We start from the raw sequence: 72,089 nt of genomic DNA, 5'->3' as shown, positions 1-72,089 counted from the left end.
AATAAAGTCTCTGACAAGATCCCTAGGTGGTTTTGAAAATACCACTATAATATGTTATGTCAACTGCTAGCACTATGCTCAGGAGTTAAGATTTTGTAGGAAATATATTATTGCTGATATTTTGATTATTTTTCTACATCCAGTGCAGTCTAATGGTGAACAGATTTTTAAAATGAGTCATGAAAAAGGACAGGGAAATATAACCCACTAGAAAATCACTAGAGTGTAAGCAACTTAAAAACAGCAACATATTGAACATCTTGTGGGACAAAATGTTTACAAAAACTTCTGTTCATAGTTTTCCTCTGATAAAAAGACCTCTATTAAAAATGACACAGCTATGTCAATCTTTTAATTTATGATTTAACACTGAATGTTGCGGGTCCAACAGAATAACTGCAAGCAGCGTAAATCAGGCTTTTATATATTTAAGATACAAGACAATAATTCAAATTGAAAACATGATAGCTATAGATACATAGATATATAGATATATAAATTTATGTAAGTCTATAGTCTCACATACTGATAAGTTCATTTGAATTTCTCACCTTTCTCTGAGTAAAGAAACTTCCAGAAATACTCATAATAAAAATGCTTTAAAGAACTTTTAACCTAAACCAGTGTAGACAAACATAGAGAGTAACAGAAGTAGTGTGATTTTAAAAGTACATAAAAACTCTGGGCTCTATATACATAATTCTGAACCAGAGGTCAACTAACTATTACATAGAATATTTTACCCATATTTTTTACAATGGAAAATATGTTGACTAAAACGTAAAGTTTCTGTAAAATTTGATTGGCTGAATGATTAGTTTATTATGGTAAAACTTTGCAAAAAACAGAATTATTTTGCTTAAGGGTAAACCTGTAATACAGGAATCTGCACAAAGTCCTTTCATTCTTCAATGTTTAAGAAAGTTTTTCACATCAATGCCCCAGAAAAGGAAAACAGAAAGAATAAACCTGCCCGAGCAGGTTGTGTGGTTGTGACAGGATCACCAGGAAACTTTCAAGGGACTTTGCTTTTCTTGTTGATTTTATGTTTCAGGCATTCAGATAACTGGGCAGCAGCATGAAACTCTAGATATTTTCTTTAAATCAGTTGTTGTGTTTTGGGTTTGTTTTTGTTTTTTTTTTTCTCTCTGATATTATGTCAAAATTTGTTCTCTACTAATTCCATGTCATTTTTGATACCTCTTCACCTAATGTAGATTACTGTGTGCATAGAGAAGCTTCTTTTACCTGTTGGAAAAATAATAGCTTCCCTTTGTAAAGTGCTTCTGGAACCACATATAATAGAGTTATTGTCTTATCTACAGTAATAACTTTCCAGAGAAATTTTGACCAGCTGATGATGATTTTCTCTGTATCATTTAATTGTGAAAATAACTCAGGGCATCCTGGTTTGCATGTCTGTAAACAATGCATTTGAAATTGAATATATCTGCTCACAGCTCTTTCTTCATCCTATTGAAGTGACATTTTCACATATGCTGTCATTTTTCTTTTATGTGATGTTAGATGTTGGTGTGGCTGCCCATCCATCTCCTAATTACTTTAAACAACAAGCTGTGTTCTGATTCCAAGCAAAGTCCTGACCTTGGAGTGCAGCTGGGTGTTCTGCAAGCTGGAAATGTGGGAAATGGTGGAACAATGTTGCAGAGCTGAAGAAGCGTGAGTGTTCAAGACAAAGGCAGGTGTTTCCTTTTCGTGATCCAATTTTTCACATTAAAAACTGAAGCCTAACCAAAAAAAAAAAAAAAAAAATCAACCAAACCTCATACACCCTTCTGACTTCATAGTTCCACACAAATTCTGATGTTCAAAAATCAAAACATGAAAATGAAGGTATTATCACATATCAGCCGAGGCCAGATAATTAGAAAAAAAATTGTGTATCTAATTAGACTCCTTTCTAATGTCCAGTCTTTGAAAGAGGCCAATTACAGAACTTTTTCTATAACAGTTTAAGAAAGAAAACACATCAGGTATGTGCTCAGCTTTCAGGTATAAGATTGTAATAGAACAATCAAAAGCTACTACAGGCAGCATTTTTGATGATGTTAAGGGGTAAATAGTCTGAAGGAATGGGCAGTGTGAAACCATGACATATTTTTCTTCATCTGCTTTCTTCCAATGTCAATCTTCCTGAATTTCACCATAATTTACTGCATCAAGATAAAAATCAAGTAGATAGATATCTTCTAAATGCCAAACAGTAAAGGAAAAGGGGGCATAATTTTATCCTCAACTAATTTAATCCTGAAAAATAGAAATAAACATGAGATCTTTATCTGTGTAGTTCTAGACAAGTGAATGAATGTGTCAAATAGCAACAAAAGTAATAGCAGACTTTGCAGACAATAATTATTACTTTCTTATTAGGATTATTTTGAGAAATATTATCCAGTAAGAATATTTTACAGTAATACTATTGAAGATTCAATACCAGGATCATTTTTGCACATCATATTGAGAAAAGCAGGAATACAATTTAAACCCAAATCTTGACCAATATAATAAACACTTGAGAGAGTTCTCTAATATGCAGTATTTAAGCACTAATCATTTTTTCTAAGAACATTTTTTAATTAAAAAAATAAATTTGTAATTGTCAATATACAAAACGAATTTGATTATTTTATTGGCCAAAACTATGTTAAATCCCAATTTTTAACAATTTTAATACCTATACAATCTACTTGTGGATTTACTTTATCTATAATTTATATATTAAGATAAAATCTATTCCATGGTTTCTGCTGTGCCAAAATCCATCTTTCAAATTAAGTTTATTATCACTTTTGAAACTGTTTATAAAACTTTACTTCATAAAAAGTAGAGTTGAAGGATATATTTAGCTGCACAGCAACATATAAAGGTCTTTAATCCACAGAACAAGGGTGACAGAGCAATTAAACTCTGATGAAGAATTAAATATCTCCCCATGTTCAAATGCATGTGTTCAAATACTGTGGCGTACTGGGGCCATTATCTTCCATACATAGAAATATTTAAACCATATATATAGGGTATTATTTCTTTATATGTTCTCCATGTTAATCACTAAAAACAGCCCACAATTTTTTTTTAGAATGCTCTTCACTGTCTCATGCCTACTTTGTGTGCAGGGACATGACTGACCTCACATTGTTTCAGGCATTAGAGACTCACTGTGTAGCCTGCAACCTGGTTACACAGAAATGCCCACAATCTGAGCAAAATTATTAGAGGACTGCTTGGGGGAAAATTCCCCTGCCCATGATGCATAGCCCCAACAAAGAGGTTTCTTCTCTTCTGTCTCCGTTTGCACAGGGTTTGACCATGAATAACAGCTTTATGAATCTCATAACTACTTTTCAGTAGAAGAAATAAAGCTTTTTCTCTGTGTGCAGCATTGAATCCTAATGGCACAGGGAGCTGATTAGCATACCTGAAAACAAGAAAAATATGTCATAAAATATGTTTCTATAACTAAAGCATTTAATTGGAATGAGGCACAATAATTTTCACACTGACATGGTTGTTTGAAACTAAACCCTGGACAAAAGCAGCACAGCCTTTGAGGGTGATGGAATTCTGTGGCAGATAGTCAACATAAAGGGGTAGACAGCAAGGACATAGGTAATTTGACCAAATCACACAGAAATGGAAAATCTGGCTCAAACTACTGGGTAAAAGCCCTACTCCAGGAAAACTGAAACTTTTACAGGCCAATATTGAAGAAGAACTTATACATCTTCCTTGAAATCCCATAATGGCAATGTCAAAAAAAAAAAAAAAAAAAAAAAAAAACAAAAAAGGTATAAATGAAGCATTACAACAAACAAAACTATGCAAGATGAAGAATCCATTTTTAAGACTTTATGCTAAGTAGTTACACATAAAAATCTCCAGAAAGCTCAGATTTTCCATATTAAAGGAAAAAGGGCAACAGTCCTTTATATTCAAGCATTCTATTTCAAATTAGTGTTAAAACCAGGAAGCTAGTTTTTCTGGAAATTTCAGCTTTGAAGCTCAAGTTGGCTCTTTATTGAACTTCTTTTATATACCAGATGCAAAAGACAGGCAGAAATACTTTTTTTTCTCCTACTATGTAGTACCTATTTTTACTACAATGAAAATGCCCACAGGTTCTGTTTTCCTTTGTAGTAAATACCAATGGCTCCAGCATATGTAAAAGGACACTTAAGTTTAGCCAGAAAATGAAAACCCACTTCTTCTTATTCATTCTTCCTTTAGTTGTATTTATTTGGCACTGCACTGTCTAGTATAAATTGCATCGCGCCAAAAGGAAGGAAGGAAGGAAAGACTTAGTTTGCAATGCTCTACTGCTGCTGGCACTAATATTTTAACAGTCAAGAGTAAAAAGGAAAACATGAACTAATGTGTATTAAGATGTGTGCACAAACAAAATGTTAAAGCTAAAGACTGAAACTTAATTCTCATAAGAATATTGTGTTCTCTAAGTCATATAACAATCTTGACCTATAGCATAATTTTGCTTTTCTTTAAATCAATGGTGAAACCAATAAAATCTGCAATGTGAACAGCTATGAATACTTAAATGCAGAAATTATTAATCTGGTTCCTTCAGTTTTGATGCTCTGCTGCTGTTTTGACTGGAAAACAAACAAAAAAAATTAACAATAAGTAAATGTTTATTGGAGAATTTGACTCAGTGAAAGCCAAATTCTGAGTCTTTGTTTTTGGATAGTAGCACAAACTTTGAGCAACCATTCTGTTTTCTCCAGTTTAGTATTTTTTTTGGTGCAGATGCAGTTACTCAGAATTGTATCACAAGGTTCCTCAGAAATAACACATAAACAGGCAAAGCTTGAGAAGGCATGGCCTGAACTTCAGTCATCCACAGAAAATGACTCAAGTATAACCAGGGAGGCTTGACATATTTGCATCAGTGCTCAGGAAAAAAAGCAATTAAAATAAACATCCAGATTGTTAGTAGGAAGTTACCAGCTCTTGGTTAGAGTGAATATTTTATATTCTGGGACTGTGTCTTGTGAAGAATGGCTAAAGTTTAATGACTAACATAGCAGAATGTGTTAGGGCAAAGTTCTGGAAAAGCTGCAGCAAAAGGCAACTTCAGCATGTGCCACTGATGACTTAATATAGTTTTTCCATCTGTGATGGATTCTATAGCTCCTTTATTTATGGAGAATTCTAGACTCAAGGCATTTTGCTAGGAATGACTAGACAATTCACAGTTATTGACTGCACATTATACTGCAGACATTCTTTGCACACAGATGCTTTATTTCTTGTTCACTCTTAGTGCCATAAAGAAGTGCCACAGACTAATTGAATTTTTACATGTAAATGGTCTTTCAGATCCTATTTAATTTATATGAAATTGAGAGAAAGCAGCATCTTCCAATGTAGGCTTTAGCAGAAGTGATGTTTCTTTGATTTCCTTGACTGCACATAAAAACTTTTAAACATCCTTACATGATATTTTATACCAGCCTAAATCCTTGAAAAAAAAATTTAAAAAATGAAACACTTGTTTTGTCATTAGGACTAAGAACTCCAGGAACAGCTATAGTATAACAGCATTTTTGTCTTTTCTCCACATCAACTGGGGAGGGGATGCCCACCAACAGCTGCAGAGTCTGCCATGTTCTCAGAGGAGCTTTCAGCAGAATAAATTACGAAGCTGCAGTAAGCTCTGTATGGGGTAAAGGTTGATCTTTGACCGTGCTGACAGCCAGAGCTCTTATCATCTTGCTCAGCAACAAGTCAAATTGGGCTTTAATTGCTGTTCAGAGAACAGTGCTCGATTAAACATACACAGCACAGAAACTGGTACAGGGCAGAAGGGAAAAAGAGATGTCAAGGAGTCATGAGACAAACCCTCTTTTTGACACTCTATTCTAAAGACAATGTGAGCTTTATATGTAAAATGAAACACACAGAAAGGTTCCCTAACTACCAGGCACTGTCCTGAAACTTAGTGCTAAATAACTGGCTTTTTATCAGCAGGAGCTTAAAGTGTATTTGGGTCAAGTCTGTACCAAAGAGGGCTACACCAAAACCCCCTGTCAGGGCCCATTTCATTAATTCACATGTCATTAATTCACCTCTTCAGCTGGTCACAGGAGGACTTGCAGATAAGTTCAAATTAAACAGTTTAAAGGCACAATATACTGCACTCAAGGGAATTCAAGGTTTTTTGTTTTTTTCAGATATTCTTTTGTAGATGTAAAATGGCCTAGATTCCTCACAATTTAATAGTCACTTTAATAAGTGTTCATTCTGAGTAAGCCTACCATCTTCTGTACAGCATCACCATAAAACAAGTTACCCATTTTCTTCAGTTCAGTCCTTTCATGCTTGCCAAGAAATTACAACTAATATTTAATTTTTTTTCTGATATATTAGTAGCAGCTGTCCAGTAATATGTGTTTTCTTAACCAGTTCTAAGAGCAGTGGCAGAGTTTTCAACTTGCCTACACTATTAATACTTACCAGATACAAATTGTAGACACAGGTACCTAAAAGACATCTGCCTATTCAAAAAGCAGAGACAAGTCCAAGCACATTTGATATCTTAAACTTATGTAAGGCAAGCTGTGAAGGCCAGAGAATGGTAAAACCATAGAAATCCCATCAGTTGCAGACACAGACAAATGTAAGCACAGGAAGCTGGAATTTGATTATAAGAGCAGATACTAAATAATCCTGCCATAGCTCTTTCTAAGTGTAAAAGAAGGGGTTTTTTTCCAGGAAAAAGCAAAGCCTTGTATGAGAGCCCAAGTTCACCTTTGTAGGTGCGAAAAATTGGATTGAAATTGTTAGCAAAAGAAACAGGAGCCAGCTTCATGAGACTGTGACTCTAGTCAGTGACATTCTGCAGGTCTTCTTGTAACCAAGAAAGGGGATATATTTAACGCTGCCCAAGATCTTCCCAGATATTGAGGGTTTAAACCTGGTATTTTCAGGCAAATTCTTTCAATTCCAAGAAAAAACTGTTGCTCATGTTTGGGTTTAGGGGTTTTTTTGTATTCTGTTTTTACATAATAACATTTTTTAAGTATCAAATTACTTTTAATTATATTTCATTTTAGTACAATGTTAAATGTTCTTTTGAAAAAGAAAATGTTTTGTCATTCAAAAAGCTTTGATCTTGGAACACCTTTTTGCTCTCCCCTCCTGCACAGAGGTGGAGAGGTTTAGAAAAATGTATTTTTAAGTCTAAGAAAGATGCAGAAAAATGTACCCATCCAAACATAAACCATGGATTAGGGTGTCACCAGTGTAGGTAAAAACCCCTATTTTTACTGACTCGTTGGTGTGGCTTCAGTTTAGATACCTTACCTCTGAAATATATTCCTTAAGATATTAAAATAAAAAAGATAAAAAGCATTTGTTTTCTTTTGTTGGTTTTTGTTTTCCCTGTTTACACAAGTTTAAAAAGTCCCTTGTGTCGCATTAAACAAAAATCTGAATCAACAGTTTTGTGGTTAGAAAACTTCTGTTGGAAATCTTGCATGAAGTCCTAGTCAAGTGTCTTCAGTAGAATATCATAAACACCAGGCTACAAGATAGCTAATCCCCAAAATTCCATTACAGGTAGACATTTTCATCAGTTTCATTAAAAAAAAAAAAAGTCTTCTGGTTTTTTATTTATTTTGAGAGGTTAAAATTTTAAATGGAAAAGACTCCTCATTTAGTTCTGTTACTTTTTCCTGTTGGAATCACATTTTCTTTTTATTTTGAACCACATTTTCATTATCAGATGTATGATAAAGTGCATGAAGTCTATTCTGTTAACTACATTTTACTTTCACAACTGATTTCTTTTAAAGGAAATATGATTCTCATTAAGCCATGTTTATGATCATTCATGACAGTGATTCTTTTTAAGCCATGTTTAATTGAATATAAGTCAAAGGTACTAAATGCAGAACACTGGGTGCCACGACTTAGAAGTCTTCTAAAGAAAGAAACATGCACATTTGAAAACATCTGGATAAAACTTCTTATTTGCATTTAGGTCAATGATTTATTGAAACAATAATTACTTTAAATATTTGATATTATAAAGAAAATGGAGAACACATAAGTTGTCTCTTAGATGTCATTTCCTACTACAACAAATTTGGAGATAAAAACTATTATTCAGAAAATAATAAAAATGCCAATATTGAAGCTATCTTTGTATTATGATTAGGAATGTGTAAAAAGGTATTTTGTAAAAATCAGTTGGTCAAATTTTTGTATAACTAAGGATTGTGACTGTCCTGTGACTGAGAATAGGTAATGTTTTACTGTTTCCTCCCTGTTTTTAATGCCAAATCATTAAGGTGCTAGTGCATTTTATTTCTTTGACTTTGCCTCAGGCTTTGGGGTTAATAGTATGTAACAGTGATGATAGATACCATCATTCTATTCAATAAAGTTTCTCCTATCAAAGGGAGAAAGGGTAAATAGAAAAAAGAATACAATTACTTTGACAAGTTCTAATCTACTGTAATGAACTAAATAAATTTATTTTTAAAAACTGAATGAAAAAGATTTAGATCTTCAAATTAAATTGTAAAACAGTCTTTTTATGCAGACCTGGTCCCAGGCCAGCCAAGATCCAGAGAAGGGTTAAACTAAGCAGTGGGGGTTTTTAACTAAATGCACTGTTCACCAAGCAAACATAATGGCTGATGACTGTTAAACTCTTACCAAGCAAATCCCCAGTATCACATACCAGGCTGGTAGTTTGGGTGCAAAGAGGAGCCTGAAGGAGACGTTTCAAAAGCATGATCTCTGCTCAGATATACTTTGGTTGAAAACTTACTTAGCAACAGTGTTTCAGATAGATGAAGTAATGATCAAAATGTGTCCCTTTTTAACTTGGAAAAAAACCCCATAATTTTTTAATTCATTGAAATTCAAACTTATAAAAATTGAAATATTGAAATGTGTGAATAATAAATCCCTGAAATAAGTTGCTTACCTCAGGATTGTCTATGCCAACCATACAATCAGAAATAAATCTCTAAATAAATGCATTCATAATCTCCAAATAGTGTAAATAGCAATAACTGTGACATAAAAGTCATGCGTTATCCAGATCCTAGTTTACGCTCTTCCATTTTATATTCTTTTTATATTGTTTCAGTTTTGCCAGACTTACCATAAGAGAACAAGTTTTTCTTGGTGCACAACAAGCCCAGAGGTGCAAAATATCACACAGAAAAAACAATATTCATGCTGTGCTATAAAATCTTCCTCCAAACCTAACTGACATTTTAAAAAGTGCTTTTGTTTTAACAATCTATTAGGATAATCTCAAATATTATGGGAATAGAGTGAGGTACTTGACTCCCCTGATTCAGTGAAAGGATTAATAAGCTTTGTCTCTTCATTAAATCATTATACAATTAATCCAATTTAAGATCCATGTAGTGACTTGGTATTGTTCTAGCACACTGAGAACTGCAAATTTTCAGGCTGGCAAAATAATTAGGTGCTAATTTATTGCCTGCCAGTTCTCAGGAATGCTCTTTAAATCATTGTCTTTGACAATTTTCTGCAAAATGGACTGACGGGAGAATGTGATCTCTTGAACAGGAATTTAGCACATTCTTCATATTAATGCTAAATTTGGCATTGTACACCTGAAGATCTCTCAAACAGAAGTGAGAGGGTATCTTCCAGCAGTGCAGAGAACTCAGAGCCAGAAACCTCCTAAATAGCATTTGCAAAACCACATTGTAGCTTCTGCCCTGACTCTGACCTTTAGTACACAGATGTTGGTCAAGTAAGTTAAAGTTCAGATGGCATTATTAATAAAAGTCTGGTGCTCCTACTTATGATTAAATAGATCTATAGCAATCAATTCTGGGTAACTGAGTGTCTTGTAACCTCTTTCAGAAAACTTTTCTTATCAGCAATAGTATAATAAATGGTGTAAACTATGTGTAGTACAGCTAAGGAACAAACTGATCAGTGGATTCATGGTGAACCTGGCAAGCACTGGGCAGGAAAATTCAGTATTATTTAAGAGAGTGGAAAATAAAGGAAGGAAGGAGAAAAAATGGCTAATAAGTCTGCATAGATGGAAAGTTTCCTTATCTTCCACACTCTTGACTGTTACTTTCTTCCCATATATTTTTCTTGAAAATCATGTTCTTTTTGCACTCAGTTGAATGAAATATGAATCCAAGGTTGTCTGCAGTTTATCACAGGCATCTATTTTTTGACCAGACTATAAGCAGGTTAAGTCCTGTCTCATACTCAAGTCAAAGTATTTGTTATTTATTTCAGTACAGTTAATACTCTGAATGTCTAATTTATATGTTTACATCATTACTAAAGCAGACACAAATTTTTGATGATGTTTAAATTTTCTTGTTTTATATTCAATTTGATACAAGGTTTAGGGTCTCATTGTCACCCAAAAGAACAACTTTTCTGTAAGAAATAGAACAGATTCATATTTCCTGGAAATAGAGTCCAGTTTCTACTTGAAAAGTTTTGTTTCATTCTGTTTATATTCAGAAATGAGAAAACAAATTTGCCAGAAGTTTTCTCTTTTGATAGATAACAAGTCTATTGATCCTTGTTATTGCTTTTTCGTTTTACCTTACAAATGTGTTAATACATGAAGACTCACAAATTCTGCATTGCTTTATGAATTGCTGCTGAAACACATGGCTGAACATTGCAAAAAACATACAAAATTAAGAGCATTAATAGTATAATGCCTTATATAAAATCAAATCCACAAGACATATTTCTCACTGAAATGTACATTTGAAAAATAAATTAGTTATGAAATTCAACCTAAACATAGAAATAGTAAGACTGAGAGGCATTCCCTTATTAGGATAGCACAGAAGTTCTATATACAAACAAATAGAACTGTAATTAGTAAGAAAAGAAAGTCAAACTTGCTGGGCTTCCATCTAGTAATTGCTCCTCCAGAAGTGGATTCTGTTGAGACAGATTTGGAGGGTTTTCTAGCATTCCCTAAAGAGATCAAAATTCATGAATTAGTTAAACAACCAAGCCAAAAGCTGATCGTGTAACCTGTCAAAGCTTTAGTCTGAGAAGATAGTAAAGTTCTGATAGTAGTTCATTTTTAGAAGAAGCTTAGACTCACCCAGCCTTTAACTGGAAAGTAATAACACAATAAAACTCACATTGCCCCACCTGCACTGCCTATTTAGGTAGCATGGAATAAGGTCAAGTTTGCTTATATAGGCGGACCATATACTTTTGCATTCTAACCGTGAAAAGCCTGGCAGCCTTAAGGACTAAGCCAAGACACACAAATAATAGGAGTTCCTGTGGAAGCTGTAATCAAAGGCTGAAAATCCAGAGCTGAGACCTAAGCAAAGAAAAATATGTTCAGACTGGTGTTCTTCAGAGGATTTTGATGGAACATTATGATGACAGTGGGAATAAGTAGCACCAGAATTCTGTGCTGCAGTCCATACCAATTCTTTTGAATGTCTTAGACATTTGCCTATTCCTCAGTCTGCTGCAGGTTAAATTGCATGTGGAAGCCTCCTGCCCAGTTTCATAATAGTTAACTTCAGTTCTCTTCAGAGAATGATCCAGGTCACCTAACACACCTGTCCAAATTTCCTATAATAGTTGTTGGAGATTTTAAAGTACATATGAGGATCAGCATAAAGCAAAGCTGCTATCCCAATAGAGGTATTTCTTTTGCCTCAGTACAGACACTTCTACATGATAATGTTGCCTCCACTTGAATTAAGCCTCTGCTTCTTCAGAGAGCTGAAATATTCAATGTAGGTGCCTCTTTCTCATCCTCATAATAGCAGCCTGTCAGAGGACTGTAATTTCTATTTTTTTTCAATGTGGTGAATATGTCTGGAACTCTACCTAGAGAGAAAAAAAATCCCCATATTATAAGCCACTGCCCAAAATACCAAGGAACAAAGAAACATCAATAAGGACATTCTCTCCTCGTAGCACTAGGCTACCAAATGACAATGTATATTTACTGTAGCGATGTAATCCCCCTTCAAGAAGGGGTCACCTGCTATACCTAATGGCCTGTTAATCAGGACACTCTCCAGCATTTTGGAGATGAGGCCTCAATACCCTGCTCAGACTAAATCAAGTCAAAGGTTATCTAATTCCTTTACTACTGTTCAGACTTCTTAATTATTACACGCCCTTTCCATACAACAGTACTAGCATTTTAGAACATTGTCAGAGTTCAGTTTCCTGTATACCTATTCCTGGATCACAGTTCATTTGTTGGCAGTGTTTAAAGGCCATCCCTCAAGAACTTTTAAGCAGTAAACTCTGACTTCCTTTAAGCATCTTAGAGATATTACATCTTTGCAGGGAGGCACCTAGTGAAAGTTGTCATATAAAGAATGAAGCAGTTTTTAAAGATTGTTGACAATAGCTGAAATGGAAATCAGGTGGCTGTGTACTCCATCTCTACCTAAACCAACCAGATATCATCTACAGCTGTTTTGCATTCCAGTGGCTTTCACAATCTGAGGGGTTTGGGGGGTTTTTCCCTGTGAAACATCTGGCCTTTGAATACATATTATTATTCCTGTTTGGAAATGAACTACTAAAATGCAAGATATATTTATCCACAGGAAAAATACATCCAAACTAGTAACAAACAGTACACATCTGTCAAGTCTGTGTGCTGCTGTCCCCACACTGTCTTGCTAGATAGCTAAATCTGGTTATGTATCTTCTGTGATTCCTGGACCTTCCTGAGAAGAAGTCTACTAAATTTAAATGTAATAGTTTCTTGAACATTTAAATTTTAAGTAAACATTTAAATATTGGAGGCTTATTGGAACTTGTCCATTAATTTCAGGCTTCTGTCGTGTCTTGATAATTGACTACACACTTGTTTATACAGGTTCTTCTTCCTGTGTTTTGACATTTTCTAACCCACTATTAAACCTGCAAGTAATTCAGGAAAACATGTCAATTCTCCTGTCACTTTTTTTCTGTGCTGATGTTATTTTGGCATTTCCTTTTCCATACTCTCTTGCCAGAGTGTTCAGTCAGTCTATGGCCTTTACATGTACCCCTGACCACTGCACATTCATTTAAGTGCTGGCAAATCAAGGACAAACAAGAAAAAGGTTTTCAATTCAGATTTTTTTTTTATTAGTGTTGCCTTTGTAACTGCAAAGAGTTCAAGGCACATATATCTATAGCTCACATTTTTATCAATTCCTTCAGCCACTAAATAATCTGAGTTCTTATCAGGTAACTGGCAAAAGTACTATCTTGAAACACTTCAAGAATGAAAGACTAAGTAAAAGATTGTACAACCTTAATTCATGACATAAAAGAACAAAATATAATCAGTCATATTTCTGGACCACGTTTCATCAATTTCCTCAATTCTGAGGGAATGAAAGCTTTAGTGAAGTGAAACATTCCAGTAATGCTAAACAAAGATCTAAAAAAAAATAAAAAAGAAAAAAAGAAAAAAAAATTTTTAAGTTTTCTTAAATAATTCACATGCATTGTTTTTGGCCTGCAAAGTGCTTCATACTTTGTACAATATCTGGCAAAAAATTCAGAGCACCAGATTCTCTTACTAATAAGAATAGCAATGATAGTAAAAATTCCTGAAGGAGAGTTTTATATTGTGCAAACTCTGACCAAGAAGTGTCAGGACTGAAAACACTGTGGGCTATGCCAGCCAGATGATCTGCAGAGATAATTAACTGCAGAGTCCACAGCTTTGGCTGGCCCGGGGACAGTGTCTTCCAGGACTTAAGCTACCAGCTTCCTTTTGAACTGGGCTGTCAGGGAGAGCTACCAAGACATTCAGAACCAAAGCAGAAATCCCTGTGTGATCATTATGTGGTCTAGACATGCCTCAAAGCAGTACTGAAGTTTCAACTTAGATTGTTTTGGTTTGGTTTGGTTTTTGGGCTTCAGGCAGGTATCATTTTAATTTTTTTGTATGTTTCATAACAGAGCCTCTGCAATAGGAGCTGGGAATATGGTTTTAGACTGAAGGAGGGTCAATTTAGATTACATATAAGAAAGAAAATTTTTAACAATTAAAAACAGAGTGGTGAAACACTAGAACAGGTTGCCCAGAGAGGTAGTAGATTCCCCATCCCTGGAAACATTCAAGGTCAAGGTTGAACGGGGCAGGATGTGATTTCAAATTAGACACATATTTCATAGTTTGATATAAAAACACTCACATATCTTTTAAAAGACTAACTCCCAGATTCCTATGCCAGTGTGTTTTTCTCTTTTGCTGAGATAACTATTGGTTTTAAATTTCATATTTCCTCTTTCCTACTAAGTGATTCATAGTTTTTCCAGTGATATTCCTATCATTGTTCTGCTGAACTGCAGCTAAAAACTGACTACTGGTTTCAAACAGAACTATCTAAGTCTACAGGTATTAGTAGTAATGCACTATGACAATTGTAATTTTCACACTGATATCTTAAACTGAGTTTAGGAACACAGAGATATCTAGGATGAATGAAGAACCAGTATTTAATGAAGACTTACTCCTCCCTTCATGAGTGTTTCAAAGAGCCTCCTAGCTCTCTTCAGGAGCCTTTGGAATCTCCTCCACTAGATTCTAGATAAAAATCTAGATTTTTATACTTGATTTGCTAAAATCAGCCTCTGAAATATTTAGTATAGAATTCAGCATTTAATATCTTATAATATTGATTACAGAGCATTTTAATATAATTAAAATGAAATCATATGACATAATACAGCTTTTGCTTGAAAATTCCTTTATAATTCTGAAGGTTCTATATGTATAATAATCAATACCCTCTGATTTCTAGGTAAAAAGTATTCTAGCTGGTAATTGTCAGTGCAGAATGTAAACTATCACTTCACAGAATCAGCAAATGGTTGAGGTTAGAAAGGAACTCTGGAGATCATCTGATCCAAACCCCCATCACCTGCTCCAGTTGTATCCCTCTGGATGATAGTGACCAAGAGTCATTCTTGCACAAGTGTGTTTGCATGGAGCTGGTTCACTTTCACTCTCCAGGACTGGGCTGAGATTTTTTGAGAAGTGAATCCATCCCAGTTAAAAGACCTCAGAGAACTACCTGCTTCATGATAACTTGCTTCAAGTCAATGCCTGGTGTGCACAGGCACTAAATAACTAAAAAAACTAAAAAACTTAAGTCATGTTTGCATCAGTGAGATGACTACAAATATGTATACAAATATATAGACATGCAACCACATACAAATAAATGTATTTGAAGACTGTATGTGTGTTTTTAGATTACTAATATGTATGCAGCACTAATGATTGTTTCTTTCATGTTAACAATCAGTGGTTTCCCTGAAAATGAGCCTCACAAGATGATGAAATAAGAGGATGGTGGAAAAGGTCCACTGACCATCTGTGTCTTATATCACTTTCCTAACATTATCATTTTTCTCTCCTTATATTTATAGTCTTAAAATATTGATATTTTTTCTTTCACATTTAGAAATCCAGCAAATGATATTGGAAAAATTCCAAGATATCTCTAACTTCTGCTCAAACAAGTCATATATCTATAATGTTCCTCTTGGAATCCAGAAAATATAACCATATTGGCTAGCAAAATCTTTAACACTGGACCTGACACATCACAAATCAAAATGAGAAACTCTTTGCAAGTTCAAATGTTTGTGAGGACCACAGAACCCCAAAAAACTCTGCACGCCCTTGCATGATGTGCACCAGAAAGATTATCCTTTCACAGACAATTAGGCAATGAAGCCATTAGTTGGAGGCTCAAGCTTTACTTGATGAAAAGAAATGTAAAGATAGATAAAAATATCAAAAGAAGTCAGCAGCTCTTTTAAGTTTATGCATTCATGAGGTATAAGAGATTATCCCTCTCCTTTGAAGGACAGACTAGGATACAGAAAATTTAAAATAACTACATAATAGTTCCTGAAGAAATGGTAACAAATAAATGGACTCTGATTTGTTACTCTATTAATGTAAATATGAAATCAAACCAGACTAAAAAATGTTTTTATTTTTTTCTGTTGCTACTTTATGAAGAGTAAGTTTCAGTATTCAGTCAGTCTGCTCAGACAAATGTTTTAAAGTACCCACAATGGAAAAGAGTGAGGATCTCACTAGATACTCAATATTGCATACCACCAACACATATTATTCCTCCTTTGAAACAATTACTAATCAGACATTAATAAATTCCCTGTAATTCATGGAAAGCTGGGGACTAAGAAGGGAAAAATATCATGTTGCAGCTCTTAAATGAATGATTTTTGATGTCAAGTAAAAACATTATTTTAATAATTTACTCCTTCAGCAGTGTCTGTGCTGAATGCTAATAGAACTCTTTAACACACTTGAACTAGGAGATTTCATAACACAGGAAGGGTTGTTTTGTCTTTGCTTTCAGTCTGGGAAGGTGACTAAATTACCTGGCTTCTCCTTTACATGAACTTGCTTATATTATTCCACAAGCATAGAAGAGTCTAGAGACACCTATGCCAACTCTGAATTCTAAGAGACAGTTATCATGAAAAGGTCAAATTACCCATGTCAGTGTCAGTCTCTTAAAAAAACAGACAGTGCAATGAAGATAATTTTTATTCTTAACTCTAGAGCTGGTGAACGTCTGGCCTGTGACTGAGCTAGAGAATGAAAAACAAAATTCATATTTTAGCCACTACTAACTCAACTACTCCAACAGAGAGAAATTCTGGCAGCTTCTGTTGTTCCCACCAGTGCATCTGCTAATCCTTCATTTTATGAAGAAAATAAGAGGCACAGTCAAGCTGAGCACCAAACAACTGCAGTAATCTATATAAGACCAAAATAATCTTTGAAAAGAAAAATATTATTGCATTGAAGTTGGATGTTTACCATTTTTTTAAATTAAAATAATAGAATGGTCTCTTTTTATAATTTATTAAGTATATTTGAACAGGATCCTTCTCAGCTTGCTCTATCTAGGTTCATGGCAGGTGTTAGACATGAAGAAAGCTCTCTCGATCAGTAAAAAACATCAATAGGACAACTTTTGCAAGTAATCTTGGACAAAACTTCTGCAAATGACTTTTCCACTGACTATAAAGAAGCCTAGATTCTCACTTTAGATTAGATGTTTAATTTCAGTGCCATTCAAAGCAGGCAAGGTAGGTCAAATCACCTATATAATAAGTTTATTTGTTCAAATGCATAACATACATAATACATGCATTATATACTTATGTGTATATTTATTCTTTGTACATGTCCATATATGTGAACTGATGGGAGAACATGGGCAGATGAGTGTACACATATGAATTCAAATTACAGAGTATGTACATCCTAACTTATTTACAGATTTAATACAAGTATACTGGAGCACACAAAAATAAATTACTGAGTGCTCTTTAAAAAACAAAATAAATCATTTTATACAATGAATAATCCAAAGCTTTTAGACAAGAGTTTGCCAGTGTACCAAAGAATATTTCCTTTCTGATCTTTCAGTTGTGTAGTTACACATTAGGAGTGCTTAATAATTCAGGCACTTAATGTTGAGACCAGTCAGAGCATGAAATAGAAATAATGCCCCACAGGGGTAAGAAAAAACATGAGATTTCCACCCAGCAACAATGATATAAAGTCTTATTTATGCCTGGTGCTCAGTTAAATAATTTATATTCACAGAATAATTTTGGTTTTGCCTATATATGCTCCCTAATTACTGTAATCTGTGTTCTCCAAACTCTTGCTAAAGTCAAATCCATTGACTAAATTTTCTTAGGAATCACTGACCCATTTTCAGAATCTTTTCTATAGCAATATAAAAAGGAGAACTCCATAAAGAGGATGCAAGAAGAAAGTAATATGAGGACCCATTGCCATGATGGAATCAAATTTCCAGACATGCCATTAAAATGAGAAACTAATTACCAAATTCTGGAGTCAGATTTTACACTTGGATGCATGTACATTGCTCCCATAGGTTTCATTAGGACCTACTCTTATGTACCAGAGAAAAGCTTTGGCTTAAAATTTGTAATCGTATCACATTAAAAAAACTTGCTCTTCAGGTGCAGCCAGAAGTTCAACAAGTTAGTCATGCAAATCCCATTATGTAAATATTTGGATTCATTACCTTTTTTTTTATAAACCATCTCAGAGTAAGCAGTGAGTCCTATTGCACTACTTGTTTTACTGGGAACAGTGCTTCTTGAAAATTGCCAAGTCAAAACAAAACGCACAGGGAACAGCAGAAGAGCCATGGGGCAAAATGCAGCAAAGAATGTGTACTGAGATGAGTCATTGAAAAACAGGATGCCTTTCAATGGATTGAAATAAGGATTCTAATAATTAATTTCCTGTTCTGCTCCACCAGCTAATAATAATATAAAGAAGTTAAGAAGTGCTTAGCAATACTGTTACAAACATGACACATAACACAATATTAAGTATTCTTTACCAAGAACACCTTGACTAACTCTCAGTAAAGATATGCACAGAAGGTATCATTGATGCTGTACGTTTGGAGATTTACAGCTGTTTGTACATCCCATAGCATCATACAATTGATATCAACACGTATTTGGGTAGGATTGTGTTGCATATTCAAGCATGCAAAATAAGGTGAATATCACACTGCACCTATGAACCATGAATCTAATCTCACATTGTAGACATGGTGTTCAACTTAATTGCCTGAACATAAAGTTTGGTATCTTCGATAACATCCAAGGATAGCTAAGATCCCAGCTATGACAAGGCTGAGAGATATGAGGATGTACATGGCACCTAGACCCTTCTAAGTAACAGGAAAAGGACAAGTAGAATACTCTGGACAGCTCTGCCAAGGCCTTGGCCAACACACAGACATAATACGTTTCCATGAACAGAAGCATCAAGTCCTATTTAACATTCCCAGGATGCTAAAATATCTGTACACATCTGATGACCTGTGATTTTCCATTAAAGCCGCTGGAGACCACAAGGGGGACTGACCCTAGGCAGTCTGAAATGGTACCAAATACAGATATTTAAGTAACTGCTTAAACCTTGTGTCAGATGTGATCTGGACAGCTGCTGGACTCATCCTAGAGTAGATATCCTGAGGGAGATTCATTTGGCTAAACATAAGTATGACATCTGAGACGCCTTCAGGTATTCCAGAAACTTTTACAAGTCAGGAAAAGTATGTGAGGACATCTGAGATACTCATGCTCCTCTGAGGCTGCAGTTTTATACCTCTCTGAGTCTAAAATTACATTAATCCCCTATCAGCAAACAACCACTTCTTATGTTAGATGTGCTGAAAACCTCAACACTGCAGCTATGGACTTGACTGGTTATAGTGGGAGGTCTCATTTCACGTGGATTTTTATAAAGTAGGCACCTACATTTGGGCAATTGAACATGGAGTTGAAATTAAACCAAGTCATTACTAATATCGGAGTTTCCAGTGCATCTGAATTGTTGATAGAAGGCTGGACATGAGTACCACCACTGCAATGCTGTGAAAACTTGGAAATCAGGGAAGTCAGCCCACTCTGCTTTATAATCATAGAGAATGGTACTGAGAAAAATGGCTTTAAAAGACATGCAAAAACCACAGAAACACTCTTGAGCCCTTGTTGCATTGTGTACAAGTTATAAAATGCAAATGTAAAAATTATTTCAATTTCTTTCCTATCATGAATAGTCTTTATCTCTCATTTGTTCTATCTAATGTGCCCCAAAAACCAGACAAATGCTTACATGACAGGCAAATAAATATTTGGTCTGTTGCAAATAACTAGTTTATACAATGTTTTATACTGTTGTATACTCACATAACACAGCCAAAACCTTTAAAGACTGGGCTGTCTTACCTTTGTCCTTCTGCCAAATAAAAATAAATGGCTTAATTAACATTTAGGCTTTAAGCAAGATGATTTTAATTTGAAGTCATTTTTCACCTGAAACACATCTAGCATTATAACTCTTTATTATTTTTATTCTTTTATTTTTCACTTTTGCAAGTTTGAGATTGAATACCATAGAATCAATCACCAGAAGGTCAGATTTTGCACTTGCTTGTCCCAGGATGCTTCCAAAAAAAGACTAGGGAAGGCAATGCATTCACATTAATTATATGTTTATATATCTGAGAAGTGAATAAAGTTCAATGTATTTAAAATGAGCAGGACATAGATCTAAGAAATATACGCTTCTAAAAGAATCACCTTCCAAGTGAGATTGTTGAGACTAAATAAGAACTTATGTGAGAGTTTGAATAAAAGGATCATGATGAAAATTATTCCAAGGTGATTTTGAATCCTATGTACATTTAAATCAGTGGAGCTCTGTTAAAGGCTCCAGCCAAATTCAGTGTTCAGCCATGCAAAGGACCAGATGTTTATGTGTCAACCATGCAGAGAATCAGATGTTTTCATGTCAACCTGGAAAAGGACTTAGGTTAATAAGAACATGATGAATGAGGCTACTTAGGGTCTAATAATTTTGCTGGCACAGGACATGAGTATACATCCAGCAGCAATCAGTGTGAAATTAGTGGTATCGTAAAATGTGAAGTAGTGGTATTGTAAGAGAATAAATAAAAATATTTCACTGTATTTTACTGAGTTCACCATCAGAAGATCCTGAGAGAATCGCTATCTTTTGCTGTTCTTTTATCCCAATGCAATACCTGAATGGCAGCCTGCCACAGTGACCATTAGGTAACAAGGAACTGAGGGTGCCTTTTACATGTTCTGGAGTGCACAAGTGTCTGCAAAGGACCTCTCAGCTGGGAGGATTCCTGGGGAACATGTGGCATGTGGGGGGTCAAGCATGGCACGCCCACACAGGGAACAATACCTGGAGACAAATATCTCCTAAACGGCACCTCAGTCTTACATGGAGATGCTTGCTTAGTTCCCACTAAGCAGAAGCACATACTCAGCCTTGTGGCCAAGATCCAGGGGTTCTGGGGAAGTTAAATTCTTGGCAATGTAAACTTCACTTGCGTCATGTTTAAGACTGCAGTAGCTATTTCGTGGAAATAGAGACTGCAAAACACAAATGTGTTCTGAAACAGAAATCCAAATGGAGAAGTTACAAATGTAAAATAAAACACAAAATGGTGGGGGGAAAAAAAAACCCAAAACCAAAAACAAAAAAAAACCCCAAACAAACAAACAAACCAAAACACAGAGATTTTTCTTTGAATTTTTAAAAGATTCTTGTCTCTAGTAGGTGAAGGGCCCTCTAGAATAAAAAACCAGCCTGACTCATCAGGTGCCCTTTGAGAAACAGCCAGAACAAATAGAGATGCATGATAATGTACAGTAAATGTCAACCACAGATAAACACACTCTGGCAATGAAGAAAACTGACACATGAATATGATTTCTTAGTCAGCCTGGCTTAATTATCCATGCCCTCAGAAAACCCACAAAAGATAGTAACTTCCTATGGAAGACTTCAAGAAGAAAAAATTTTAACATTTTTTCTGAGGCCCACTTTTCAGAGGAGAATATGAAAAAAAATGTTCTGAACCAATACGTCTCACAGATATCATGACAACCCTCCGATCAGGATTAATGAGTCAGCGTTATAGTGATTTTGAGGTAGGCAGAAACTCTGTAACTATTTTGCATTGTGTCAATCTGCCCTGGAAGATTTTTTTATCATTTACGTCTTCCCTTATGTAGTTACAGACATGAAAAGAGCCAATCTGTATGATGATGAGGGGGGGCAATGGCAGTTCCTCTAGACAATCTCTCCCTGTCTCAGAACACTGCAGAGATTCATATTGCAGAGCCATGATAAACTGTGGGCAAACAATGAAAAGCTGGCAGTCTCCTACAGTTTTTCAGAACTCAGAGCAACCACACAGCTAAGTGACCTCTGCTTCTGCTAGGTCACCAAGAGGTAAATAACAAGAGAAAGGCAGTAAATGAAGCATTATTGTGCAGCTCTGCCTGTACTGTATCAGTTCTGCGGAAAAATAAAGGTTTCCTGTGTTCTCTTCCTCCATGGTCTCAATTGCATGATTAAGTGAAGCACTAGGCTATATGTGGTGCGAGTTAATTTGCCCCAGGCTAAGTACTGGGAGGTTCAGGGGAACAAAAAAAGTTCCCAGAATGATGTGGTTTACTCAGTGAGAGCTTGGGTAAACTTCTTTATCTCTATGGCCTGGAACATATGGGCTGAGCAAGTCTCAGTCCTGTGCCTTAAACTGAGAAGAAGGAAGAGAGAATCCTGGTCCTGCAGATTACCTACCCATTTTCAAGCCACTTCTCCCCACACGTTATCCAGGCCATAACTTGCAACACCATCTTTCAGTGACTGCATTTACAGAACCTGGTCCTGCTCATAAAGAGCTAGGTGCATGCCTTGTGGTGGTATTCTCAAGAAAATGTTTAGCCCTTCTCTAGCAAAAAGAAGGCATAGAAAACTGTGGTATTTTGGTTACATTCTAAACTCAAAATAAAGCAGGCACATGAAACACAAAATTTTTAAAAAATTAACATTTTGGGGGTTTATGCCTTTGATTTCTAGTCAGTCTCATGGATCCTAATTTACAGTTTTTAAATGTTTGATACCCAACACATCATGCTAAAGTAATTTTTGTTGCAGCAAAAAATGGTTGGATTGTCAGTCAAAATATGTGGCATGGTCAATGTTGACTCGAAACCAGAGCTGAGCATGATCCTAGAAGCCTTTATTCTTTCCAGCAATCCTCACACACATAAACAGCCTCAGTTAGTCAGGATTATCCACTTCAGATGAGATAGCTATGACTGGCCCATCATCTTCCCCATTCTGATTCTCACCCAGAAAACTCATTAATGCATGCCTTGGCCACATTCCTTTTGAACTTCTTAATTTAAAGCAATAGGTCTTCCAGGTATTTGGGTCACAATTGCACATTATGTTTGGAATCTGAAGTCTATTCCAGCCAGGTTTTGACATGCAGAGATTAACTGCTTTCATGATCCACTTAGTCCTTCTTCCTCCAAGGATCCAGACAGCAATTTATCTTATGCTTTTCTACTACAGATGAAATATCATATGTTTAATGGGAACAAAGCAATACATGACTTTCCAGATTTGGGACCAGATTTGAGATAGCCATAGCTTTGAGCTGCAGCCCTGCTTTGTTTGCAACCCTTGCTAATATGCAGCATTGGAACATATTTCTCATAAAAACCAGCACATGCTGCACTTACATTGCAGGCAGAATTATGCTATTGGCCACCAATATCATCTTTAGTAGCTACTTTGCACTCAGTTGTCCATTACACATTACGGACACATTGACAAAGTTGATATGGTGACAAATCATTGAATAGGAAAGGCAAGACTGATGCATAAATGATGGTAACCATGTAAAGATACATGTGTTTGCAAGAGTAAAGAGGGAGGAAGATGAAAAAAGAGACCACAACAGATAGCGTATCTGGAAAATGTGTAGAATATCTGTTAAATATCTGAGTCTGAAAATATTTTTCCCAACAAGCTTATCTGACACAAGGAGAATTAAGAATTTATTTCATTACATCTGGCTTTCAACAAAGTATCTGTAACCACATCAACCCTGGCTTGGGTGGCCAGGCTGCTTTGGTGGTCACTGACTTTCCCATCAGAGACATTCAAGTTTATCTCAGATTAAAGTTCGACCATAATGAAATTTTATTATCTGCAACAGCAATCTATTCTCATTCAGACTGCTGATATATCACCCTGAGCATTCTGACAAACAGAGGAGGTCTTGAAAAACAGGCCAAAAAATGCCATGGATGTTTATGTACATCATACCATTCAGCTATTTCACAATGTTGAGCTATTTCTATTTATATTTTCATTAGAGATAGGAGGTATTTATATTTTCTTCTAAGAACAGTTGATTAAATAATACTTGTCAACTAAACTTTAAGTTTGCACTGTTTTCAAGGAATAATTTGAGAATTAGCTTTTAAATGTTGAATTAGACTTCCTTTTAAAATGCCAGAAAAACCGCAATCTGAGGCCTTTCTAAGGATAGCTGTCCTCATACTGGAGTCTCAGGGTTTAAAGTTGATTTGATTTTAGTTACTAGTGGAGATAGCCATCAGAAAAGTACAACTTTTCTCCACTTCATCTGGAGATACTGGCTCATGTGCATAGCACTTGCTTGAACATGTTAGGGGAGAAGAGCTAGGCATGCTATCCATCCATGAATTATGTGACTTGCACCAATGTCAGAAATATATCCTTGTGCCTGCCGTGTGTAGGCAGAGAAAGAAGTGAGTGACCCAAGCAAATACAGCTGAGCCTGTAGTCACACCCTCTTTTCCTTCTTGCTTTGACTGCAGCTCTTACACAGCATCATTCTTACACAGGTGTCATTTATGCTCACACCTTTTCTGGGTACATGTGGCTCCTCACATGGCAAGTTCAGTTTGGCCACTCACAGAATGACTTAGTCTTTCCTTACAGACCCTTTTACTCTTAGAAATATTTCGATGCAATTCCTTCCCAGCTGAAAGATTCACTCCATCCAGCTGCCAGAAGAATAGCTCTCCATAACTCGACAGGGCCCTACAACGTTATTGTTTCATAGGGCACTATGCAAGCATCACACAAAAGCCATATTACAGAGTATAAAATTCCTAATATATAAATCTGTTATTCTCAATTAGTACTGACACTGTCTCAAGGAAAACACTCTAAATGCAGGGGAGAAAAACCTTAATGAGGGAATTCCGACAGGGTTTGTTAGGGCACGCACACCAAAGTCATTGCCTGGCAAAACATACAAGTGCTTCATTTTCTAAATAATTGGTGCTTGGTGAAATATTTGCGCGCACTTATCACTGTGTCAGAAATGCCAAGGCCAATTGAACGCCTAAGGCATTCCTCAGCTGAGATGACAAAGGCCCTCCGCTGGGCAATTCGCACTGCTGGGGCTCAGTGAAACCTTTTATGTCACATGTCAGACAGACACACTCAAATGTATTTGCTCTGCATGACATTGGTGACATTCCTTCTTGATAGCAATGGACTTTCTCAGTTAGGCTGGATCAGCTAGAGTTATGTGAACAGGAAGGATATGAAGCCCATACCACGTGCAGTTTACTACGTGATGCACGCACAATCTTTGCTTAAAAAAAAGCTTTCAAATATTTCTTGTATCAGTGGGTTCATTGCCATTTTAGTCTTAAAGGGACACTTCTGCTGTCTTAGTATCTGCCAACAATTAGCCGGCAAAGACAATTTAATCAATACTAAAATACCATGAATATATGACTGGATTTATGATTTTATTTCGTATCACCAGGAATTCTGTTATAAGCAAGAACAAACACCCTTTCTCTTTATCTCCAGCCCATCACTAAGGAAGAGAGCACTCCCTCTGGTATGCTGTAATAGCCCCATGCCCCGTCAGATATGCAAAGCAATCATAAATCCACTTTAGCTTGTTACTTTACTGCTGTTTTCTATCACCAGACAAGCACAAAGCAACTGGAATGTGTCAGTGAATCTGGCCCTAAATCACACTTCTTTTTTTCTTTTTCGAGTGGTATTTTTAAGCTGTGCCAAGCAATAACATTCCAAGACACCCAGGGAAGAGAGTTACAGCACATTCACTGACTTTCTCACATGTAGATGAAATTATTCTACTGATTCTCTGTGGAGTTCTCTGGGCTGCTTGAGCAAAGCAATATAAGCCCAGCTCAGATGAGTAGTTAAATGGAGCTTACTGCAGTAGTATGTGATAGTATAATGCTCCTGAAAAAAAGTGTACAAGGATTCAATAATTCAATTTTTTTTCTCTCTTTTTAAATATATTTCAGAGCATTTAGAAATTGTAGTGGAAGAAAATTTTCTAAAACATTTTCTAGGAGGAATAGGTTTTTTTTGGTTTTTTACTTTCACTTTATTTTGAAGAATGCTACATCTATATTTTACTGCTGTATTTTAAGAGGAAAACCAGAAGTTCATAAGCAACAGTCAGGAAGATAAAGTTGCACTATTAACCCAAAGCTAAATTCTGATCTGAATCAGGGTTTACAGGATACAAAAATCCACATAGAAGATGTAAAGACAATGGCTGATGAACCTAGAGAGACTTTCTTTTTTAGCAAGACGTGGAAACACATAGAAGTCTCACATTCCTGACTATGTCTGGTTCCATAGTCAGACTAAATGAAATGGTAATTGCTCATCCATTATATTTGAAAGGATGCTACTGTTATTTAAAAAAAAAAAAAAAAAAAATTGCTTCTTTTGTGTGCCATTCTATTCCAAAGAAAACCTTGAGAGTACACAAATGACACATGAGACATTATGATGATATGAACACTTCTGTTACCAGGGAATGGCTTGCAAACATATGACTCTTAAAACTATGGCACTTATATTGTTTTGCTTAAAGTGATGGAAAATAACAAGGTCTTAATTCTGTTTGTCTCAAATCATGCATAACAGCTTTAGTTGCTTTGAATAAATAAGTGGATCAAATTACCTACATAGATTAAAAAAATTCTCAAGAAATCAAATAAAATATGCCTACATATAGTCAGCAGAAACTCAAGTAACCTAGAGCATGAGAGAGATTATTTATTTACTGGGAGACAGCTACTATATTTGTTACTTAACTCTTCAGCCCAGCAGGACTTCAAATAGAGCCAGCAATTAAAGTTAGTTAGGCAATCAAAGGTTACATAGAGACAAATGAGGCCATAAAGGGGCCCTGCTCATAAAAAGTGTTGACAATTACAGATTTCTTTTGTGCATATTCTGTTCTTTCACAGAAAATACACTGTATAGGTATTCCACAGTGTTAACTTAGCAGCATATGCTTTCCCAGGGTAGTCTGAGAGAGAACTAACCAGAGATTGGTAAAATGCAATGGTTTGATTTCACAAATGTCTTAGGATATGGTCATCTTTTTTCCTGTAAGTCTGTACTTTTTGCTGATTTTTAAAAAGCTAATAAAGTGCTGTCAAGGATTTCAGCTCTTGGTGGAATAGCTGTGTTTAAAATAAGCATCTTAAAAGCAGCATGGGAACATGCTTCACTCTCAGAATATCCCATGCTCATATCCCTGCCACTTGGGTGAAGAGCCCACCTATGCATGCCCTTGCCCTGAGCCTGCTGCCATGCAGTGAAGGATGATGCCCAGAGGCTAAATCCATAGTAGATCATAGAACAGCTGGGGCTGCTGCTCAGGTCAAGTGGCACAATTGCCTTTGTCTGTCAAGCTGTTCTGAGGGTTTATTGTAGGAGGAGTTGTAATCTGTGATGTGTAGATTCCAGCCACTGGATGTGTCTGTTTGCAAGTTAGAAAACACCTACTGAGAAAAGGAGGAAGGAAGTCCTAGAAATCACACCTGACACAGTATCTCAGTTTCCATTTAGTTTAACAGTTAGTCACACTCTCAGACAACTTTCTGATTAAATGTACAAAACCATATTTCACCTGTATGCATGGCATTGCCATTTGGGAAGCAGCCATAGTGTAACATGATCACAGCATTATTCAGGTGGAAAGGGAGCTTGGCAGGTCTCTAGTCCAAGCTGCTGCTCTGTGCAGGGGTAGCTCTGAGGTCAGATCAGATTGCTCAGGGCTGGGTACTGTGGGGTTTGAAAACCTGACAGAGACAGCACAGCCTCTCTGGGCAACCTGCTACACTGCTTGACAGTCCTCAAGGAATCTGGCGATTGGTTTATTTTTGCTTTGTATGATTTTGTATCTCTTCTGTTCCAATGTACCACTGTAGTTCCTTGTTCACCTGCCATGCATCTCCTTAAAGAGCACATCTCTATCTCCTGTTGAGCGCCCTGTTGGCCTTCCACTGGATGATTCTTGAGTTCTGAACAATCACATCTTCTGCACATGTGGCTGAGAACATAATTTTTGTGGGAACATTGCTTTTAAAGGTTGTTCAATTCAGTATGTGTTTGTAATACACTTAAACCTGGCATCACAAATACTGCAGAGCTTTCAGATGTTCCTTTTTAGACTTTCACATCACAAATGAACATGTCTTTACTATAATCATATGTAAAACTATACTCCATATTATGTTCCTGCACTCCCTTGGGGCTTTCACCCTTCTCTGCCTGTCTCCCTTTTTTCTCTTTCTCATTCCTTCCTGCTCTACACATCACATCTTCCTTAATATGGAAAAGAACATGGCAGCAACCTTTTCTTAATACTTTTGCTGAAAGCACTTTTAGATTCACAAGGCTGTGAAGTTACTAAACACACAAAATAAAAAAAACACTTAGGTCCAGCTTTGTTTTCTCTGGTGAGTCTAGGCTTGTTTGGAATAATAAGAATAGTAATAGTAGTGTATTATAGTAATAATAGTAATAATAATACTGTAGTGCATCTTAAAGCAAGACTTGGCAAACTGTGAGACTATTTTAAATCAAAAGTACAAAACAAACCAGAAAAAACCCCTAAACAAACAATCAGTCAGTTCTGACAAGTACAAAACATTTCTTTTTTGTGACTGTTTTCAAATTGCTATCCCAGCAGTCACCATTTAAAAAGAATAATTACCTTAAGCTGACAGGCTAAAACAATCTGAGATCTTCTGAACTGTAATAATAAATGTAAAAAACATATTTAAACCAGAAATATGACATTTCTTTTGAAAAACACCGGTTAAAAGAGTTCAGCATTTGGCAACTAGTTGCCCTCTGCTTTGGACAAGGTCTTACAATTTCCTTACAAAAATTTCCCAGCTTTGGGCAGGGAAAATACATTTTGGAATTGGCATGCCAGTTTTGTGTTTTGGTCATTATTAAAATGGGCTCTAAACTAGGTAACAAAGCAGAGAATGAATCAAGGTATCTGCTGTGTTGTTGTGCCTGTGTGCATTCAGAGTGCTGCTCTTCCAAGATTAAATTTTTCTTTCTGCTGCTTGGACTCCTACAAAAAAAAAAAAGTGATCTATAAAAAAAATGCTTCTACTCTGTGCAGACAAATATTCAGGTCAGAAATGAAAGCATGCTGAGAAGTATGATGGTCTAGTTAAATGGTCAGAAACAGTGTGAAAAGAGGCAAAATTTCCCATCCCTGTTTCCAGTTTACTCTGATTGCATGAAATTAAACACAGCAAAAGTCCTGGCAGATGGTGCCAAAGCCCATTGAGTTGTGTAAAAAGCATAATTATAAAGCCCTGGGCTGTCATTTAAAAAAAAAGTCATTTGTGTCAGCCAAACATGTCAGTGTGTGTTATACCTGCCCAGAATACATTGTGTACTGGGCCTATCAGGGAACACAGGCAGAGGAATATTCACCATCCAGATTGCAACTCTGTCTCAGACACTCAGCTCTGCTCAAAGCAGAGCAAACCTGGGTGTAGCTGGAAACATGAAAGTCACACAGTGACTATTTAATGGCATTTGACTGTTTCAAGTTGTGTGGTACCTGAGTGTAGTTTTATTTGTATGCATTTCATTTCAGCTTAAACTCTCTATTGCCTACATAATTCCTGATCCTGAGGTGTGATCTAGTTCTCAATGTACCTACACCAGTTCTTTTCCTCTTTTTCCTTATTTCATTTCTTTTTATGGCATTTACCAACAAAATAAGGATAGAACTGGTCACACAGCCCTAGGAAAACAGCTCCTATCAGACCCAGCCTCCCAAAGTTAGGAGTTCTTTCAAAGTAGTAATTTCAAAGGAGCAAGATAAATGCTGATAAATTGACCTTGTTTAAATATCTTGGACAAAACAAAAATGTTCATGCTGCATGCCAAAACCTATGCCAAAAATGGTTCTGTTTTGCCTTGAGAAATGGTTTCTTTAAAATCTTTATCTAATGCAGCACATTTCTCAAAAGATTTTTGATTTTGACTACAGTTTTCTAATAAAAATCACTTTCTTGAGAAATGCCTAACTGCTTTTATCCACTAGCAGGACATAGGATTTTTTAAAGTAAGGTTATGACATATGAGTCAGCTTTACCTTTTTAAGAAACATAGCAGACAGTTTCACCAAGCCCCAGATTTGTCTGTTTTGCCCTGGTTTACGAGCAGTCAGTAGCCAGTAAAGTCTGCTCCTTCAGCGCAATAACAAAAGCAATGTGCATGACAGGCTAAAGCACAAAAACCTCATGCAGTTTGGCTCAGGACTGTCCTGGCAAGTTCCTATCAATTCTTCTTTAAAGTCTTGAAGGAAAGTTGGATAAAAACATCATTGTTTTTCTCTCCAGCCATGACATGGTCTTGACTTTCACCAGACAATCAGTCCCTTACAGAAGCTTCATCTTCCCTTAGAGGTCCCTTCAAAGTGCCCTTGACTAGTATGGCCAGAAAAAAACAAGGAAGGATTATACTCAAGCATCTTAAAAGGAATGATGTCAAGAGGGACAAATCAAAACAACGCAAATTAAGAATGATTTATTATTTTTTCTCTCCTGGAACAAATTACAGCTTGTCACAAAAATTGTTCCAAACACTCGTGTGGTCTGGTTTTGGATTATCACTATCTTTTGGGGTTTGTTTATTCAAAACAGTAAGTGATACATAATTAAAAACACTAGGGTACTCAGTATTTCACACTGATGAGGGACATTTTGGATCAGTTTACTGGCTGCTCATTTGTTCTTTTGCTTGTCTCATTGTTCTTTGGCTAAGACAGCACCACTTGTTTATATGCCTTGATATGGGCTCATCAGTAAAGTGAGGACTTAGCCCTACCCTAGGAGTGTCCTTTGTCAAGGGAAATTCAAGCCAGAATCCACTGGAGTATTTGTTTAACCACCCTACTGGGTCAGGAAAAGTGATCAGCGTATTGGCAGATCAAGTCTGCCTGTATGATACTTTAATAGGGAAAAAACTTATATGGAATCTCTAAAGTTAATGTACACTGCACTTCTGGAACAAGCAAGCATTCAGGATTTTTAATGGAAGATAATGAAGTACTTTCTCTCTGCTGTTATTGGAGAGACAGGAAAATATTATTAAGGTTACACCTGGGTAATGATAAATTGTCTAAAGACCCTGGGGGTCTCACAAAGAACCCAAATCACTTTTGAAAGGTAAAGTATGGAGCACAGAGCATCACCAGCATTTTACATAGGATATATTCTAGCATGCTCTTCTTGCTTCAGAAATGATCCATATCTAATTATTTTGGGCTCATAATTCTTCTGATATTTTCTGCATTTCAGTCCCAGCCAAGGGAAAAATAAATACTTAGTACAAAAAGAAAGCATAACTGAATCAAATGTATTTAGAAATTCAGAAGTAGAAACAGAAAGAAACTACTGACACATAATGTGTTTGTAGCAAACTAATCAAATATTACACTTAAAAGCTCATCAGTAATGTGGTGGATAATCAAGGCCCTTAGACAGCTATTGTTCCATTTTAGCATGATTTTAACAGCAAAAAGGTAAGGGAACACTGGCACTCTTGGTAGTGGAAGAAAAGGTTTCCATAAATGTGTTAGGCAAAAAGCAGTGATCTCACAGGGTTAAAAAAGATCTATCAGGTCTTCCAAACATACCATTTGTCATTGTATGACTTTTCCTCTGACAGCAAATTGATTATTGCTGCACAGGCCCAGCAACATGTGGCAAAAGGTACCTATTAAAGTTTTATGTTTTATCTCTGCAGTGACAGTATAAATGTATTTTACCAGGATCAGTATAATTCCCGTCTATTCCATTCTGTTGTCACATCTGCATAAACTGAGACTCAATTTAATTCTAGTTCAGACAGAAATTTCCTTCTGCTAAACCACCTGAAAAAGCCTTTCATTTTCTAGTTCCTGTGAAGGGTAGAAATCTTATTCTCAGCCTTATCTTCAGCACACAGGAAAACTACACAACCATATACAATGAGATTGCATCATGTCACAGGCTTCTCCTTACCTGCCTCCAAACATTGCAAGCATGCAATCCAGATCATTCCCTGCATCTTTACCTGTTCTGTCTGAGTATCAGCACACACTTTTTTACTGTAAGGGTGACTGAGCCCTGGCTCAGGTTGCTCAGGAGATTGTGGAATCTCTAACTCTGGAGATATTTAAGTCATCTGGACTTGGTCCTGGACATCCAGCTGTATGTGGTCCTGCTTATCAAAGGAGTGGACCAGGTGATCTGCAGAGGTCCCATTCCAAACATCAGCTTTTCTGTCATTCTCTGGTAGTGTAATCTTCAATGTCAAAAAAAAAAAAATCTTTGAAAAGAAAGAAAATAAGACTTTCAAGGGAAGGATGATATGAAACTGGCTAAGAATGAAAAATAAAAATGCTGAGACAGAATAAGAAATTTGCCTACATTCAAATATTTAGTAAGAAAAGATATCTAAGGCTACATATTATCATAGGTCTTTAGCTTATCCTGTTTACCATACATTTTGCTATATGAGCCTGCTAAAATTCAGTTGTACATTTGCTTTTTCTCATAACTGAGAGTGCATGAAGACACTGCTTGGACTTCTGCATGATAATACGAACAAAACTCACATCAAATATGAAATACCTACCACATTTATGTTGCACTTCTGTCTTTGTGATTTCTATTAAACAGCCTGGAAAGCTTACCAAAGACACTAAGAGTGGATCCCCTCAAATATGTCTGAAATATGGCCACATCAGGTCTCTGTAGCAGTGAGATTTACCTACTGTCAGATGCAGCAGCTCTTTCAGAATCCCTTTTCCCCTTAATAACTTCATTCTCCGGTAAAGCCAAATTCTATTTCCTTCAGGGTTCTTTATTGCCTCATGAGGAAAAGTCCAAATAGTTCTTCACTCTATAGCATATAGTCTTCCTTTTTGGTCCACAGCTCTCAAGAAGCTCCTTAATTAAGGTTGTTCTTTAACTGCTTCTCAGACGGGATCTTCCTGTATTCAGTCCTGGATATAGGTAGGAATGTCTGAAGTCTCTAGCTGCATGATCTAAAATAACTTAGACACTCTTTTTCAGCTTCCCAGGTATCTTTTAAGTATTCATCCTCTGATACTATTCAAAGTCTTCCAGGACTTCATTCATGTATCAGTTCAGGAGACAGCCATAGTTCATAATATTGGCATGAGTTCATCTCACCAGAGTTCTCAGGCACTCTTTGAGATGGAACCTCAAAATAAAGACCTCCTTTATTTCAAGCAGTGTTGTAAGTGAAATATCTTGCTTGATCTGCATAACACCTGAAAGGCAAAACCCAGTTCTGTTACTTTTCCAAATAACAGTTTTCTTCATTTGCATCCAATTCACAAAATTTGCAATTAATTGATTTTAGATTACTTTAGTTGGACATTTAAAACCACATCACAAAGATTTGTGATGTTTCTGTCAGGTCACATTAACTTCAGACTTGGTAACTGGCTAAGTACTTAATGAAGTGTTTTCATACAGAAAATCATGGGCAAATTTTGGAAAGCTTGGATAAACCAATAGATGTCCAAATATTTAAATGTCGTTTGAACTTAATAAGTTGTGTTTCGTGACAACCTCATGGCATGAGTTTCTTTCAAATACTTCCAAACTGTGACAGTGCCAAAAATACATGAATGTTGTAATTTCTTAAAATATACTGACATATGCATATCTAATTCTTCAGCAAATGATGCCCTGTAACCATTCAAAACTGATGTTAAACAGATTTAATTGGTTTGATTTTGGAAAAGGCATTATGAATTGTGGGTCTAACTGTGCTTCCCATAATCTCACTTCTTTTTTACAAATGAAGTTCTTTTATAAAATACCAGGAATTTTACTGAACAATTGGCAACCAGTTATGCTAAAGCAAGCAAAATCCTATGAATGCTTCTTGAAGTCCCTAACACCTTTGCAACTTCAGAGTATTCATCAGCACAGAAGTAATGATTAAAGTCTTTTGTGAGATGAAAAGGAATGCCCAGAATCTTACATCTTCCAAATTTATCCAATTAATCTAGCTCACCTAATCAGTGTTTAAAGGCATAAATTATTATTACAAGATTCTTTTAATAGATCACAAACAGCCAATAAAAATGGGTTTTTCCTTCTCACACGTGTAGAAATAAATCATCTGCATAAAACAGAAATTGCCTGTGTTCTTTTTATGAAAATAACAGAACAGTTCAGACAATGTAGCCAAGGGTGGGACTACCAACAGTTATAAATAAAACATTAACAACGTCATTGTATTTCCCTTGACTTCCACACTTATATCTCTGGGGAAATAAAGGCCCTGTTACTTACTAACTTGAATTCCTGTCATTGTACTTTGGGAATCGGTTGCTTGAGATGAAAACCTACAACATATGCCTAAGGTTATCGTATCTGGGGACATTCACAAGCACTGATGTAGAGTTAAAATTTTTTTTTTTCTTTTTTTTTTCTTTTTTTTTTTTTTAAGAAAAGCACAGAGTTAGAGAGACTTGTAATAAATCAAGGTAACCAACAATCTATTTGATGGCAGAAATTGCAGTGGAAAAGTGAAACATTATCCACTCTTTTTTAAAATTAAAAAATAAACACAATGTGCTGTTATAACTGTTTTTTTTTTTTTTTTAAGTTTTCAGCCCATCTGAAGTGGTGATGTGTCAAGCTTTGCAAAAATACCTATTCATCATTTCCTTCCTGATATCTTTCCCTTCTTTCTACTACTACTCTGCTAAAGTGAACTAGTCACAGCAAAACCTTAAGCAAAATTTTTTCCTACTCTAGCATATGCCAGTGGGTAATTTTCTCTCAGGATTTATAGGAAAGGAGAAAGGGGAAGGGGAAGGGGAAGGGGATTGGGCTCAAGAACTGTTTAGATTTCATCATCATCTTCTAGGTCTGCATGAGAAGGGAAGGGAAGGGAAGGGAAGGGAAGGGAAGGGAAGGGAAGGGAAGGGAAAATTATTTGTCTTAGACAAATTCTACCCATTGAACTTCACTGGTGTGACCTATGTATGTAACTATTTCTAATTAAATCAGGTCAGGGTCTATTCTAACAAACAGATTGGCAGAGGCAGAACAGTGCATGAGCTCACATTTTCATACTTCTTAGTTTTATTGCAACATATGATGAAAGAGACATCTAAACCAAATGCATAATTGCTCTAAGTTTCCTTGCTTGTCAATAGATCGAAATCACAGTCCGCGTATGTTGATCATTTCCCATCAAATATATGAGTTCAGGGAAAAATAAACTCCAAACAAAAATGACTCAATTAAGTTCATACATTAGTTGGAACTAAACCAGTTCAAATCTTGACACTCACATTTATCAAGTATATGAGAATATGAAGCTCTCAGGTCAAAACCTGTATTCGATTCCTATTTGTGCATGTTCAACAAGGCCTAGGCCATCAAATTCAGTCAACTTATTTTTTTGCACAGAAATTGTTTTTCGAGTTTCAGATAGTCTCAAAAAATTTAATAATCCTGATGATTCATATGAAAAATTTCCATTTATCAGAAAACATAGTTTTTCATTTTTAAGTGCAAAAAAGTTAGAACTTGAAAGTCTTTTCAGTAATGTAGGGTATCCTGTGTCCTTTGCTCATGACATATTTATTACACCTGGATTTTGTCCAGACAAATAAATGACTGATGTGAATTTATTTATTTTCGTATCACTGCTATTAAGATAATTGAATTCACAAAATATATTTATTATTAATGACCCTGTCTGTCCCTCCAGAAGACCAATGGGAGTGCTATTATTGATTTCCCAAAGAGAAGGATTAGGTTAAAAACATCCGAATCAATGCCAAGGAAAAGTTTGTTTTGGTCTGAGCTTATGGCTAATTCCTTAAGCCAAAAATAGAGATAAAGGAAATGTTTAATCCTGATCATTAATATTAACCCATTTTAATCAAAGTATATGTTACTCTAACTGTGATTTTAGAAATAGAAACTGTATGGATTATGCACCCACCATTGTATAGAAAAGGTGATCCAAATTTACTGGTGGCTTAAGTGGTGACTAATGTTACATGTGGAGAAATAATTGGTTAGGAAACAGATGTTAAGATGAGGAATGAATGATAGAAAAGACAACATGACATCATTTGTCCTTGAGTGTATCTAAAATTTATGCGACAAGACACAAACAAATTTAAGAAATCCCAGTAAACTCAATAAACAGATGTAGGAAACACCTTTTATTTTTAACTTATTTATCCTATCCTAAACATTCTTTGAGCTAAAACTCAGACACTAAGTTTCACCTTATTTAGTTTTAAACAACTAAAAGATTGAAAATTAAATCTGAATTAATCACTATACTCTCACCAGACCCAAAGGAGAGAGAATAATAGATTACCCAGAAGACAAATCCTCTGAGCAATCTTATACCCATAAGTCCAGATGCAATTAATCACCTCCAGAGACAATTGATTTTATTCTTGCAAAGAAATCTTACAAAAGCTGCTTCAGGTTTAGCATCTATCACACAGATGCCTACCTTGGAAATTACTTTAATGCAGAGTACAGCCTCCAGCACACTTATTGTGGGTAAACAAGGAGATCAGGAAAAATAGAGTTCCATTTATCCAGAAAACTTCTGCTCTGCCATTGTCTAGTCATTGATGAAGGTTTTATTTTCCTCCTACTCTTGGAGAATTAACACAGTGCTGTTTAGACATACTATGGCCAAGCTGCAGAGACTCATTAGACTACTTAGGTCTCCACCTAGCTTTTTTTTCCCTGTTCCACAGCTGCAATTCCCTTACAGTTCAGACTGCAATGCTCCATTGTTTTGCCAGATGACCCTTTTCCATCAGCTGCTCATCTTCTCTGCTCTCTGCATTACAAGTGGATCCTGCTCTGACTCTGTGAGAGCTTTCTCTGCTTACATTGGGGCAGTGACTAACGAGCTGTATGTCATTCCTTGCTGGCAGAAGGCAACTCCAGGGTCCACTGTAACTCTGTCTTCAAGGCTTCCCTGGAAATTGCAGGATATGTCTGTAAATAGGATTAGCCAGGCACGCAGGCATGCTGCAATTTACTTGCACACATCTCACCCTCTTCTCCACAATGCATCCCAATCCATAACCACCAAAAACAAAAGTGGCTGTGTCCAGATTCTTTACTGGAACAATCTGAATCATGCATCATCCCACCCAGGCATTATCTGGTTGTCCAGCTGGCACAGTCATAATCACACTGCTATGTTGGGGTTCTCTCAGGAGTGGCGAATTTAACTCACCCATCCATCAGCTAATTAGAAATATGTGAAATTACACTTTCTTGTTTCCCAAAACTTGCTGTTGAACAGTAACATTTAGGCCCATAATTGTTCATGGTGTTCAATGGGCTGGCAATAAGTAAGACATTAAGCCATCAGAAATGATGGTTGGTGTACACTCTTAGGAACATTCATCAAGATCCAGGGGAATGGCTTGAAGTTGTGTCAAGGGAGGTTTAGGTTGGATGTTAGAAAAAGTTTCTTTACCCAGAGGGTGTTTGGGCACTGGAACAGGCTTTCCTGACCACCTGGAAGTGGTCACAACACCAAACCTGACAGAGTTCAAGAAGCATTTGGATAATGTTCTCAGGCACATGCTGGGACTCTTGGGAATGGTCCTGTGCAGGACCAGAAGTTGGACTCAATGATACTCATGGGTCCCTTCCAGCTCAGCATATTCCATGATTCTGTGATTACTCAGCTGCTGATATGTGGTAGGAACCACTGATTACACATTTAGAGCTAACATGAAGAATTAGGGAAGGAATCTGACTCCCTGGCTGTTCCCTTCCCTTTCATTCCAGATGCAAGAAATATATATATCCATTTCATCTTTCACCTATTGAGCCTGCTGGGGTTTAAAATATGAAAAGGGGCAAAAGGTTCACTTAAAATAGCAGCTGAAAAAGGAATGATGAGAAAATAGTGGAGCATATATTTTATTAATATTGAGGGCAAGAAGAGAGATACATTGGTAGGCTCATTATTGGCCTGAAGCATTACAGTGCTAACTAACCCCAACTGCCTTATGCCATCAACAAGCAGCAGTAAATCTGCCTATTTGCATTATCAGTACATAAAAAGAATTCAAATTTAGTAGGAATTAATTTTAACATTTGTTCTGATAAGTATTTTAACATTTAATATTTTAACATTTTAAATAAGGATAATATTTTAACATTTGTACTGATAAGACACTTTTGGCAAATTGGATGTTACTACAAAAGTTATCAAAAGCAGAGAGAATTACAGCTGCATTCTTAAATGTTATGGCATCTTATTTTTGCCCCAATTCTCATGGCTTTTTGCTCTTTGCATCTGGACTTCTGGCATAACACAGTTTTTTACGAAAGAAATGCTTTCAGTCAAGTGATCCAAAGAAAGGTTTGCATCAATCTAAATGCACAGCAATCATTTCTGAAGGATTAATTTGTATTTAACCAGGAAATTCACTCTAAAATAAAGTGTCTTCTTTGAAGAGCATTCTGTGTTTAAAGATAGACAAAGGAATTATGCTCATTCACGTCATAAGAGTAGGTGGGCAAGGAATCTGTATGAGAACATGGGCTAATGGGTTATCATTCTTTTATATTTAACCTAAAAATACAACTTTGGTACTTTATTTTTAACATAATAGAAGTTAGCTCGTTCTGCTGACTATGAACAGAAATAGGGGAAATAGCCAAGATATATTGAAATCCTCTTTGACATTTTGCCCAAATTAGAATGACCCTTTTGGAAGATGCAATACTTGCACTTGCTTTTTTTCAGTCAATTTTCCTCCTTAACAGCTGGCCAGAAAAAGAAATTGTGAAGAACCAAGTACAAGATAGTTATTGCACAATTTCACTCCTGACTAAAAACAAAACAAACAAAAAAAAAAAAAAAAAAAAAAAAAAAGAAAGTAGACATGGACATAGACTGAGTTCTAGAAGGTTAAAGTTTTTTTTAAAAGTGCCCAGGGCTGCATGTGCTAAGCCAAACTGATTGCACATGCCAGCTAACATAAGGTAACATAGTACTGTGAATTTCTGTTCAGTTACTTTACACTTTTTACATGGCCCCATTCTAGAGGACAATTGTACACGAATATCAGCCACACCAGAAAAGAGGAACATAGGCCATGGGAGTAAAATTATTTTATACATTGTGCAGATTAGTGAGCACAGGAAGACAAAGATGTGCAAGAGTAGGATTTCTGGGTCACCAGGAGACTGGCATGGTGGAGAATGAGAAATGAACAGTAAGGACTTGGAATGGTGAGAATGATGCAGAAGAATCTTGGAAAACACAATATTTACTTGTCATTTTCAAGAAGCTGAATATTTATTTATTTTAAGGACATCATCATTACCTGCAGGTGAAAAACCCTAAAGAATTTATTCCTAGGTTAAAAAGAGCCTTTAGCAAGATAGATTCATGTGGACCACAGCTAAGTTTGCAATAGGCTTTCTAAGAACTCCTCATCTGTTTGAATAGTCTTCCTGAAACCCGAAGCTGAAATTTCAGCACAGAATTAAACACATTTTATTCTGCCCAACTACTACAGAATTTCAACTTATTCAGTTACAGTAAAAAAAGACTATAAATACATATCTTGGAAAATACTGGCATTATGAAGGAGAGGCGGTATCAGCTTCTGCAGACAGAATGGGAGCAAGATCAAGTTGCCAGAGGTAAAAAATGAAGCAGTAAAAAAAAAAAAGTTAGCCAATTTCACCTATGAAGAAAGTTAGGATAATAGCAATAATATTTGAATATCAGTTTTGTCAGAACAGATATCTGAGTCATGCTGTTTGGCTGAGGATCTGTAACATGAAGGTCTCTTAGGATAATACATTCATGTCATCTTCAGAAGCTTTGAAGCAGGAGAGCTGGAGAAGAAATCAGGGGGTTGCCTTGAGAAGAAATAGGATTCTGTGGCTGTGTCCTCCAGTAAAGTTCAAGTTCTTCTGTGGGAAGATTTCAACAGATGTGGTCAAGGTTTCAGAGAGTATATCAGGTATAACAGGAAGAGATATGCCAGCAGCAGAATCTCAATGGCAGGGTGATAAAAATATAATAATAATTTGAAAAAAAAAAAAAGTAATCAAAAAACAATAACAAAAAGATCAGGGAAAAGTGAAGAAAGTAGCTGTGGAGAAGAGTAAACAATGGAACAGAGATAGAGCTGGACCTTGAAGACTACATTTGTACCCCATGAGAACTAGGGGAAAATGAAGTGTGCACTGATATTCTGCCATAACAGGGTATTTACTTAAAAAAAATTAATGGCAGAAAGTGTCCAGTTTAAAAAAGTGATTGAAAGAGTTTAAGGAGTTAATTTCTGAATGACAGAGGGGAATATGATTTCATTGGCCTGGAAACTAAAAAGAAAGAGATACAAGTACACTTCTCTAGCAAAACAGAGTAAGAAGGGTCATGAAGGGGAGGTCACAGCAAAATGGTACCTCAAGGTCAAGGATGGGAGAGAGCTAAAAACAGGTTAGGGAGAACATTTCTCTGGAGAAATCAAAATGTATTTTTGAGCAGGAAGTAGCTTTGGAGGGTTCCTCTTGAAGCAAGGATACTCCATTTCCTGGAGATAAAAAATAGATTCCTGTTAGGAGCAAAGAAGTCCACTTCAGGGAATGGTGGCTTGGTCCAAGAGCAAATACATGACCGGGCTTCTAGAGCATCTACAAAATGTTATTGTAGATCTGTGAACTCAGAAACAAGCAAGATAATGCTCTATTGAGGGCTGCAAGGGGATTGACTGGACCAAATGCACACTTGTGCCAGCTGGGTACCAGAGTTCTGGGCTCCTCAGTCCAAAAGAGATATAGTGTGGCTGGGAAGACAGCAGCAAAGAGACACAAAGATGACTTTCACAAGTCCTTTCCTGCCTCAACCCTTATGTGATTCTGGTGGTAGTGTCTGTGGCTACCAAACCTGCTGAACTGAAGGACCAAAGACAGCAGGAGAAAATGTCACACAGAACCACAGTGATTTAGAAATCAAAATGGATTCCAGAAAAACAGAGCAAAACAACTCCAATGCACATGGGAGAAAAAAAGGACAGCAAACTAAGAGAAGAGTTCATCATGTAGCAACAGAGTGTTCTGTCTTTTATGGGGGACCTAGAGGTTGCAAGTCAATACCTGTAGGGGTTATGTTAGATTATTTTAATGGTGACCATAAACCTAAATAAAAGCACCCTCTTAGGTCTTTCAGCCCAGACTCCTCAGACTGTTAAAATAATGTGAGACATTTTTGTAAGAGAAGGAAAGTTTTTGAACCCAGAAAATCTTGGTACGATCAATAAAAACTCAGATGCTGAAGCTTCTTCCAGAGGCCACCTTCTACAAATAAAACAGCATCTGAAGACAGAATTCCTGTATTGCCTTGGCTGACAGTGTACAATCTCCTAGCACTAAATATAGATCTATGTAAAACTGGATATTAACAGTTTGAGTCTTTACCATAGTGTCTTCTCCTACCAAGGAGAAGACACTACCCCATTACAGCATTTTGAAATGCTAGAAGCTAGATTTTGTTCCAAAATTGCACAAGGTAACAATAATACATGCCTGTTTTCAATGTATTAAAGGCTGTGTTTGTTCATGTCTTGAGAAGACATGCATCTGTAGTAAATACAGAATGTCTACATAAAATACAAATCCTTCACAAAACACTTTGGAAAATGTAGTTAAAGCAGCCATGTCATCAAGCAGCTGCACTGATTTGAAGGAGTGTGGTTTCAGTTCATTAGATCTGGGCCTCCCAAACACCTCCTGCCAAAAATGTGGTTTCCAGTAGAACCAGCAGCATTAGGAGCTTCCAAAAGATAATAGCCAGTGTCAGTCTTTGCTGACCTGCAGAAGACAGTGCTCTGATGCTCTCTGAATTGAGAGCTGATGAGCTACAAAGATATTTCCATGGCCAACACCCAAAACTGAGAAAATGTCCAAGCACTATTTTCATTCTCAATCCAGCATTTGTTTGAAATAAAAGTGAAGAACTTATTCAAAAGTCTGATCAGTAAGGACCTACTTACACACATGAGATCTTTTTACATCCTGTAAGAGAAAATCTTAGAGCCCAAGGTCATGACAGAAATTGTAGAAAGACTTTTCAAGATCTCTGAGCATTTGAGTAGCTTCCAGTCAACCACATAAACATGACTTCTACCTCTTGGATATATAGCATGCAAACATTATCTCTTGCTTATTTCCCTGAGTCTGTCAGGGCAGTTTGGTAAAAGTTGCAGAGTCATGGAATCACTCAGGTTGGAAAAGACCCTTAAGATCATTAAGTCCCCTCAAGGGAAGAGCCCTCCCCTTAGAAATGGAAGTGTCTCCCTCTCCAATGCAAACAGAGGATGCCAGGGACTATTTTAGTTGTTAGAAAGTGCAAGTTACTGCCTGGAAGGAGCCCCAGTGCCTTTTGGCAAGAACCAGCTTTCATCATCACTTAGGCCTGACTGACAGCAATAGATTTGATTTTGTAGCTAGGTGGAACCATCCTGTGCAGAGCCAAGCATGAAGTAAACAAGAAGCCTGTGGACAGCCATTTCTCTGGCACATGAAATCTGTCTTTTAATTCACAGCATGGATTTCCTTGTTCTGAGGATTCCTAACTGAGCTATTTTATTGGTGTGCAGCTTATCAGTACATTCTAAAGCCAGAATGTGGTGGTAGATTTTGTCTATCCAGATGAACACAGCGTTTGTATTACATGGCCACGCTTGCAGAAAAGCATGGATGCGTGAATAACAGCACTTCTTGCTGAAGTCAGGCATTTTGTCTGGAAATGAATTTAATCCAGACTTGAAAAGCTTGCCTGGAGTAATCTCTGTGTACAGCATAAACAATGTATGGCCAGTTATCACCTCTCTTGTATAAATGCATACATACATTACACAGCAGCTGAAACATGTACTTTTTTTAAGCAACTAATCTTACCTAGGCTTCCTGGGCAATTCTGATCCAAATTATATTACAGAATAGAATTAAAAAGTAAACTTTAATAGAATTAAGTAGAATTAAAAAGTAATTACTAGAATTAAAAAGTAAACTTGTCCGCCTTTATTCTATTGAAGTATCATAGGGGGGGAAAATCAAACAAACAAGACAAAAAGGTTTTAATCATTTCCATAAAATTCAGAAACGCTCTTCTTTTCAAACCTGTAGCCACTTCCCCAAACCAATTTTAATAACTTTTCCCTTAATAGACAATGATTCAGTGTGTTTTACACATCAGTTTAATTACATGCTGCTGTATCAGTTTCAGAACTGTAATTTACCTTGTGATTTCCTTTGCTGCTGCTGAATAGGAAGAATGAGGGGAATAAATTTAATAAGTGGCATATTGGTTTTAATTTTAGAGTTAGATGGGAAGAAAAATTTCAGTTATCAACCAGTCTGACTTAAAGGCTTGAACTTAATTCCATTTAAAAAATCCCCAAACTCTTATTAAAAAGTCTATAAAAATGTCTGAAAACAGATGTTTTCTTCTGAGTACAAATTTGATTGTCTTTCACTGTTTTGATCTTACAATCATATACAATGTAATCTACATTAAAACAGGTATCTGCATCCAAACTTCATGTTTCATTGGTGCTATCTACTGGTAAGGTTTTATTGTAACTTTTTATGATAAATTTTGTTTCATTGTTTCAAGACTTAAGTATTATGTCAATACACTGCAATTGACAGCCAACACTATTATTTATGGAAGTTGCTTAGCTTTGTAGAAAAAGACAAAGCATAGCTACACATCATACCAAAAAGAATTCCACATTTTTGCGTCAGTTTAGACTAAGAAAAAAAATGAGACATATAATGTCCTGTACATGAATATAGGCAGTTACAAAACTCCAGTATCTTAATATCTTAATTTCTCAAAGTACTTTTATTCTTTCAAAATTGCCATTGGTAATGTTTCTATAGTAACTTCTGTAACACAGAGGACTATTTTCTGACTTTAATTGAACTCATGCATCTAATGAGTGGCTCACACTGAGACAGCTATTCTTTCTATTCATCCCAGACTTGCCCCAGATAGTGGGCAAATTTCCACCAGACACAATAAAAAGAAAAGCAGTCCCAATGGGGCAGACTTCTGAGGCTGCTTTAGTTGCTGACCAACATAAACAGAAAGTTAATGGGATTTGCAAAAGTACCTGCAAACTCATAACAAATTTCTCATCGATTCAATAAAGTCTTATATGAATTAAAATATATAGTCCTGAAATATGTCTCTTTATTAATTAAAGGACTTTCTGATGCCATAATTGTGACTACTTCTCGTGATTTACATTACATGTAACATAATAGTCTTTAAAGTCTTCTGTTGTTAAAAATCATCCTGGTAATGGTTACAAGTTATTCAAACATTTTTTCTCTGTAAATGGTATTCTAAATTAGAAAAAAAAAGTCCAAAATTATCAGTCATTGATAGAAATGTTGCATCTGACTTATAACTAAAACAGTGACTGCTAATCCATATAATTGCTAATATCTATTGGGATGAAATGGAGTGGAAGTGCAGAATACAATAAAATGAGTAACAGTCAGTCTGGAGGATCCAGCTTTTCCTGCTTTGTACAAAAGCCAACTTTCCATAGGAAAAGGAGTATTTCTGCTACCCAGAAAAAACAAACAAACAAACAAACAAACAAAAAAGACCAAACACATTAGCAGCAGCTTACATAATTTTCTATAATGTATTCCATACAGTTCAGTAAGTAATTTCTTTCATAGCTTAATTAGCAGAGGCCACTTAAAGGGCATAAGTTTATTACATTTACAGATGTTTTCTCTCATTGCAGTCTAAATTAACCTTGGTAGTTGATCTTCATTCAAATTAGAGTTAATTTGCCAAGATACCTGATATGATCTTGTTATTAAATACAGTATTATCTTTATCCTCACATAAATTTATGTGAAAATGTGTTTTCCTTTAATTTTCATAATTAAAGCACACTTAATCCAGAGTATATGCTGGGTTTAACTCCTCAATATCTGAAAAAATATTAGAAACAAAAAAGGGTGGTAAATTTAGATAGTTGCAGCCAGAAGCCGCTTAGATGCTTTGTCATGTGGACTCATTTTGTGCAATATTAAAGATTAATGTGCTTCAGGTATCAGCAGTTGCCCAAAGTTCTGTATATACAAAGTTTGTATATAGTAACATCAAACATTTCAGAAATTAAATTGCTGTCACTAAAACTTCTGGAGCTGGAGTAAGTGGTGGCAATGGAGATGCCGCTAGTACCAAACATCTTATGAAGCTGTGATAATAAAAATTTTAGCAAACATATATCTCACTGTAGTTACGATATACTGCTTGATTGTCTGGATTAGCATAGAAGCCTTTGAGACTTATCTGGAACCTTGCAAGTAAAAAAGCATTTTGAGATTAAAGTTAATGCCGTGTTAACTGGCAAGAGTTTCTGAATCAATATTGCATTTAGTGAAACATTGTTCACTTATGGATTGTGGAATTGGAAATTGAGGAAACGTAAACCTGAAAACTGAAAAGACTGTTTAAATCCCCAGGGCTCAGAATATAATATTGAATTCGGTGTTCATGCTTTTATGTTTGGGAGAGGAATCAGCCATGGCTGATTTAAAAATGAATCATGTTGCACAACACAGTCTGGAAAAGTGTGAACTTAGAAAGGTCAGTCTTCCAGCTGGACTGCAATCAGCCTCCAGGTACCCTTGTTCAGTAAGGGTACCTGGAGGTACCAGGTTTAGAAGTGACTTTGATGGCTTTATTCCACAAATACTGTAATTTAAAATGCAGAAAAATCACTGTGACATAAATGAGGAAACTGATCAAGAATTATTGAATGGGAAAGGTTATTAATAGAGAAGTCTTTGAAACAAAGATGGAGATGCGAAAAGGAAGCTAAATGAGGACAAGAAAAGGCTGTCTGCTCCAGTAGCACAAGGGTGTGTTAGCAGGAGATGCTGGAAAGATTAGATAAATGAGATCACCAATTTTTGAAAAAAAGCATGTGGTTTCCATTGTTTTCCCATATGGGTTTGTCAATAATGCAGGTGAGCAGGTTGCTTCTGTAACAAAGCATGTATATATTCAAGATTTAGCATCCAGAATGATTTAATAAAACAGAATATCAGGGAGATGTACACAGAGATGCTGACAAACAGTTTTAAATTCAACTAGCTTTTGTTAGACATGCAATTGTCTCCAGCCTGCAGAGATTGTTCTTAGTCTCCACAAAATCCTGTACAAATCTCTTTCCTCCTTTCCTTACGCTTCACTGAAGGGTGCAACGAGTGGAACGAGTTCGCTGAGATCAGACGCTTTGCTAAGGCTGCCCAGAGCGGCAACCAACCAGATAACCGAACTGCAACTTCCGAGCAGCCAAAATACTATTTCTGATGTAAGAAAGGGTTTGTGAAGCGCTTTAAAACGTGGCACTAAACTCGCAGACATTGTGCAGGCAGCTTCTTCAGCGTGTGCGCCCCTCGGGCTGTGCAAGGGGGTTTCTGCAGCGGGGAGAACTCCGTACCCAGCTACTGGGAGTGAGCTTCGGACAGGACAGCGGGGAAGTGCCTTCTTCTTCCCAATTGTCCTCCAGCAATGCCCATACCTCTTGTAACAACCCTCCTGAAAAATTGTTTCAAAGCCCGCCAAGTCAGCCTGGTACAAGACAAGGGGGAGGTCGCAGAGCACTTTGCCCGGTCGGTACCGAGGCTGGGAGCCCTTCGGCGGGGGGCACTCCTGACAGCGGGGATGGGAGGCTCCGCAGGGCCAGCGGGCGGGGGGGCTGGGCCGGGCTGCGCTGGGGGCGGAGGACGCGGGTGGGGTCTGGCTGTGACTGATGGGCCAGATGCGGTTGAATGTTTTAGAAAAGGGGGGGCCCTGCACCGCCGGCGCGACTTTGGCCACGGGGTCTGGAGAGCGGCTGACGGACACCGGGCTCTGCCGCCAGCGCCCGTCCCTGCCGCCTTCCATCGCTGGCGAGCGGCGGCAGCCGGGCCCGGGCGGGGACACGCAGCCGGGGAGCGGAGCGCGGCGACAGCCAGCGGAGCGCTCTCGCCTTGCCTGGCCGGCGGGCGGGGAGGATCGGCTCGGCTCCGCTCGCCGAGGTGAGGGGGAGACGAGCGGGGCGACGCCGAGCAGGTCCGGCCGGAGGGGCTGCTGGCCGCGGCGCTGCTCTGCCGGCTGAGCCGCTCGCAGCGCCAGCACCGCCCGGGGACAGGAGCGCCCCGGCCCCGGGGCAGCGAGCGGCGGGGCGCGGTGTCCTCCCGGCTGACGCGCTGTCCCCTCTCTCCGCGCAGGTCGGCGCTGACGGCGGCAATCTGCCGTGCCGCACAGCCATGCCCGCCCTCCTCCTCCTCCTGCTGCTCCTCAGCTGCCGCGCTGCCGCCGCCGAGGACGACGGCTCGCTGCTCCGGCCGGGCCCGGGCAGGCAGAGCGCGGCCGCCGCGGCCGCGACCCCCGCGCTGCGCGGCGCCGAGCACAACGCGTCCCGCCCGGCCGCGCTGCCCAAGGGCGCGGGGCCGGCTGGAGGGCGGCCGCGCTCCGCCTCGCCCCCCATGTGCACGGGGCAGACGGAGATCAAGGAGACTTTCAAGTACATCAACACGGTCGTGTCCTGCCTGGTCTTCGTCCTGGGCATCATCGGCAACTCCACGCTGCTGCGGATCATCTACAAGAACAAGTGCATGAGGAACGGCCCCAACATTCTCATCGCCAGCTTGGCCTTGGGCGACCTGCTCCACATCATCATCGACATCCCCATCAATGTCTACAAGGTAAGGAGGGACCGGGGATGGATTCGGGAGCGGGCGCGGCGCTGTGGCGGTCACCCCTCGGTGCTCCTTGCCCGTCCGGGCCGCGGGGAGACGCGTCCCTTCTTGGCTGGGAGACACCCGTGGATTTCAGCTCACGACAAAACCCTGTCGGAGGGTGGTGTTCTGGTCAGATGTGGTCGCAGATGGTACCCTCTCTGTGCCTCAGTCCCACCCCTCTCAGCGTTCCAGGCTGGGAATGGGGCAGAATGGAGGTGGCCAAGCTCTGAAAATCACCTGGAAACAGGTGCTGTCGCAAGGATAAAGAAGTAAATGCAATAGATATATGTTCAGTGGGCTGGTCGAGGAATGGAGGGGAGGCACAGAAAACCCTCTCCTGTGGGTACCACTTGGTCCCTTGTGCTCAGCTGCGGCAAGCTTGGTCATGAGAATTTACATAGGTCTTTTGTCCCTTTTGGGGGACAGAAGTCCCTTTTGGCGACGGGGCTTTTCTAGGAGGAACCAAGATCGTTCAGCTGAGCGGTTTTATAGATCTCTTGGTTGGGAGGCACGATGCTTTCGTGAGCTGTGAACCTTTTCACCCTTTGCCCGTGTTGCAGCCATGGGCAGCCGAGAGGGAATGAGCCACACCTGCTCCTCTTGCACCTTCAGTAGTCTGTGTTTTGACTTGATAAGACTTGCCATGGAGAAGACCCCTGTCTTCTCTAATCACCTTGTGCAATCCATTTGTCCTAAGGAATTAGTTGGGCAGTTGAATCCAGCCTCTAGTTGTTATCTAGCACTATTTGAAGGTAATATACTGGAAATAATAGAGCTCTTTCTGCTTTGAAAGTTTGCAGTTTGGATCCCTGAGTACCCATCAGTGACTTGATAAAGTGAACAGAAAAGAGTCTTCATCTATCACCTTCTCTTCACTTTGTATGCATAATTGTACACTAGGGGTTGTTGTACTTTTAGAAAGCCACGTTGAAGGGACAGGTTTTGAATCCATAAAAATTATCCCAGCAGCTGCTGAGATGAGAGAATCTTCTCTCTTTATCCTTTTAAAGTATTTAATTATTACAAAGTAGGGAATGTCATCATTGTGTTAAATTCGTGATCTAGGTAATTTGGATTACATGATAGTTATCAGATTTGAAGTTTCAGTGGTTTTTCTATTATACACTCTCTTAATTCTTGAGAGAGGAGTGTGCTCTTTTGAATAAAGGTGGAATTTAGAAAACGAAATAATTGCTTTAAAAATGTGGTTTTGTAAAAAAAAAACTGAACAGAAGATTCTTTTCATATGTTCTCAGAAAAATCAAACATATTAAATCAATAACAGCTGTTCAGTATGAGACTTTGTAATGTCAGTGATAATTTCAAAATTAATCTTAATATGCAGTAATATACCTCAAGTTCTTATCTTTATTGAATGTCACCAAGTGTATCATCATGAGTAGGCTGGAGCAGGAGGAATAAAGGGTCAGACTGCTAACCAATAAATATTACACCAGGTGCATGTCTGGGATTTTTATTGTGCTATTGATAATGCTAGGAGCAGTACAATAGCTCTCAGGTGCTAAGTCTCCCTCACTGCTACTCATCTTACTGAAGAGCCCATAATCACTTTATATTATCACTTATAATAATAGTGAAATATTTGCAATTTTGAAACAGAATTTTGGAATAAATGCAAGTTTAAAAAAACAAGGGATAAACACCTACAAGAAACTATGTTTATTTAATCAATATTTTGAGGGCAGTTTGAGTTGATAACTTTTTATTAACTCTACATCCCATTTCATTCCAGAGCAGCAGGGAGAATACATACAGTAATGAAAAAAAACCTGACTTTGATCTCTCAGCTGTACGAGAAGCAAAGACTCCCTCAGTAAATCAAGTATATTTAGCAATTGTAACTTGCAGTTTGAAACAATTTAAGACTGCATGAAACTGATCCAGATTCAGAATTTGCCGCCACATTGTCAGTAAGGCAGCTGCATGAAACAGTGTGAGAGAATTTCTCATGTTAATAAAATGCCAGCAGTTCTTTCCTCAACACTTGCCCTAGAAAGTGTGAAAGTGTCTGTGAATGCTTTCCAGACAGACCTATGGGAGACTAATCAAAAGCTGCACTAGAAGAAGCTTTTTATTAGGTATTAAAAGGGATAACTGCAAAAGATGTCCCCTGTGACTATTTAAGAGAATACTTAAGTAGCTGAAAAAGTGCACAAATGAAAATTGACATCTCCTAAACTAAGGGTATCCAAAGAAAAACAGGTGTTACCTGGATAGGGAGGCAAATGCACTCCAATGCATCAGATGCCAATTAGTCCAATGCATTCCTAAATTTGAATATAATGCAATATGTTCAGTGGAAAATGGAAAATATCAGAACCTGTCACACAGTCAGGAAACTGGCTATGAAATGAGGGCTTGAAGGGCATTTAGTTCCAGCGTGTAGAACCTGGCAGACCTTTTTTGGCATTCTGGGTCCTGGTAAATGGTCTGGCTTTGCCTGGATCTTGAGCTGCAGAAGAGGAAGCAGAGGAAAGTCTGAGACAGTCATTCTGCAGTATGTAATGCTTTGGCAGTGTAGAAACTTTGCAAAATTGCTGCTAATTGGAAGAGCAGGTGATCCTGTGTGGCTCCATTAAACAGAGTAAGTCCTTGTTAATTTGAGGCTGCAAACAGCAATTAAGGAGCAGAAGGATGGAGAAGGTGGTCAGTGAGCTTTTTATGTTCTTCTCTGCACTTAAACTTTGGAAGACAAGACAGTGGCAGCTTGTGCACCTGACAATACAGGTCTGCAGTTCTGGACAGTTTATGCCGACTTTCCCAAGTAGATAAAGTTGTTAAGTCCCGTGTCTAAGACACCAAAACGTCAGGACTAGAAATTCCAAACTTACACTAGCTTTGCCTCTCATAGGCTTAAAGTCACATACTAACATGATTTCTCTTGTGATGCACAAACAACATCTTTCGCTCTTATTTTGTAATATTTACTCCTGTATATGAAATCAAGTTTATTTTATCCCAGCAGACTTTTAACAAGGGGAGCAATCTAGGCTCTGCACATTGTTGTGGGGTGTTTTGAACTCTTGACTATCAACAAATATCTGAGGAAGAATATCTACCTGGCAATACTGTCATAGGTTCCTTTTTATCAGAGCTCAATGGAAGAGTGGAGAAAAAAATTTCAAAGGAAGGGAAAAAATCTGGTCCTCATCCAAGCCACTAATCAAGGGTCAGAGTCAGCTTTGTAGGCACTGATTTATTTTCATTAACTTTATTTAGGGATTACATAAAAATTATGGTTAACATAACATGGCATTGTCAAGCACTGGAAATACAAGAAAGACCAGATTAGGGACTCTCTATACCATGCAGACACAAATTGGCTCCTTTTTTAATCCAGCTATTCTCTGAAAAAGGCTCTGAAGAAGATTTCTGTGGAAATTTATTTGTGACGAACTTACTAACTCTTGTAATGCAAGTACCTGTAGGCGATGCATGATAATAAAGCAAACCTTTTTCTAACTTTGTAATCAAGGTTCTTCTCTTTACAAAGGATTCTTATTCTTCCATATTAGAATCCTTAGTTGCTGGTTCTTTTCATGTTAAAGGTAGTGGCCATTTTATTGGAAGAAATGCATTATTTCTTTTCTTTCAAGGTCTGAACCACTTACTTGAGGTCTTGCAAAGTTCATCTCAGAATTTCTTACACAAAGTTTATTGATTTCTGACCCTATTAAGCTCGAAGTTTGTTTTGCTTAAGAGCCCTTTATGGTGAACAAGTGCAGGTTATAGGTACTTAAGAAAGATCTCAGTTTTCCAGTGGAGGAACCTGTCTGGACTCTACAGGCAGTGGTGGAGAGGGGTAACTTTGTTCTGTATTTAGACAGGAACAATCCATTCTGAAGTCAAGTGGAAATGTCTGAATGCTGTTAAAAGTGCACATACATAGATTCATAGTGGATCTCCAAACTGAAGTTAGATGATGGTAGTATAGATTTGGAAATTGAAAGTAGTTTTTTTCTATATACCTTTGTTGTGTATACATTCACATGTATAAAAGATGCACGTGGCAAATTTCAAAGCAAGGTTTGACCTGTTTTGGCTTCTTCTACGCAGTATTAATGCATCCCAATCTGACAGCAGCATGGCTTTCTAAGTGGTTACTTTTGATGCAGTCTTTCCACTGGAGTTGTGAAACTGCAGAAATTTTTTAATTCAACAGTACATACGAGGTTTCTGTCATTTTCAAGATGACTCTATAAAATTACTTTATGTTAATGTTTTTTATTAAGTTTCTAGCAGGAGTTGCAATAAAGATACAAGAAAATAAAACAATAGAGTGGCTCATATTAAGATTTTATGCAGTTTATTGGATAGATCAGTAAAGCATTCCAAGCTACACTTGAAAGCAGGAAACATATTTTCTTGTCTGTAGGGGAGATCCTGACTTTGATGTAATTATTACTAAATAGTAATAAGTTTGTAATGTTGTCTGACTTATCCCTGACCATAACCTTAATTTCCTGGACAAATTTTCTGTTTCAAAAAATGCTTGTTTCTGTAAAATATCTGTATGACGTCCTTGTGTCAAAAGAAAAATAAAATCAGGTGCAAATCTACCAGTCATTTCAGAGATACATTGAAAAACTGTTGTGTGTGAATTAGGTGTAGAGCTGCATGTCTGGTTTCTCTTGTGCCTGCTGTTTATAATGATGAAAATCAAGTCCAGTGTCCTGCGAACGACACTTGCCGTGAATGCACGGCTTGGCGGAAGCGCGAATTCCTGCTCTGCATTTCCCGTGTGCGTTCACTGCTCGGGACTGGAACACTGGTGGGAATATTTGCACGCTTTGCTGCTTTTCCTGCCCGGCTGCAGCCCGTGAACAGCGGTGGGTTGGAGCCAGGTATCAGCCTTCTTCCTGGGGAACCACAGCAGTTGAGCCCTAGAGCAGCACATCGTGCTCTCATCCTGGCTTGTTCCAGCAGCAGATTGAGAACATCTCTCAGTTCTTGCACAACTAAGAGAAAGCAGAGTGGGAACTGTGATTTGCAGGTGTTTCTGTGAGTCTCAGCGTCTCTTGGGGCTTCTTTCATAGCTCTGCATCTTGCACATCAGTTTAGGCTCAGATCTGTCTGGTCTGAGAAAGCGTTGGCTAGGTGTGCATCAGATGTATTGGTTCTTTTAAGTATGATTTCACTTCATTCATTGCAACGTTTTCCCTTTCATTTTGATCTATTTCATCTTAAACACATCTCTGCTGCTCAGCAATTTAAACTTTGCCTGTGTAAACTAAGTGACTGTAAAACATTGGAAAGGTCACTCAGAATACAGCCAGTGGTAGGCTACTCTTGGCATCTTAATTATGAAAACACAACATTATTTTTCTCTTTGCTGGCACTTGGCAGTATCTCCTCTCATGGCTCCAAGTCGTTTGTCATTTGTAAAATGAAAATCTTTTTACAGCTATCCTATTGTGACACATAAGAGAATAATTTTACTCATACAAAATTGCAATAGGCTACTTCTGTATTTACAAAGAATTATCATTGTCCATAAAGGTGATGTTCCCAAATTCTTTATATTGGATCTCCTCTGTACTTCAAGGCCATATTTGAAGGGGATAGCAATACAGAGAACAAACAGAAGCATCAAGGAGATATAGTTCAGCAATCAAAACTTTTTTTTTTTTTCCTTTTACTTTCTTAATGTTTTCAGCCTTTTGGTGTAAAGCTTGTATCATTAACCACTTGCAATACCATGATAGAGAAACTTGTGACTCATGCATTAAAATGCTCAAATTTCACAATACATCAGCTGCAAGACATAAAGCACATGTTTTTGCAATCCAGTGCAGACAGCTGCATGTCCATTCTGCCCTGATATAAGCTGGCTGAATGAAAGTAATGTTTTTATGTTAATATAAACCGAAGCTAATGCACCCTTTCTCTCAGCAGACTGCATTCAGTTGTGTGCCACGCCTCTATAATCCCAAACTGGAGCTGGCTGAAATCCAGTCAGTTGGGAGCACAGGTGTGACTCTCTGCACCTGAGCGATAAGTATTAGTTCAACAAAATCTACAACATGTGGCTGAGCTGCTGTGATTTTAGGGAAGAGAGACAGGGAGTGTCTACACACCAGCTAGATGTAAATAAAAGTTTTCAACAGATCCTGCCAAGAGATTTGACCAAATTTCTGCATTTCTGTTACAAAGAAAATAATATTTTACTTCAAAATGCTTTTTTAATGAGTTCTCTCTAGCCTAGTATACACTCATGTGCAATGTACAGTAGGTACCATAAATAGGTATACAATGTACTTGCTACCCAGTCCTTGATCTGTGTGGCAAATAGATGTGAAAGGCTGGAGGTTCACTACCTGATTGATATAAATCAGTCCAAGTATCATTCAATTCTGTAGGGTGTAAATTTAGAATACATGTAATTATTCACATTACAGTTTTAATAGTGAATTGTTACTGTCACCCCCTTACAGAAATTCAGAAGTAGTTTCAGGGAGAGGCTTTACTGAAAATACTTTAATTACAGACTGTGTTATTTTCCCACATCACATAAGCAAAAGATACTGTGTGGTTATTACAACCTAATCCCTACTTCCTCTGCTTCATTACTTTCCATAAAATTCTCAAGAAACATAAATCCTTAGAATTTATTTCTCTACTTCATTTCTGCAGAGGTATTGTATTTATAGTCTTACTTAAGTAGATCATTGAAGAAATAGAAAGCTGGGCCATGTTTCTCTTTGTCTGCTGCTGTTCTTTAAAAGATTCCATTATGGCACAGAGCTAAAGCAGGTATTTGGAGATATTCTGGTATCTGAAAATACTGGTGGGCACTTCATAGAGATTTCCAAAAGCCCATGGTCATGAAATGTTCTTAACTTCCTTCGTGCTCAAATAAAATTATATTTAACTTATATCAGGACTCTTTAAAAAACTCTCATGGACCTTGTGTTTACCCTTAGATGGAATGTATGTTTGCATAAAGACCTTGCTGAACCAAACCAAAGTAAGCAGGCAACTCTGTGGCTACCTTCCATTATAGAATTATGGAATAGTTAAGGTTGGCAAAGATTTCTTAAGATCATCAAGCCTAACCATCAGCCTTACCACCACTTTGTTCATCCCTAAACCATGTCCCCAAGAGCCACATGTACATCCTTTTTTTCACTCTTCCCTGAGCAGCCTGTTCAAATGCCTGACAGCCCTTTCAGTGAAGTTTTTCCTAATACCCAATCTAAATCTTCTCTGGTGCAACTTGAGGCTGTTTCCTCTTGTCCTGTGGTTTCTTACTTGGAGAAGAGGCCAAGCCCCACTTTATTACAGTCTCCTTTCAGGCAGTGATAGAGAAAAACAAGGTCTCTTCTTCTCCAGACTAATCCCAGCTCCCTCAGCTGCTCCTCATGCAACTTATTCTCCAGACCCTTCACCAGCTTTCTTGCCCTTCTCTGAACAGACTCCAGCACCCCAACCTCAATGTCTTTCTTGTAGTGAGGAGCCCAGAATTGGACACAGCACTTGGGGTCTGGCCTCACCAGTGCCAAATATCAAGACAAGCCCTGATGTGGTCCTTCTGATACAGGCCAGGATGCCATTGGCCTTCTTGGCCACCTGAGAACACTGATGGCTTATGTTCAGCCAGATGTTGCTAGCACTCCCATGTCCTTTTCTGACAGATCTTTCCAGCCACTTCCTCACCACTCTTCCTGCCTGTAGCACTGCATGGGGATGTTGTGACCCAAGTCTTGTTGAACCTCATACACTTGGTCTTGGCCCATCAATTCAGCCTTTCCAGAACCCTCCTTAGAGACTTCATAGCCTCTCTGGTTCCCAGAAACATCCACGCAGTATGATGAGATACTCTTCCGTTCTTAGAACCCTCTTAAATTAGTTGTTTGAAGAGACCCTTGTTTGAAGCCAAGGGAAAGATTTTCCAGGCTCTTTTGGGTAGTCCTCATTCTTCCTTCTCCTTTTCCATTTTGTAGCCCTGTATCTGCAACAGATTCCAAAGACCTCATTTGAAGAAAGTTATGAAAAACAGAGATGGGCTTAGATAATCTAACTAATTACAGAAACTCCAAAAGTTTACTCTTCTATATAACAATTGCGTCTATTTCTTGGCAAAACCCTTGTTGTGGAGAATGTTGTTTTAATGAAAACTGGAAGATTTGGCTGCTGCTCTGGTGTATTTGACCATCAAAGAAGCTCACAGCAGAGTTCAAAGGCTAAATGTTGCTAAACTGAGGCTACAGATGTTTGGCTGTTCATAGAATCAGCTGTATGAGTAAGGTGCTTTCTGTGTCCAGTAAATCTTTTCCCCTAAATCAGATAAAATGTGCAGCTGGGAATGTGACAAGATTTCCATTAAAGTGTGTGATTCAAAGTGTAAGTGAGCCATCCTAAATGCCTTGTGCTGTTTTCTCTGTTTCTTAGTACTTAGAGGTATGCTGAATGTGCAGATAGTCCTTTTGATATAATTATACAGAATGTTGGTGAATGAACTGGTCAATAAAGACCATTAGTGAGGGATTCATCTGACATTTTTACCTGCTGCAAAACATTTAGATCAAACTTTCTGTCTGTGCTCCGTGAGTGTCCTTTCATTTGTCATCAGATGGCCAGCTAAAAAGTGGGGGAGGTACATTTCCCTCCTGCGTTGCCTGACTTCTCAGCTGATGGAGTCTAGACACTAAGCTTCAAATAAACCCCAGCCCAGATAGGCACTTATGGCTTTGTCCCTGTTCTGATCAGCCTCAAGTAATTTTCTGTATTTCTGATCAAGAAATGTATTATTTGCAATGTGTAAGAAAAGCAGTGAACACTCAAGGCAGATAAAGACAATTCAAAGATGAGGAATATCCTCACCTGCTCTGTATTTTTTTCCAATAAACACTGGGGTGATGAAGTTAGAAGCAAAAGGAGTGGAGTTTGCAGGGCTTAAGGAGGCAGGACTAAGACTTAAGTGATACCCTCATCCCACCAGGGAGTGACTACACTGCTACTGTCTAGTTTTTAGGACACACACCTCAAGGGCTCCCTTGTGAAAAGGTTCTTCTTAACTAAGTTTTGCATAGAATCCTAAAATGGTTTAACTTGAACGTTAGAGGTTGTCTAGTTCCAACCTCCATGGCATGGCATGGGCAGGGACACCTTTCAGTGGACCAGGTTGCTCAATGCCCTCTCCAACCTGGCCTGGAACACTTCCAGAGGTCAGGCATTCTCAACATCTCAGTTTAAAGCCAGTCCCCCTTTGTTCTATGACTAAATGCCCTTGTAAAAAAGTCCCACTCTAGCCTTCTTTCAGGCCCCCTTTAGGCACTGAAAAGTTGCTACAAGGTCACCCCAGCACCTTCTCTTCTCCAGTCTGAACAAGCCCCATTCAGCCTATCTTCATAGGACAAGACCTGGTGGAAAAGGAAAACAGTTGAGACAGAACTCCATGTTTCAGCACTGGGAATGACTTTTTTTAAAAATAATTGTTGTTTTCTTTTCACAGCTACTTGCAGAGGACTGGCCCTTTGGTGTTGAAATGTGCAAATTAGTGCCCTTCATTCAAAAGGCGTCGGTGGGCATCACGGTGCTGAGTTTGTGCGCCCTCAGTATAGACAGGTGAGACCCATTTGTCATTGGAGTCTCTAATTTGTTTCCTATACAAGTATTGGCTCAAATTCACCTTTCCACTCAGCTGATACAATGCAAATAAGATGACTTTAAGCCACTTAAAACTGGGTGAGTTTTCTCATGTTTTGAATTTTGAATGTGTGCTGTCGCTTCAGGTACCGAGCAGTCGCTTCCTGGAGTCGCATTAAAGGAATTGGAGTGCCGAAGTGGACTGCTGTGGAAATTGTCCTCATCTGGGTCATATCAGTGATACTGGCTGTTCCAGAAGCTATTGCATTTGACATGATTACAATGGAGTACAGAGGAAGGTATCTTAGAATCTGCTTGCTTCACCCCACGCAGAAAACATCCTTTATGATGGTAAGTCACTAACATTGATAAAATCTCTGGGAGAGTTCCTTGGATCTTCACAGTGTTGTGTGCATTGTAATGTGCACAGGTGTATGTGACATGAATATAATGTTCAAATGAAATCTGACATTTCTGAAGCATACTGGTTCAAAGACCACCATTCAGAAATTTTTGACTTTTTGTGGGTTTTGAACATACTTCTTGTCCTGTCTTGTCCTGTTTTCTCACCTGTAATGTACACCTGATGGAAATGCTTTTCAGAACAAGCTGACCAATTGGTTACAGTACACTTAGCAAAATGCTCAGCATTTAATTCCTAACCATGTTTTTGCTTTGCTTTTTCTTTACAGTTTTACAAGCAAGCTAAAGACTGGTGGCTGTTCAGTTTTTACTTCTGTTTGCCACTGGCTATCACAGCATTTTTCTATACTCTCATGACTTGTGAGATGTTACGAAAGAAAAGCGGGATGCAAATTGCTTTAAATGACCACTTAAAACAGGTAAAAATTTATCCCTGGCTACTCTGTAACTGTAGATGGGCTAACTAATAACTTTATTGATTTTCCTGCCACATCATTCTGTATGACTTAGAAGCATTAGAAGCAAAGAGAACTTTCCCAGCAGTGGTGCTGCTGAACTCATATACATATGTATATATCAGAACCCTCAGGAACCTAAGATTTTAACTGAAAATCAAAAAATTGTTTCATTCTTGTTTGGTTTTAACATTTCAGTTTTTATAGGTTTTATTTCTTCTTTGCTATAATGAGAGTTGGCTATTTTGTAATGCCAGCTGAAGTCATGCTCTAGTCTAGAAGGTGGTGCTATAAAACTGTTAATTATTTTGAAGAAAATTCTTGCTGAACCCTAGTGAGGTTAGCAGTATATGTTAGGAGAACATATTCCAGCAGACATTCTGAGGCACTAGTGCCCCAGACACAAACATCAGACATCACTAGAGTTAAACTATGATTGTTCTGTAATGTGTATTTGTGCTCCTTTCCTCTTACCTGGTTAGAGCTGTAATTGGAATCTCTTGCGGCAATTAAAATAAGATGGGAGATCAAAGCATAAGGAAATGCAATAGAAAACAAGCTGGTATTTGAAAGTGATCTGGGAGACAAATATGTTCTTAATTTTAATTTAAATTATTGCTTAAACTAGTGTTTTCATGATCTCTGTTTTTCCTATTATTACTCATACTTCTTGAAATAAGAGATATATTGAATCAGTGCTAGACATCTAGAACAATAGAAAAGATCAAGCACATATTCCAAAAAAATAAGCTATTTGATGTTTTCCTAACTCCTATTGTGATAGGCTTTTTTATCTTATTTGTTAAACTTTTGGATATTAGAAGACAACAACAATCCAGAGGGAGAGAGAGGAACTGTAACAATGTTTTGTACAATTTTATTTCTCAGAGACGTGAGGTGGCCAAAACTGTGTTCTGTCTGGTACTTGTTTTTGCCTTGTGTTGGCTCCCACTTCACTTAAGCAGAATCTTGAAACTCACTATTTATGATCAGAAGGACCCCAACAGATGTGAACTGCTAAGGTGAGAATGCAAAAATAAATGTCTGTATATTGTGGGCATTCTCCATAAGAATGTTTGGATTTCCTATTGAACAAGCTTACTTTGTATGTCTAGAGTTGTCCCTGCTTCTTCATCTCTCCACAAGCAGAGAAAGAAAATTGTGAGGAATTCCCTTGCTTTTCCCCATCTTTCTCCTGACCTTTTTGGGACTGTTCTTCTGTCATGTGGTGCTATGAGAATAGAAGGGGATTTCTGTCCCCGTTTTCCTTTCAACAGAGCAGCTAGGATTCAATTTGTGCAAAAAGACCTTGTGAACATCTTCCAAAAGTTAAGATGGTTGGATCTCCTAAAACTACTTTCGTGAGAATGGTTTTCAGACCATTCAGACTTTATTGTTGAGTATAACTGTTACCTGCATGAGTTAATCCTGTTGATTTAAGCCCCATTAAAATTACATTTAATAGCTAGTCTTGATTTGTGAAACCAAGTCCAATTTCCATAGTTGTAAACCTCTATTAAGCCTTTTCAAAGCAAATGAGACGTGTCTCACTTTAATTTCCACACAGCTTTTTTCTTGTGATGGACTATATCGGTATTAATATGGCTTCACTGAACTCCTGCATCAATCCAATAGCTCTGTATTTGGTGAGCAAAAGATTCCAAAACTGCTTTAAGGTAAGTGGCTGCTGGGAGTTGCTCCTCTGGTTAAAAGTTGATGTCAGTAGTAAAATTCATTCCTTAACATGCACAAAGTGTTTTAAACAGTCATTAAATTTTGCTTTAAATTTTAATTGGGTTATGGTAAATGTTCTCTCCCTCTCCTGCTGAAGCTCCGTAGGAAGAAACTAAGGTTTGGTGGTAACAAAAAGAGAAAGCAAAAGAGCAGAGTGTACAATGAACCCTCTGGAGACCATGCTAATCAGTGCTACATCACTTCCTGACTGAAGCTGGCATCCAGCTACTTCCAGAGCACTGACGAAGCAGACTCAGTCCGTGCTGCAGAGATTCACGTAGCCATATCCTCTGCATCCTGACAGGGAGGGTGCTGACCCTGGGCTCCCTCATCCTGACTGAGCACTTCAATCAGCCATATGAGGCAGAGGGTGCAAATCTGTACTTGTCCCTTTGCAGTGCCAGCATTTTATGAGACAGACCTGTTTGTAGTCCTGGCTTGGTCTGAGAGAATAGAGCTGGACACTAATTCTCCACACAGGATTTTAGGCTCTGGATTGCATGTGGCTGGCAGCCCATCAGTCCTTCAACCTTCATGTCTGCTTGGAAGATATGAAGAGTTGGGCTTTTTTTGTGAACCCTTACTATCTTTATACACTGTATTGGAGTCCTTACATTGCCTATGGCAAGTTGTTAGATTTTTCTTTTCTCCCCAAGCATTTAACCACTGGCCACCGCTAGGGTTATTGCCTGGCTGTTTGAATTCCTTTCTAGCAAGATGGAAACATCTTTCAGTCAGTAGCCAGTCAGCTCTACATCTGGTAATGTTAATGTATTTCCCACATAATTGTGACAGCACAGGTTGCAGAGGTTTTAGTGTTGGTCTTGTCTTCCCTGTCTATGCTGCTGGCTCCCTGCAAGAGTCACTGGAGCTGAAAGCACGTAAAAGATCTCCGGCATCCTGAGCATGGAAGTAAGTGGGTGTGAGGAAGGCACTTCCAGCACCCAAAGGCCAGACAGGACCATGAGAAAAAGGTCTGCAGTACATCTAGTAGATGTATGAATTGTATGTAGGTTTTCACCCTTCTTCTAACTTCTTTTTTTTCCACCTCAGAACAATGAGCTAAATAGCAGCACCTTGCTCAGAAAGCATAGATAAGAATACTTTTTTTTTTTTTTCCCCAAGAAAGATTATCAGAGAAAGGACAAGGAGTCATAATTTTATTTTCAGATGCATTTAGAATTGCAGACCAGATTTGAAGGGGTGTGTGTGTGTGTATGTGTCTGTTACTGTATATAACTACTCAGTATAACTCTTCCTGTACTCCAGCAGTAAGGTTGCTGATGAAGCCATTTGAGCAGCTCAGAGCTGAACCCCATTTCTGTGCTTTGTGCTCTAATCCCAGAGCAGCAGCTTGCACATTTGCCATTTCCTACTCTACCCCTGAGAAAGGGCAGCTTTTCAGTGCATTTTGCCACGTGTGCAAAACCAGAGTGATGTAAAACGTTTATTTCTTTTATTTTAACAGTCATGCTTGTGTTGCTGGTGCCAATCCAAAGATCTGTTGTCCCTGGAGGAAAGGCAGTCCTGTTTAAAGTTCAAAGCTAATGATCACGGATATGATAATTTCCGCTCCAGTAACAAGTACAGCTCTTCATAAAACAAGCAGAAAAGGTATATTCTCTTACATTAATGCTAGTGCCTTTTTAAGTAAAAGTGGCAATTACTTTTAACAAGATGGCAACATCCAGAAAAATCTAGTTTTGAATTTGCACAAAAAAAAGGACATTAAAAAAAATTGCCCTAAAACTGTGTCACATTGAAAAGCACGGACGTTTGTGAAATCATCATTTATGGAGCACGAAGAGAAGCATAGAAAGAACAAGTCATTGTTAGCACTTGAATACTTCTGAATCAGCACTTCCAAATGATCCCCACTTCCTGTACATTAACTTTGTATTCTCTGTAACACTGTAGGAACTGAAGTCACAGTAATTATTAAGCAGCATAATATCAAGTTAATTGGATCAAAGCCATTATTATATATAACTCAATGTATTGTCTTCTATAAAGCAAATTAACCACCATCACTATTGTGAGTTTTTTAAAACAAAACATGAAATACTTTGTAATAGAAGCTAAATGTTAAAAAAGTAGAATTTTTATCAGGTATATTATAGAGGTAGCTACTGAAAATATTAAAGGTTGCAGTAAAGCCAAAAGTGCATTTTACTTTGATGATTATTTTTACCTATTATTGTCAAAAGGAACCTCCCAAGGGCTCTATAAATTCCCTTCTGTAGCCACTGTGTGTCTCAGTGCATTTGCCAGCACTTTGGGTATGAGTTTTTGCGTCTACTGAAAGCAAAGGAGAGAAAAACACACCAGAAGCAAAAAATTAACACTGGTAGAAACATACAGACAACAGGTATTATTTCAGCTATTTTTATTTGAAAACAAATGAATGGTATCCTGTGTAAAAAATGGGCATTCCAGAGCCTGATGGTTCTCTACTGGAGATACTTTTATGACAACTTAAAACTGTTTTTGCAATCCAAATACTGTCTTGGGGCACATTTTTTAGAAATAGTTGGTGGAAAAAAAAATAACCAAGGTAAAAAGAGAGAATTTGAACTTCTATCTTAATTTCGATTTAAATCTTCATAAAGAAAATAATTAATGAACTGTACTTCTAGAGAAGAGTACTATGTAGCATACTTATCTTCATACTGTTTTAAAATATATCCTACTTCTGTAGTTCCATATTTATGGGCCTAAGAAGATGTGTGGTTAGTTTCTGCTTCTGTAAATAGTAGTGAAATGTAATTAATTGTAAAGTATTAAGATATGGGCAGGACCCTGCAAGAACAGAAAAAGATGCCTGTAGTAAACATGATGTGTGTTGCCAGGAGCAATGCATGTTTTGTATGTACATGACAGGTCATTCTTTGACTTTGCATTTCCTATTAATTTGTTGCAGATGTCCCCAAAGACTTATTAACATATTTCGTGCACTAAGGCGTGAGTTTATCAAGAAAAATTGTCATATAACATGCTTTTATAAAAGACATGTTTTCAATAGGCTTGGTATTTTATTATAATAAAATTATTTATCAAAACTCAGGAATTTTTTTATTGTAAATTTCCAGATCTCACATGTAAGGATTTTTATCTTTTTTTCCAGTCTTGATTAACTTCATATTTTTTATTAAAGTGCCTTAAAGGTGCTCAGGATGAAAACAGCTTCCATTAAAATGTTCAGCTGATGTTACCTTAGATGGCTTTCTGACTTTAGGTAGCTACAGCTGCCTTGCAGACAGCTAAAAACGGGGTGGTGAGCCCCATTCCTGGTGTTGCCCCCAGCAAAAGCTGGTAAGTGGGTGCTTGTATAATCAAGCTGAGGAGGACCCCTGCACATGCATTGGGCATGGGCACGTGTGTGTTTGTGTGTGAGTGTGTGTGCAAGTGTGTGTGGTGTGTACCATAAGGTTGCTGTTACCATCTTGCTACAGCACATCCACTCAGCTGCTATAAGGCTGAACTTTTATACGTATAAATCTATTTTAGGTTTCCTTCTTTACATTTTTACCTTAATTTTCATGGTAATTTTCTCACAGTAAGCCATGAATATCACTTCACGTCACCCTACCTGCATCTATTTCTGTGAAATGCGTTTCATCTGTTAAGGATGGATAATAAGTGAAATCTTAGATTTGATACTGGTCAGTGTTATTTTCATCAAGTTATATCATTACAATATTGTACATGTATATTATTGCTATTTTTATTTAAAATATAGCTGTTTTATTGGCAACTGTGTAACATGCTATTCATTTTTTCCTGGACTAATTATTTGTTAAGTCCTGCTAAGTCAGATATTTAGATTTTGCAAATAAAGACCATATATACTGTCCCTTTTTTGGGTTCATATATAAATATTAGTGCACTCTTTATAATTTTTTCAGTATTATTCAAAACAGTATTTTTATTGAAGCTTTCATTTCCTGTAATAAACATTTTCAAAACATCTGTTCTTATACAGTTCTGAGATTAAATCTCTTAATACTCCACACAGGTGTTTTCTGAAATCCTCAGTACAGGTTTGTTCACCCATTCACTGAAATCAATAAACATTTAACCATTCAATTCAGTTTGAGCAGAATTAGGGCCCAACATAGCTCTTTAAAGAACCTATCTGATATTTGCTACTTCAAATGAAAAAAGAGAAAAAGCTAAATGCTATGTTTTTTTAAGGAGTAGATTAGAAAACATAGAAAAAGAGGGTGAAATCAGCTTGTGGGGTAAGACATCCAGTCCAATGCTCTCTAATCCTCAGATGGGGTCACAGGTAGCAGAACAATTGCAGAGACACAGGTGTCTTTATAGGAGTTTGATGTGCTTGCCCAGAGCGGTGTCACAGAGCAAGAATTATCTGTCCCAGTGGTCTGAAGAGTTCACACAGAATGGCTCAAGGCAGAAAAAACAACTTGTAAGAAACTACATCACAACTCTGTGTTTTGGCCTTCAGATAGCAGTTAGATTTTAGTTCCCCACCTGCTCTGAATTCTGCCTAAACTGAACTGAAACGCTGGTACTGCACCTCAGAGAATCAAATGCAGAAGTTGATGGTTGTGGAGCATCTGCTGTGAGCTGTGACATTTCACTGTCCCAAACAGCTCTTAATCAAGACACAGCTGGCTTAGCAAGAAAACGTTGTATGTACTGAAATAATGTTCAAAGGATTTAAAAAAATTGTTCTGTATAGGTGTGTAAAATAATTTTGTATTTCATTTTCTGTGATCACTTAAAATAGCAACTTCTGTAGATCAAGCAGTGTAAACATTATAAATTACCAATAAAATACTTGTAAATTTTGGTTCTTTACAAAAAGGCGTCTGACCTTTTTTCTCCTAGGGGGGTCTCATTTAATTGTTAAACAGTGACAGTGTTGTAAAAAGAAGTAAGCAATCCTAATCTAAATATCAAAGCTTTTGGGTGGGATGGCTTTATAAAGCTGTTTGAAAATTGGAGAGTGTTCAGACTTGCACATGCGTTGCAAAACTGTCTGATGTTTATTGGAACAATCATGCCTATCTTTGCTCTGCTTGTTTTTGCTCAGAATGTCGGTCGCAATCTGTTCTCTACACACCCTTATATAGTCACAAATTCTCTTGTGTTTGAGACATCACAAATAACAGGCAAGAAGCTTTTAGTTGGTTAATTTAGAAGTTTATGCACTCAGTGCTGGAATATGCCACATGAAAACCATCATCCCTTTGTATGCTGACAGTGTAAAATTTTGTGTATATTTTAATTAACATTTCTTGAAGAAGTGGGAAACTATTGGACTAAATATGCTGTAACTGGTCAAATATATAACTTTATTTGCTTGTGGTATCTGTACATCCCAAAATGTGTTTGGTGCTACTGCTCTTTTGTTGCAAATAGTTAATTCTGTTTACCCTTTATTTACTTATTTTATTCTTCTGTTTACTTGGTGGCCTGTTGCATCCACATAGATTTGTCTTTTTTCATGGTCCCAGGACCTTTAGCACATTCTTTCAAGTTCCCTGTGCCTGGAGCAGAAGCACCTGTGGAGATGAGATCCCTTGTAAGTAAATGTTCTACTTAGTATCTCCAATGGCCTCTTCACTTCCTTTCCCTTTACCATGTGCTGTGGTCCAAGGTCTTCACCAACCACTCATTATGAGGAAGCACTTTTTTTTTTTTTTTCCCACTTTTTTTTAAAGATCCTACAGCCTTCTACAGTTAGGCCATAACTGCAGCTTGCTGTCAGTTTTCTAAACACGGTAGAACCTTCCCAGCAATCTGCATGTACAGGTATCTTACATTCTTCAAACACTGTCTTATTCTCACCACTCTTGAGCAGGGCAGATTTGGCACTCTGGTGTTGGTGGAGCAGGGTGGCCCAGCTGGTAACCTGTGACTAGGTCTGTCCACAGAGTGATTCACATTTTATTGCACTGTCCTGTAGCCTGCTGCTTTGTACTCCACGTACCTTGGAACCACCACGTTCTTGTACTCTGCTGAAGAAGGCAACAGAGTTCTCCGTGTACATGATGTGCTCTTGGTTTCCAGTTTCTAAGCCAAGTTGCTGAACACTTCAGAAGACCAAGGCAGACAAAAGGACTTAAAAGTGCTGTCAATAAATGAAACCATGACATCTCTTTGGTCTTGTCAGCCCTCCTACATGCTGTCATTTAGCTGTGCAGGCACTGAAAAGGCACCATGAGCCCCTCCCCTTTTCTTACTATTCATAAGAAAAATCTACCATAATGAAAGCAAAACCTTCAGAAATTACAGTTATACCTTAGTAATCAGTATCCTAAACCTTCATGAAATCATTGTGACAATCCAAGGATGTCCTGGTTGTGGGAAGTAGTATCTGGGAATTTTAAAGTACAATGTGGCAAGTAGCCAGACACATCAATAGCTATATAATACCCATTAGTAGATATCTTCAACTTCACTGTTGCTATAAAAATTTGCATCTTGTATAGCCACCCTAGAGGAGTGCTTTGGAAAAAAGTGGGAATCCAATCCTGAAACCCAGTAAAACCTGAAAGGACCACTAATGAGGAATTAAGGTAACCAGACCTTCTTCAGAAATCACATCCTCCAGAAGTTGCTTCTACTTTTTTTGCCTGTTTGATGAGTGGGATGAGGGGAAGCATTTGTTGCCCTTTTACCTTTTCATGATCTTCATTTCCCAAAGTTTGTGTGAGTAACTCATACACCGGATTACCCTGAAGAAACACATCAATGGTGAAACAAAGAGAGTCATGCAGTGGCTCTCATTTGAAGCTATCAGGGAAAAGAATAATCACAAATCCCCAGAAAGCTCACATCTTCGCCACATAAATGGGTTCAACACCTGCAGCCTTTGCAGGAGCAGGAGAGAAATATGCCAAGTTAGCAAAAGCAAAACTGGTGGATTTGATAAGTTTTAGTTGGAGCTGCAAGTGAAATGGCAAAGCAATTCAAGCAAACTGGAAATTTTTTTTCTTAATTAAACTGTAACAAGCATCATAATTGCTAACAGGTGTTCATAGGACCAGAGTGGATCTTGCCAAAGATGCAGGAAGCTTCTTCCAGGAAAGCACCTACAGCAGGTAGCACATCCTACAGATTTGGCCCCACTGGTCTTGAGGAACTAGCATAGATACAGCATGAAAGGTTTATATCTGCTGCAGTCAAATACTCAACACATGCAGTGACCAGGTGCATACACTTTTGGTCTGTATTTTATATGAGTACATAGATAAGAATACGTATGTATTTATATGTTTATACCTGTACATAAATAAAATATATTTCATATTATGTAATATAAATTGTGTGTCATACAGAGTGCTTTTCATTAGTCTTACCTGAAAAAGCTTTCAATGAAATAAAAATTTATTAAAAACCATATCACTGAACAAAATATGGCCCTCTGTCTTTAAAAAAAAAAACACAAAGACACTACTTGCAATGTGTTTTATCATTTTATCTCATATTTTGAATTTTAAGGGTGTTTTAATATATTTGGAGACAATCTTACATTTGTTCATGCCATAATATGAGTAATGTAAGCTATGTATGTCACTCATGCAAACTATGAATATCTGCCTAACCACTGGACTTGTCTATTGCATTTTTAAACTTTGTGTTCATCAGCATGAATAATAAAGACTGCTGAGCACTGATGGAAATATTTTTATTGTTTTCTGATGTGGATATCAGTTTATATTAATAAAAGTTTGAAATGCTGATAAATCATGCACTACTCACAGTGATTGGCTAAACTATGAAATGTAATGAAATTATGTATAAACATTTATTAAGTGGTATTCATAAATTCAAAGGAGAATTGGTTAAGAATATTTTTATAATTTTGTCTTTTTAATAATTTATCATTTAAATAATTCATATCATCAAATTTTGTAACTTTTTTAGCCATTAAATGACAACAGAAAGTATAATTTTCAAAAAAATTCAGAACTTATATTTTTATAGGAGATGGAAACAGATTGTGAAATGACCCATGACATTAATACTCTGCACTGAGCACCTCCACATAAGTTATGAAAAAACTTCCTGTCAAACTAACTACTAAAATTCTCTTGTTGAGTTTGTTTGCCCAAATTTCATGTTAAAGAACAAATAGACAAAGAACAGTGCAAGTTTCTTGACATTTTCAACTCATTATTTAGTATCTTGGAAGCATTTGATCTTCATAACAGTGTTCATACTGAAGTTGAAACATATCACTTATAAATGTCTTCAGAGGAAAAACAATATGTCACAAATAGGTGAGGCCATTTAATATTTGTATACATATGCACTCAGTTGATGCAAGAATTCAACAAATTATTTTTAGTTGACTGAAAAAATAAATGTGCAAGTCAAATGCCTTTAAATTACTCTATTAACATATCCACCCATATATGCATTTTTACTTCTGTGTGTGTGTAAATACCTACACAAATATACATCAATTACATAAGTCAAGATAATGGTCACAATAAAACAGATGTTGGAAAAACTAGAGAAGGTATAGCTGGGGGTAAAAATACCAGAACTATGGTATGTGTGATTTGTTGAGGCTTCTACCATGCTTTTGCCTGAACTGAAGTGTTTAGACCTTACAGCTAGAAGTAACCAAATTTTCCAACTCTTCAAGGTTTGAGCATCCTTACTCCAGACTTCCCAATGAGTTGCAAAACCTGCAGTAGAATGATATTTTATGGCACTCTTACAACCGAGCAGGAATGCCAGCCATGGTGTCTTGGCCAAATTCCAAATTAAATAATTACAGTCTGTTTCCTCTGTTCCTCTCATTTCCTGCCAATTGCAGCATGGGTTAGCAGAGCATCCTGCTCCACTCTTCAGTTTCACACCCTGCATGGAGGCATCTGCTCTGCCGTCTGCTGGAGGTGACCACATTTCCATGCTAGAAAGTGGGAGCCTCCCAAATCTGTTGACAATTTCAAGAGTATTTGGGAGTGTTTCAGAATGAAAAGTGAAATTTAAATGTAAAATCAGTATCTCTGACTTTTTTTAAGCATATGTCAACTCAAGGTTAAGTGGATCTAAATCACCCCTTTTTTACTGACTTTATTAAGTTTTATAAACATGTCTTAAAAGGCTTTTAAAACATTTTGTATCATTTATTTGTATAGTTGGAGAGATTTATTATGCTCTGGAATTCCTTAAATAGTGCTCAAATATTTGAAAAGGCATTAAGGATGTCTGCAAGGCTGACAGTGTAGAAAGTGTAGAAAGCCATGAGCTGCAGAGATCAGTGTTCTCCAAGCTCAGACTTGAAATAGTTGTAGTGTTTCTAAAGCAAGCCAGACTAACTTCTATTCAACTCAGATCTTAGGTTGACTGAGCTGGTGTTAGTCTGCTGTCGTGCAGGTGGATCCTAAGCAAGGGTTAACAAATTAAAAAGGCAAGACTAAGCCTTTGAACCATTAGACTGTACAAGTATAATGAGTCCATCATCATTTATTGCCTGTATTAAAAAAAAAAAAAAAAAGGTTCTTGTTTCAGAAATTCAGAAATTTCATAGACTGGTTTGGGTTGGAAGGACACAGTACTAGGCAGGAACAGCAGCTACTAGACCTGGTTGCTCAAAGCCCCATCCAACCTGGCCCAGAACTCTGAGGGATGGAACAGCCACAGTTTCTCTCAGCAAACTGTTCCAGTGCCTCACTAGCCTCACAGTAAAGGAATTTCTTGCTAATATCCAATCTAAACTTGTAGTTTCAGTTTAAATCTGTCCCCCCTGCTTCTATCACTATGCGCCCTTGTAAATAGTCCCTCTCCAGGACCTCTCCAATATATTTGATTGCATTTGTTTGAAACAATCAACAAAGAACTGGCAATATTTGCTTTCAGGTGTCTAATTACTTAAAAGCACTTTTGGAGGATTTGACAGACAAGGAGAGGTTGAGAGAAATGGAACTCCCTACCCTGGAGAAAAGAGGGCTCAGGAGGATATAGCTGATGTGCATAAATACCTGCAGTCTTCAGTGGATATTTTGGAAAGATTCTCTTATAGCACACCAAAACTGGCTTCATTTTTGAGAGAACTGGACAGCTGAAATTCATGGACATTTGGAAGACAAAGATGTGTTGAATATTTTTTAGTTTAGTTTAGTTTAGTTTAGTTTAGTTTAGTTTAGTTTAGTTCAGTGTGGGCAAATGCATATCAGGTATATTGCTAACAATACTAGGCAGATATGTTTACTTTTAAATTTAGATATTCAAAGCCTGTGTATCTTCTTTCTGTGGACTATCTGGGGTTTGTCTATCCTTTTATATCCTTCAACAGGGGTTAAGTTATGATGGTGCCTCTCACTGCCTTATTATTTCATTGTATAGGAAATACAAAACGCTAATCTCCCAAGAATTTCTTTTTCTGAATAGTTTTTTTTAATAACTTGATTAAATGAGATGAACCTACTGCATCTTTTGGAGGATGAGAAGCAAAGGCATATGTTATTTGTAAGGTGACACTAGTGATAGTGTATACACTCTCCTCCATTGTCCCATAAACAATTGTATACATTTCAAGTGACGTTGAAGCAGTAATTCTGTTGTTCAGAAACCTTTGATTTTGTTGCACTTCTTGAAAAGCAGGAAGGAAGTTGTGAAACACATATCACATATATACAGATGTCAAGTACAGTTAATGAAGAGAAGCAGATGCATTCCTTAATAGCAATTAAACAGGAGGAGGGAACACACTGTCTGCTTCGATTTGGAATTTTCTCTTCAAGGCTCCTTACTTGACAAGGATTGTCATCTCTTCACCTCATTTATGTCAATATATTTTTACATTACTCCTGAAAATATACACCACATTAAAAAAACCCTCAACTAGACTTCTGTGTAAGACAGGATTATAGATTTGCAGCTGCAACTACAGTGTAAGCACTTCAAATGGTGACATTTTGCTGTAACAGGCACATGATAGACACTGACAAACTACTGCACAATATTTAAAAGATATTAAAATCGAAGTTATATCAAAAATATTTATCAACATATGATTCTCCTTTTAGCATGTTCCAGAATGAGATTTTTCTCTTTTTACAATGATAAAAAACTTCAAATTTTCTTAATACACTGGTCTTATATTTGCTTCTTGTAGCAATGTATACTACTCGCCTTTACAAAGTTTCACACTGATGCCTGCAGAGTGCCTTAGTGGTCTCCAATTCATCAAGTCAGTTTTGAATTCTAATACCATTTCCCAGACTGCTTCCAGAGTCTATTTCATACTTAATTTCTTAAGTGTACACTGTGTATAAACAGCCCAAACCTGAAAAAGTGCTGAATAGAATCACATGCACAAATGATTCTTGCAAAGTCTTGCTTTAAATAATCCACTTGCTTGAGATAACTCCTGCTTGAGGATGTTTTTAGAACATTATGAGTTCAGAACAACTTTAGAGTGATTACCTTTTAGATAAATCTTGTTCGGGGTGTTCATGAGGACATTGCATGAGACAAGGTCAAGGAAAGTTGAAGTCCAGCCTCTAAGCTAGTCCTTATTTCTGTCTCACGTAAATCAAACATATCATTGCTTGAACCACCATTGAATATACAGATCTCTTGAGCAGACCCTTCTTTCTGTTCCTGTTCATGCTGTATCCAAGTGATTCTGTGGTGTCTTCTGCTGAAACTACCTTCCCAATCTGAGTTTGGACAACACAGATTGTGAGACACAGTAAGGAAGGACTGGAAACAATGCTATGGCCACCGTGACTATCCCAGCAAGACACCTCTTTTAAAGAGCTATTTTCTGGGATATCCCTTTTTCTGTAGTAGAAGTCAAGTGAAATTGATGTCTCTGTCGTGGCTACTACTTTGAGCACAGCTAGAGAGCTCAGCCAAAAGTTCTGGACCTGAAGAAATGTCTTCTTGTTTGTGTGCAAGGGGACAGGATTCTCAGTGCTGAACTATTCAAAGGAGCTGTAGGAAGGGAAGGGAAGGGAACTCAAAAATCTATTTTCAGGTCTACCACATGATCAGCTCACTCAGTTCATGACACTATAACAGAAATACCTTCTTGAACAGGAAAAGAGGCAGAGGGAACACTTTCTGATGTGGCTTGGTGCTCTCTAGATTATATTCTGTACTTCATGGTCTTCAGGTTTTAAAAAGCACAGTCATGGCACATGACCCTTAACAGATCACAAAACCCACTCTGGGATGACTCAGGATTTCTCAGCAGCCTTGTATTGTCACTTG

The 72,089-nt window shown here is 37.6% G+C and overlaps 1 protein-coding gene across 1 annotated transcript; it reads left to right on the top strand.

Annotated features, from left to right (window-relative positions):
• The first annotated feature begins 46,715 nt into the window (after positions 1–46,715).
• Positions 46,716–64,716, top strand: EDNRB (endothelin receptor type B). Its single transcript, XM_041419939.1, has 8 exons — positions 46,716–46,956; positions 47,149–47,625; positions 57,137–57,249; positions 57,417–57,621; positions 57,963–58,112; positions 59,037–59,170; positions 59,716–59,824; positions 61,351–64,716. Exons 2-8 carry the CDS (start codon positions 47,188–47,190, stop codon positions 61,480–61,482), a joined length of 1,281 nt encoding a protein of 426 aa, XP_041275873.1. The 5' UTR covers positions 46,716–46,956; positions 47,149–47,187; the 3' UTR covers positions 61,483–64,716.
• The last annotated feature ends 7,373 nt before the right edge of the window (positions 64,717–72,089 follow it).

The sequence above is a fragment of the Onychostruthus taczanowskii genome, unplaced genomic scaffold (genome assembly GCF_017590055.1).
Source record: "Onychostruthus taczanowskii isolate IOZ18803 unplaced genomic scaffold, ASM1759005v1 scaffold62, whole genome shotgun sequence".
Lineage (NCBI taxonomy): Eukaryota > Metazoa > Chordata > Aves > Passeriformes > Passeridae > Onychostruthus > Onychostruthus taczanowskii.
This window is presented reverse-complemented; position numbering and strand designations above follow the sequence as displayed.

Excerpts from the sequence above, each read along its gene's own strand:
- EDNRB (XM_041419939.1), top strand. The coding sequence starts at position 47,188 with ATGCCCGCCCTCCTCCTCCTCCTGCTGCTCCTCAGCTGCCGCGCTGCC. Across the intron at positions 57,250-57,416 it reads TGCGCCCTCAGTATAGACAG|GTACCGAGCAGTCGCTTCCT; the intron begins GTGAGACCCATT and ends CTGTCGCTTCAG. Across the intron at positions 57,622-57,962 it reads AGAAAACATCCTTTATGATG|TTTTACAAGCAAGCTAAAGA; the intron begins GTAAGTCACTAA and ends TTTTCTTTACAG.